At 36.4% G+C, this 72089-nt stretch overlaps 9 protein-coding genes across 16 annotated transcripts in view; 4 read left to right on the top strand and 5 right to left on the bottom strand.

The window, feature by feature from the left end:
- LOC106707758 overlaps positions 1-3496 on the top strand; it is an 8635-nt gene extending 5139 nt beyond the window's left edge. For 5 of the 7 annotated variants that reach the window (XM_014499178.2, XM_014499177.2, XM_014499182.2 and 2 more), the window contains exons 3-6: positions 139-192; positions 1218-1332; positions 2179-2361; positions 2973-3496. In XM_014499178.2, coding sequence (XP_014354664.1) covers positions 139-192; positions 1218-1332; positions 2179-2361; positions 2973-3349 — 729 coding nt within the window. In that variant the 3' untranslated portion in view covers positions 3350-3496. The remainder of the gene's footprint in view (positions 1-138; positions 193-1217; positions 1333-2178; positions 2362-2972) is intronic. The other 2 variants (XM_014499184.2, XM_014499183.2) reach the window with 1 other exon arrangement.
- Positions 3497-17163: 13667 nt separating this feature from the next.
- LOC106708052 (facilitated trehalose transporter Tret1) lies at positions 17164-22626 on the top strand. Its single transcript, XM_045683835.1, has 4 exons — positions 17164-17235; positions 17900-18035; positions 19844-20016; positions 21387-22626. The coding sequence occupies exons 1-4, from the start codon at positions 17215-17217 to the stop codon at positions 22479-22481; spliced, it is 1425 nt and encodes a 474-aa protein (XP_045539791.1). The 5' UTR covers positions 17164-17214; the 3' UTR covers positions 22482-22626.
- Positions 22627-23663: 1037 nt separating this feature from the next.
- Positions 23664-28604, bottom strand: LOC106708059 (facilitated trehalose transporter Tret1). 2 transcript variants are annotated; one of them, XM_014499531.2, is made up of 3 exons: positions 28357-28604; positions 25316-25451; positions 23664-25091 (listed from the first exon to the last, which is right to left on the bottom strand). In XM_014499531.2, exons 1-3 carry the CDS (start codon positions 28396-28398, stop codon positions 23764-23766), a joined length of 1506 nt encoding a protein of 501 aa, XP_014355017.2. In that variant the 5' UTR covers positions 28399-28604; the 3' UTR covers positions 23664-23763. The 2 variants fall into 2 exon arrangements, with proteins under 2 accessions (XP_014355017.2, XP_045539789.1); XM_045683833.1 differs by lacking the exon at positions 28357-28604 and adding an exon at positions 25720-25879.
- A 1092-nt stretch (positions 28605-29696) lies between these two features.
- Positions 29697-31850, bottom strand: LOC106708053 (heat shock protein 68). Its single transcript, XM_045683822.1, has one exon. The coding sequence runs from the start codon at positions 31730-31732 to the stop codon at positions 29723-29725; it is 2010 nt and encodes a 669-aa protein (XP_045539778.1). The 5' UTR covers positions 31733-31850; the 3' UTR covers positions 29697-29722.
- A 7435-nt stretch (positions 31851-39285) lies between these two features.
- Positions 39286-41379, bottom strand: LOC106708055 (heat shock protein 68). Its single transcript, XM_045683823.1, has one exon. The coding sequence runs from the start codon at positions 41309-41311 to the stop codon at positions 39413-39415; it is 1899 nt and encodes a 632-aa protein (XP_045539779.1). The 5' UTR covers positions 41312-41379; the 3' UTR covers positions 39286-39412.
- A 4997-nt stretch (positions 41380-46376) lies between these two features.
- Positions 46377-48846, bottom strand: LOC106708061 (heat shock protein 83). Its single transcript, XM_014499534.2, has one exon. It carries the CDS (start codon positions 48683-48685, stop codon positions 46532-46534), a length of 2154 nt encoding a protein of 717 aa, XP_014355020.1. The 5' UTR covers positions 48686-48846; the 3' UTR covers positions 46377-46531.
- A 2273-nt stretch (positions 48847-51119) lies between these two features.
- LOC106708058 (protein lethal(2)essential for life) lies at positions 51120-51768 on the top strand. Its single transcript, XM_014499530.2, has one exon. It carries the CDS (start codon positions 51205-51207, stop codon positions 51766-51768), a length of 564 nt encoding a protein of 187 aa, XP_014355016.2. The 5' UTR covers positions 51120-51204.
- A 4824-nt stretch (positions 51769-56592) lies between these two features.
- LOC106708062 (heat shock protein 68-like) lies at positions 56593-58862 on the top strand. Its single transcript, XM_014499535.2, has one exon. It carries the CDS (start codon positions 56710-56712, stop codon positions 58714-58716), a length of 2007 nt encoding a protein of 668 aa, XP_014355021.2. The 5' UTR covers positions 56593-56709; the 3' UTR covers positions 58717-58862.
- Positions 58863-59527: 665 nt separating this feature from the next.
- Positions 59528-60236, bottom strand: LOC123722332 (phospholipid scramblase 2-like). Its single transcript, XM_045683839.1, has one exon. It carries the CDS (start codon positions 60147-60149, stop codon positions 59553-59555), a length of 597 nt encoding a protein of 198 aa, XP_045539795.1. The 5' UTR covers positions 60150-60236; the 3' UTR covers positions 59528-59552.
- Between the last annotated feature and the right edge of the window lie 11853 nt (positions 60237-72089).

The following is a 72089-nucleotide window of genomic DNA, read 5'->3' as shown; positions in this document are numbered from 1 at the left end:
TTTCTCGGTCGATTCGATTTCGTTGATGTAGTTAGTTGTAGTTTTGCTTCAGCATGACAATTTAGAAACAGTGTTGCAAGGAAAAAATAATTTTCAATATAACCCTAAATAATTTTTAAATATGTTAACACCACACAGAACGACGCAGAGGTTCGAGAACTTCCCGATACAGTACCGCTGGACGTAAAATCAGTAAGATTTTCCTTGTAAATGAATCATGGACTCAGTAGCGCCATCTGTAAATACGATTGATTCGAAAGTGATAAAGATGTCATTGTTTTTCTTATAATTTGTCTATGAATTCATTTTGAAAAAGAAACGATAAATTCAAACGTGTTATTTACATTTTGTAACTAATAATAAAATCGTATACTTTAAAAATTTTTTCGAGCTTTAAATTGTTTGGAAAACAGTTTTATTCTATCTTTTCTTTTAAAATATTTAGTTTTTAATTTACATTTTTTTCTTGTATTTATAAAAAGATTACCAGAGTCGTAAATTTTTATGTAAATATTTCATTATAATTATATTAATATAAAATTAAATTTGTAGCTTGTATTAATATTGAGATTTATTTGCATGTGCATGTTGTTTAAATATTTTTAATAATAATCATTAATCCTAAATACCAACAATTTAGTTTTTTTTTAATAAAACTAATATCAAGAAAACCTTTTTTTATAACATAAGGTAACAAAAGAGTAAGCGGCCATTGAAATTCGTCAAAATAGTGAAGTGTCCGCTGACCATAGACATCCGCATTTGCATATGCTTTACCTACCTTTAATCAACAGAGGAAGGGATTCACAGAAAGAAGATATGTCTTCTACCTATTCGTATCTTTTCCTTTAACGAAAACAGTAAACAATTGTGTAAAAAATTCTGAAATACCTAGCATCTACAGTAGTTATGTTTTTAGCATTAGATTTGCAATCTTCGTAAAATCATAACATCCCTATAGATAGGGAGATTTACCACAATTGCAACCCTAAAACACTACTCGTGCATATAACATGTAGGTTCAGTTCGAAGGCGTCATAAAAAGTTTCTACTGTTTACAAAATATAATCTGTGTTGATTTTACAAGGGCTTTTACTGAGAAGAATATAGGTAGTTGATTTATTGTGCATTTGTATATAATTGTTGACTCATTATCTATATAGGCTAGCCTTTGTTAGAAGTTTTTCCATTCTTTTTATTTTTATTGCAACTTACAGGAGGACTTGGAGAATAAGCCTGTAATTGTGGACGGCAAAGAGGTCGACCTGAACAAGATCTTCACCCCTGCGCCTGATGCTGAAGAGCATCTCATCAAGAAAGATCGCAAATTCGGTATTACTTTTGTATTTAAATTAGACATTACTGGCTACTATCTGTATTTTTACCTCAATGATAGTAACTGGTAGCACAATGAATATTAATACAAGTGTTTTTTGCCTTTATTATATCGCACAGTTGATGGCTGTTTTAGCTTTAAAATAGCAACACCTGCAAACTGGATGTAACGCACTGATTAATACAGATATAGTCAAACAAGGATATCTGAACCAGTGAGAAGGGCGCTGCTATCACAGTTGGTTCTGTCAGAATAACATTAACAGTGGTAGATCCCGCAACAACAATATTTGTTGGGTGCACGAATTTGTCAGGTCGAACGGTGCAATACCACGACCACACAGAAGACAGGCGTGAAGTGGAAGCAATTCCGCGTTTCGTCTGATGAGTGTGGTACCGGAGGCTTAATTTTAGTCCTCTTTCCCTTCCCACCCTTTTCTTATTAGAAAAGGATGGGTAGCGGAAGTGGATTTGGCGGAAGAGGGGACGCATAGGAAGGAGAAATATCCTCTTTCTGTGCGTCCCCTTCTCCGTTGATTAAAGGTAGGCAACGCATCTGCATTTGCGGATGTCTATGGGCAACGGTCGCCTCGCTATTGAGGTGAATCCAAGTGGCCGTTTGCTCGTTTGCCGACATAATAGCTGCAATAAAAAGAGAATCTTCTGACTTTTTTGACGTTACCAGGGGGGCGCTATTGAGCTGTCATATTTTAGTTTGACTCATGGGCACCGGTTTGGCCTTTTCGTTATTATATTAATAACCATAGATGTCAGTGCTTTCCTATAATTAAATATCAAATTGTCTCGCCACAGATGATATAATCCAAATTTTTATAATTTCAGAGAAGACATTCGCATCGTCAGCATTCTATGTGCCGGGCGTACACCCAACAGTACAACAGCAGATGGAACTTGCGCGAGCTATCTCTCGTTCATTGAGTGACGCCAGCAACCACAGCAGTCGCGGTCAGAGCATGTACGTCAACCGCAAGAAGCGCTCCGTCAAGTGGGTGCACGAGGGACGAGGTAAGAACCGTTGTGACATAATCGAGACATATTGGAGCCCGCCACACAATATTTTTGGTTTATTACAAGTGCCTATTTCAATAAAAGCAAGAATAAAAAAAAATGCTATACAGTAGAGCCTCGATAATCCGTACTCAGGCTAATCCGAACGTCGCTATAATCCGAACTGCATACCCCACCCCACTTCCTCGCCTTCGCCTCGCTGCTATGTTGTTTATTAATTAGTCTGCAGTTACGACTGCCACGTTGCGCGTCTATTCCACGTTTTTCTGCTCTGTACTCGTGCGCGGCGTGTTTTTTGAGGTTTAATAATTATTATGTAAATGTACGGTAAGCAACGAGCCGGGCTTTTTATTTGTATTACGACTGTAGTCCTTACGCTGCTTGTAATAAGAGCGTTCCCAAGGTCAATATGTAAAGCCCAGCTCGTTGCTTACTGTACCTCTTAAACTATGTATATAATTAAACACTATTTTAAGAATAAAAATGTTTTTTTTTCTCCTTACATACTATAATCCGAACGCTTCGTGAGTCCGAACAGGGGTTAGTTTTTGCTAGTTCGGATTATCAAGGCTCTACTGTACATAGAATTTTTTATTTTAAATTTTCAGGTCGCAACACATCAAACATGAATTCGACACCAACACCGGTCGCTAATCACGACACTCCATATCGTCCACCATCGAGCTTACGCAACCAGAAAACTTACCCGAAATCAGCGCTCAAACACACATCGAACTTGCCCAAGATGGAACCGTTCCCAGTATCTCCGCCGACAATAACGTTACAGAATATCGAAGTGCCTGTACCTTTGGCACCAACTAAATTGAACGATGTCTATGCTTCACCCAAAAGCCCGCGCTTACCGCTTGTCTGTGGTCCAAATTTCAACGTCGCGCCACGCGGCTGGGGCGAGATGCAAGATTATTACCGCCCCGTATCGCTAGATGGCGTTGGAAAAATATCGGCAGGCTACACAGATTATTAATTTTACATAAAAACTCTTTTTTTATTATTCTTACTTAGAGTTAATCAAAAGTGCCTTAAGACGTTAAGTACACCAAAGGGAAAAGTATATCATTATTTTTTTTATCGACGAGTATACGATGGACGAGAAAAAACTTAAAATTCCGGTAAAAAGTTCCAATGAAAAATTCATTAACGTTTATTGAAATTAAAAGAATATTAAACTGCTTCCATCATGGTTTATTTGTTAAGTTTCTTTTTATTTAACAAAGTTTTGGTAAACAGATCTCTATTGTGAAGAGAGACAATGTTTTAGATGTCTTTTCGAAATTAATTAACTTTATCAAAGAACATTCTAATATTAAAAACGATTTTATTATTTCTTTCCTTCCATAATCATAAAGATTTTTTTAAATTTTGATCTATTTTTTTTATATTAAAATTAAGTTTCGTCTAGACGATGTCAAAGAAAAAAAAAACGAAATTTGTGGATTAGATTTACGTTCGCCTTTGCCTAAGAATGCATTTGGTTTATATATAAAAATTAATATTCAACACTATGCCCAACTCTTTTCCGTTATATTGTTAAAATATAATTTTGTTAGTCTTAAAACTAGTCAAGTTTATTATATTTGTGATTAATTTTATTATCCATTGTTATTTATTAACTGTTTACCGTTGTCTTAAACTAACAAGAATTATCTATATAATTATAGCTTGACTAGAAATAAAAAACTCACCAAATTGTGAAAAAATACGCAACTAATTTCTTCATGTACTTATATTAGGTGATGTGATGAAGGTGACAGTTGAGATTGCCCATGACAGGTTTTCTATTTTCCTAGTCAGGCTATAATTATTATTTTATTAATAAGCAAGTACATTTTGATTTATTTTTTAATGTAGATTTAAATCGAGGTTCGCAATGTATTTTTCAATGTTGCCATAATGTATTTATTTTGTCGGAGTTACAATAAAGTATGAAAATTGTTCATTGTCTTATTTATGTCCCGAATGATGACCGCTGTCCATAGACATCTGCAATGAGACAACTATTATTTTAAATAGATAGAGCGGGAACTTCGTAATTAATTTTGAGTGAATATTGTTGTAAATTGAAAGAACAATTTGTAAAAATGATATAAAACTTTTTATCCTTTGTTAAGGAAATTGCGAGAACGGATGAAAGTGAAATTTGACACTGTTAATGTGGCAAAAAAGTGCATAAAAAGCTATTTTATTTATTTCTTTATTATGAGTTATAGTCGTATAGGTTCGTTGTTAATACACATTATGTATATTACGATACATATAGAAATTGTAGTCATATTGTTTGCATGTTGCAACACAAGCGATGCCACACGACTCCGTCTGGGAGGAGGGTTATCCTTGGCTAGCGTAGTGGTTAGATTAAGTCAAATAAGGTCTGAAGATAATGGATTGTTTAACTCTAAAGATAAACGCCTGAAGAGTGCAAATCTGTGAGTTCGAAGGTTACACATTCGAGACAGAAGTTGCTTATTTTCTGACCAAAAAAATATAAAAAATAGACCTAGTTATAATAATAGAAATCAAATGAAAGCATCGTAAAAAAACTATTAAGACAATTCTTAATGAATGGCTAGCTATCAAGATTGCCAATTGATAAATAAATAAAGTTGAGTTGATGCCAGGACAACCTTTAATCCTAATCAACCATTTGAATTTATCTACGTCTATTGTAAATGTCTGAACATTCCATTAACCTGAACGTACACAGATTTTCTTTGTCAAATGAATACACATTAGTACACTGTGATATCATGACTAAGGGTCTTTTGTTAAGGACAGAGTGTAGTCTATATTTTATTATATATTAAATATATTGACATACCAATCGTTGATTTTATAGTGCAACAAGATTATCAGAGCAGGTAAGAGGGGCGCTGCTGTCGCGGATAGTTCCGTCACAATGTATAATTATAATCATCGTATTCCTTGAATCCAATATTACCTACTACCCTCAAGTGATCATCTGCAGTACGAAAAGTACATTGTGACACTTTTTTGACATTGGCATTGGGGCTAGGGAGCTATCTTAACTTAGTTTAACCTACCCACCGGGTCAGATAAGTTTTTCGGTCTATAAAATGTAAAAATGTATTAATACAATGTCTTCTCTTATATTTTGTATTTATCTAATCTAAATGCAGGAAATTTGATAATATCCAGGAAGTTAGAAGTTTAATTGAAAAGAGATAATTAGTTTCGTTGCAAAAGTTTGTGCGTAAGAGCCCAGCCCCGCAAGCCAGCGACCGGTTCTCCTACTTATAGCATAATGGAGATCCGTAAACATAGTGTAAAAACATTACAAAATACAACTACAAAATGTACAGTGGCTCACCCTTAAGTTTTTCAATTGAATATAATCTTATAATATCTCTTTCACATGAATTAGTTGTTTTTCAAATTATATAAGTTACGATTAGGGTTGACAGGTCGCCAAACCTAATAGCCGGACAGACCAGCCAGTTTGGCCGGACATTTGGGTAGAAAGGTCGGACACGACCGTCGGTCGAAAGTCGTCGCCGGCGCTCGACCACTCTCGTTTGCGAAATGTAAAAATCCTAACAAAAGCCGGACAACCCGGACACCGTTTATTTTGGCCGGACACGCAATCAAAAGGCATACCTATGTCCGGCTTTATCCGGACACCTTGCAACGCTAGATACGATATAAAGACTGCCGATACTTGATAACTATAAAATGAAAAATTAGAAAACAACGACGTGATTTGAATTATATTGAATAAATTAGTATATCCACAGCGTCCGTGTTTTGACTGACGCCATTTTTTTTTATTCACAAATATATCAGCAACATAATTGTATACATTCTTCTAACATTCTATTAACTTTATCAATAACTTTGATCTTTCGAACTAGGGATTTGGTCATTTGGATCATTAACTAATCTAGGAACGGCAAAAACACTCACGTAAATATGTCCGGTGTCGGCACTGAGAGTAAGCGACGGGCCGCGTCCGCGAAATAATACCAGTCCCACTCACCCTGATGAAGGGCCCCCGATGGGCTCGAAACTAGTCGGTGCCACTAGTGGTGGACACTGGACAAATTTACGTGAGTGTTTTAGCCGTTCCTATATTAGTTAGGGATTTGGTGTATAAATTTAAGATTGAAAAGTCCTGCTGTATATAAAATACCTTAAGTCTTGCCTTCGAGGGAGCATTGCGAATTACCTACGTGTAATTAAAAACTAGTGAGATTAGAAGTGGTATAATAAAAAAATGTAATACGGAACCCATGTATGAAAAACTGTTCGAGCATTTGTTGCGATTTTTTTAATAAGTTTATAGCGGTCCCTACTCTATAGTAAGCTCCGAGCTCTTTGGATCTGAGCAGTTCTTCCACAGAACCTGTGGTGTTTAGTCGTGTATATTGGGTTGTTACGAGTAAAATATGAAAAAAATCGGCTATTTTTTAAATTGTTTGTGTTATTAGAAATTTAGTATTGGCGCCTTTCAAAAGTAAGTTTATTTTAAGTTTGTAAAATACTTGTCTTTGTTTATTTTGTTGTATAAATTTTGACATATTAATTTATGTAATAGCAGTTGTCCGCGATTTCTGAACTGAGCTGCGAGCCGGGTCACTGATCTGCTTACATGTGTGAATCGGAATCTGATTTGCAGGTCATTTTAGTTGAACTACCGCTGTTTACTTCGAGGTGTTTTCAACCGATTTTGACTAAATTTATGTGGAGTTTAAGAGTTGCAAGATTACTATTGTAACACTAAACTTTCATAACTAACTTTATTCAGCTTCGTGACCAGCTTTACCATGTAAAGATTCAGCATAGCTGTTTTATACAGCAACCAGTATTTTTATAATAATAAAACCCGATCGCAAATTGACTGTTGTGCTCCGAATTCAATACTGGCCTATACAAATGGACTGGCTATAAGACGTAGATTTTGTGCCTATTTGATTTTCGTTATTTTGTCGCTGTTAGTTGAGGTTTGTAGCGGTTGTGTGGATTCGAACTAACAATATAAACGAAACAAAAGCTGTCATTACCAAGCAATCGCCTATCCATTTATAGAGATCAGTGGAATTCAATAAACTATCAAATACGGCATCAGTTCCAGCCTAAATTAGTTTCCGATCTCGCATTATTAAAATACAAAAAATCCCTATCAAAGGATGTCGTATCGTTTGACCAGACAATTGAGCGAATTCTAATTGCGTACTAGAATCACAATTGTTCTTAATTATTTCAATACAATTGTTGTACGATATAATTTGTGTACAGGTCAAAGGTAAAATGTCCATACTTTGAATTATACCTAATAATAGTTATTATGGATAAGGCAAAGGTAATAGACATACAGCATATAATAGGCGTAGAGCCCCAAAAGTCATTAAAACTTTTTGTCCATTTTTTTCTTGGCTTTAAAATCTTGTAATTTGTCAACGAAATACTGTTTTTTTTTTTAATTCCACGAGTACAAAGACGCGGGCAGCAGCTAATATTTATGTCCGTCACGTTGTTTATCTCCCGCCCGTAACGTTAACGACTGTACTGAATTTATAATGAAGTGACGTTCGATTCAAGCTCAGTGCACTTCCCCGCATCTTTGTTGTGTTCTGCGCAGCCACTCGCACGCAGTTAAGAGCCACCAAGATTTCTGAAAACATTTATAATTACCTATTAAGTTTGTAAGACGTGTTATATAAAATTTTGAGCACATTCAGCACAACTCTCAGTCAACAAACCTCGAATTATGCAAACTTAGCACTTTCTAGTTTTATTAGCTACTTTATTAAGACACAAAATCAAGTATATGTACATAAATGTTCTTGAATGAGTTGTTCAAGAACATTTATGTACATTTATGTATATTTTAGGCAGTTTAATTTTTACATTTACATTTGGTTGATCCAATAAAATACTGTACGAACCTTGAACCGAATATGTTTATCATAGCCCCCAAAAGCACGTCCTAGACGTTACCGACCAAACTACACACAATCTAGAACTTAAAAAAATTATTTGTACACATTATCATTATCATCATCACAACGGAAATATAGTACACAATTATTTCGGGTACATTTCTTGTACGTTTATAAACTAACGAAAAATAATAGGTTACAAGCAGCATAGAAATGTACATGGCTAGCTGTCGCCCGCGAATCCGTCCGCGCATAACTAAATAAAAAAAACTTAATTTGTAGCCTATTTGTTTTATCTGTTAGTAGATTATGTTCTACATTTATGCCGAATTTCAGCGAGATCCGTTTAGCGGTTCTCGAGATACCTTCTAACAAACATCCGAACTTTCGCTTTTATAATATTGGTGACTTAACCTTAACATCAATACCTATTTATAGGAAGCGAGAGATCATTCCGTTTCCTTGTTCGCGCGGTAACGGAGCAGTTTGCGGATATGTGCACATTATAATCTGTTAATGTATAGGCTGGTTTTACAGTCACGCGTTTCGGCAGCGCCGTCGGAGCGCGCGCGCTCGGATATGTATGGCTGGTTTTACAGTCACGCGTTTCGGCAGCGCCGTCGGAGCGCGCGCGCTCGGATATGTATTGGGGTATTAGTAGCGTTTCAAATTAGCGCGCTTGAGCAGCGCCGTTCGTTGAACGCGTCCTATTCGCGCGGCGCGGTCGAAGCGCGCGCCGCTCGTGCGCTTCTACGGCCATTGTGCGTTTTAGTCTCGCGCTGTTGAGACGTGCCGTTAGGTACTGTTGTGTACAAAATATTTATAAAATTTATAACTATTTTCTCGTAAATCAGAGAAAGATGTTACGTGTTCGCCTCTCAGTAACCTTGTAGCGTTATAAGGATCAACACCTACTGTTCTTCGACGTTTTTGTTGCCTTTTTTTCCATAAAAAGTAAATAGCCAGTACTCTAACCGCATTGCCGTTCATTTTGTATCTGTTTGTACACGACTGTCTCACAGCAGCGAAACGCGCCGTACTAATGTCGTTTTTGGTGCACCGCTGTTCAAACGCGCGCTGTCCAACAGCGCGCTGTCCAACGGCGCGTCTAGCGGCGTGACTGTAAAACCAGCCTATTGGGGTATTAGTAGCGTTTCAAATTCGCGCGCTTGAGCAGCGCCGTTCGTTGAACGCGTCCTATTCGCGCGGCGCGGTCGAAGCGCGCGCCGCTCGTGCGCTTCTACGGCCATTGTGCGTTTTAGTCTCACGCCGTTGAGACGTGCCGTTAGGTACTGTTGTGTACAAAATGAATCACATCGATACGGGTCGAGTAATTGACGAAGTGCGAATTAGAAGATGTTTATGGGACCCGGCCGATGATTTTTATAAGAATAAGGAATTTCGTAAAGAAAACTCTAACTTGCACAGTAATTCGTCGAAACTGCTGGTTGATAGGCGAAAATATTTATAAAATTTATAACTATTTTCTCGTAAATCAGAGAAAGATGTTACGTGTTCGCCTCTCAGTAACCTTGTAGCGTTATAAGGATCAACACCTACTGTTCTTCGACGTTTTTGTTGCCTTTTTTTCCATAAAAAGTAAATAGCCAGTACTCTAACCGCATTGCCGTTCATTTTGTATCTGTTTGTACACGACTGTCTCACAGCAGCGAAACGCGCCGTACTAATGTCGTTTTTTGGTGCACCGCTGTTCAAACGCGCGCTGTCCAACAGCGCGCTGTCCAACGGCGCGTCTAGCGGCGTGACTGTAAAACCAGCCATAGGTACGTAAAATCTGAACCGACTTGACATGTGGCGCGTAAACTGACGTTTTGCCAGGGTTGACACACGATATTTTTTCTTTTTTTTTTGTGAAAAACAATTTCTTAAAAGTATTAAATTTAAAACCATATTATATTTATCAAAATAACCTCATATATCTTGAACATATATTTTTATGAAAAAATAAATAAATAATCAGTTACTTGCACTACTACATCTGATACGCAGAAAGAATTATAAGGATGTACTTTTTAAATAGTACTTCAATTAATAAGTAAATAAATACTTCAATTAATTATTTTTTATAGTCATCTCACGAACGGATGGATTTTCAATTTGACACAGTTAAAGTTAATGTGGTAAAGTGCATAATGCTATTTATAATTTAAAAAAAACTTGAGCGGTGTCAAGGGACACCCGGATGGAACGAAGTTCCTTTCTATTAATTAGTGAAGGAACCAATGTTTATTCTATGCATAAAAAACTTAAGTCTTCACAAGAAGTACATTTTATTTCTATGAATTTTCGTTATATATTGTCACGTCGTTGCCATGGTGATATAGCAAAAAGTGTCGTGACAACTTTTCGTAAGATTTTTTTCCGTCTAGCCCCCTTTCACAACGCGCGATAAGGAACTTCGTTCCAATAAAAAAATCTTTGTTTACAAAATATGATCAAATTTGGACCAATGCGTGATCACAAGTAATATGTGTGACACACATGTGACAACCCTGGTGTAACATTTAAACAGTCGCACAGGCGAGGCGACACGCGTGTTTCATTTGCGTTCACTTCACTACAGTCTTACAAAGTGTTGGAGCGGTTGTGTTTTCGGTTGTTAAATGTTAAATAGTGAGTCGCCAATGTCGTAACTAATGTCACAATAAAAATACCGTCCTCTTTATTCTCTTTAAAAAACAAGTTTTAATGCAAGTCGATATTCACGGTTCAAAATGTTCCTCTCGACCTGTGTTCACGTGTGAAAATGTGTGCGAGTTCAAGTGATTATTGATATTGAATTGTAAGTTATGATTTTTAAAACTTCACTAACATCACCAAGTCGTTAAATTAATACTTAGTATGAACACATTTAGATTGTCACTTAGTATACTCTATATGCGGCAATAAAATCAATATAATTAAATTTATACAATAATATTATTATTTATTATTTAAAATTGTCATGCGTCGTTAGTATGCAACGTAACATTATTAACTGACGTAGTTTTGTAGTTGTTAAACGTAATCATTTTTACAAGTTTTTTTAGCAATAATTGCTATTAAAATTCTAATAAAAGTCTTCCTATTAAAATTACCATTATCAACTCAAATTCAATGCCAACGACGTTTTTTTAAAATTCCAACCCATATAGAACACAAACATTTTTTATTGCTGTTTTTTTGTACGTTAATGGAATGTAAATATGTAATGTTTATTTTAGTTAATGCAATTTAAAAATAAAACATCCTTTATTTAAACAATTTCATAGCAATTTGGAAAATGGATGGTGGCATCCGACCAATTGCCGTAGGCAATACAATTCGTCGTGTGGCTTCCAAAATCTGCTGTAGGCACATCCTGCAAGATTTGCAGCAGGAATTTCAGCCAACGCAGTTAGGTTTTGGAACCAAGGGAGGGTGTGAGGCTGCTATTCACGCAGCGCGCACCTTTCTCAAGCAAGGTTCAAGCGAAGTGTTGCTAAAGGTAGATGTAAAGAATGCATTTAACTCTTTGGACAGGGGCGTCTTGCTGACCCAGGCAAAGGACCAGATACCTCTTACCTTTGCTTACCTGTGGCAATGCTACAGCGGATCAACCAGCCTAGCGTATAATGGTCAAGTTATACAATCAGCTGTCGGCTGTCAGCAGGGCGACCCTCTCGGACCGGCAATATTCAGTTTGGCAATACATCCCCACATCAAGAATTTGACTTCTAAATTCAACGTATGGTATTTGGACGACGGGACCTTGGGTGGAGACGCTGCTTCTGTTTTGTCAGATTTGGAAAAAATTACAAAATCTTTCAGTGATATTGGTTTACAGTTAAATTTTTCTAAATGCGAGTTGTATTTCAGCGAAACATTACCGGCACAATGTCGCTATGAACTAAATTCTAAATTTAATGTTTTGGCTCCTAATATTAAAATTATTGACGACCAGTCGCTCCGTCTACTGGGGGCCCCAGTGCTGGAAGCGGCTTTCACCAAAATTGTAGAGGATCAAATAATAAAATTTCAGGAATCTTCCAGCCGCCTAAAAGACATAAATCCTCACATGGCTTATTTTATTATAAAATTCTGTCACTTTGTTCCCAAGACTACCTATACGCTTCGCTGTACACCGCTTTGGGCCCACAATGACCTTCTCTCTCGTTTAGATGAGACAATAAGAGTAGTTTTAAATAGCACATTCAATTGTCCTTTGAGTGATAGGTGCTGGGCCCAAGCAACCTTGCCGATTCGCCATGGTGGTCTTGGAATACGGAAAATTTCATGTGTAGCACTGCCAGCCTTTCTGTCCTCGGTTTATAGCTCGGTTAACCTCGTTGGTAGCATACTAGGCCCGTCGTTCTGCGGCGTAGAGGTTGCCTGTTTAGCCGAGGCCAGGGATGCCTGGCTCAGTGCAACCGGTCCGGACCTACCCCTGAACCTGGCTTCACAGTGGCAGTGGGATGAGCCACTCTGCATGAAGACCCGAAACCAATTGTTAGAGTCTTCAGAAAACGAAGCGGAGCGGTCTCGTCTTTTGGCCAGCTGTGAACCTGAATCAGGATACTGGTTAAATGCCATTCCATCGTTTAGCGTAGGTACCCTTTTGGAGAGGACTACATTTAGTTTGGCGGTGAGCTTACGGCTAGGGGCCCGGACGAACGAAGCCCATCGCTGTCGTTGTGGGGTAGACGTGGATCCTCTAGGTCATCACGGTTTAGCATGTCGTCGCAGTGCAGGACGCATTCCGCGTCATGCCGCCTTAAATGACGTCATCCGTCGCGCCCTTGCCTCTTCCGGGGTGCCAGCAGTGCTCGAACCTAATGGCATCGCCCGGGACGATGGCAAGAGGCCAGATGGTATGACGCTCATCCCTTGGAAAAACGGGCGGTCACTAGTGTGGGATGCCACATGCGTGGACACTGTTGCCCCATCCCATGTGAGAGCGACCGCTCGCAAAGCCGGTGCAGCTGCGGCGACAGCCGAAACCAATAAAAGGCGTAAATATGCAGCTTTGGGAGAGCCGTATATATTTGTGCCTTTTGCCGTGGAGACCTTGGGGCCTTGGGGTGCGGAAGCCCGTCAGCTGTTCAAGGAGATTTCCGTACGCCTTATCGACGTCTCAGGGGATCCAAGGGCTGGCGCGCATTTCGGACAAAGGTTGAGCCTGGCCATTCAACGGGGAAATGCCGCCAGTCTCTTGGGCACCTTACCCTGCGAGCGCAGCGATTTGGGGTCGATTTTTTACATAATCTAGTTTTATTTTTAGTTTAGTATAAGTATATAGTTTAGTAGTTTTAACATATTATTTATAGTTTTTACATAATAATTTTTAAATAATTTCATAGCAACATGTTTTTATTCCGGAACATTTGACGTTCGGATTTTGAAATATTTTCAACATCTAACGCCGAATACAACGGACCATAGAAAAGACAAGCATTTCATTATTTTCATTTCGTGAAAACTGTATGAAATAATGAAAAAAAATATTGTATGATAAATATTGTAAAATATATAGGTACGTGTGAAAAAGAGTGTTAGCGGGAATATTTTGGAAATTACGAGTTTTAGCCAAATGCATTGTCTATAGTTTTGGATTGAAATCGTCTGCTCGCTAAATTCTCAGCGCAAATAATATTTCAAAACTTGTTCACAGATTATCAAATAACTACCATTTACAAGGCAGTTGTGTTAAAAACCGGTAGATTGTGAAATCGGTTATTTTAATTTTCCTCGGTTAGGCGGTTATTTTGATCCTTCAACTTTGAAATTTTAGTTTGTTATCGATTTTTTTTATATAATTAATCCAAACTCATGCATAACGTGTGCGAAATTATCGTAAAATTTTATCGTTTAAACCTATGAAGGTTTTATTTATTAATTATTACTACAACGTTATATACTCACACGAATATTATAAATGCGAATGTTTAGATGGATGTTTGTTTGAAGGTATCTCCGGAACGGCTCTCTCGGTTTTTTTATGTTAAATTATGTTATTGGTTTAAAAATAATTACATAATATTAATTATTGTGTTTGAATTATTGTCTGTGGGCTCAAGGATTAAGGACTTGGCTTGCAATCTGCAAGTCCTGGGTTCGAATCCCGCCATGTGCCAATGTGTTTTTTCGATTTTTTATTGAAAAAATGTAATGCAACCTGCACATATATGAAAAGAAATCCAAAGATATGTGTGAAGTCAACCCGCACTGTGCCAGCGTGGTTGACTATGGCCAAGTCATCTAACTTAGGGTAAGCTCCAAACTCCTCAGTGGGAGGACATGTGAGCTGATGATTTGGAGACGATTGTTACAAATGTTCGTGCTAGATCCACTAGTTTAAAATCGATCGAGTCACTGTCACATGTCAAACCCGCGTCCATTACCCACCTGTCAGACTGGCAAAAAACAACGCACCACTGTGAATATTAATGAAGGTAATTGTCTTTTTATAATAGCATAGACTAGGAAATTATATTCTATGAACTATTCCTAATTATACATTTAATTACTTTTGTTGTTTTTTTTTGTATTTTTTTATTTATATTTAATTATATTACAAATGTACACAGATGAATAAAATTGGAGTTCTGTGTATAAAGTAAAAGTTATATGTTTCGTGCCTGCGAAAAACTAATTTTTAAGATTTTTTGTATGTCGTGGACCTTGTTCAGGGTTTTACGAAACGATTGTACCGATTTTGATGGGTCTTTTAATGAAAGAGAGCTTGAATATACGGGAGTAACTTACGAGTAGGCATGTTTTTTTTATATACTTTGCGGCCTGAAGAAACATTTTTACTATTTAATAATGGGTTCTGTAAAATTATATTGTCGTTCTTGACCTTCCTAAAAAGGTCTATACAGAATCTAAAATATCTTACTAATATTATAAATACAAAGTTTAGATGGATGTTTGTTTGAAGGTATCTCCGGAACTGCGCAACGGTTCTAGATGAAATTATAGAACATAGTCTGGAAGAACACATAGGCTACTTATTATTTTTTAATTTCGCTAGTATTTTTATAACGAATGCCATATGCTCGTAACAGAGCAAACATTTTGATTGTTTTTTTTTTTATAATTAGTACATCCGTGTTATATTAAAAAGGCATTAGACTTTTTTTAAAACTACATTAATTAATTTCATAAAGTTATTACGCTAATGATCATCATCATCATCATCAGCTCACTGTACGTCCTTACCGAGGGGTTTGGAGCCTACCCCAAAGTTTGGGGTAATTAGGCCATAGTCAACGCTGGCCCAGTGCGGGTTGTTTGACTTCACACATATCATTGAATTTCTTCTCAGATATGTGCAGGTACGCATATGATAATTAATAAAAAAATACACGAGATTTGCAACAGGGAATGTAATAGTTAACCAATCATTAATTATTGATTTCCATAAACTATCGTTACCAATAAAAGACTTGAAATGTAAACAGCGTCACGTCAAATTTTATAAATGGCGGCCATTACGATATTGGAATTTTTTTTTACAATTTTGAATTTTGGAATTTTCAAGTTTTAGCTTGCAGTTTGTCAATGGTTAAGGATGTTTTAAATGAATTCGTTATAGTAAATGTATGGTTTATTACAAACCTCATGTCACAATTATGTTTTGTGGTGACCAGTTCTTGACTAATAAGGAGCGTCTGGACAAAATCTGTGTCACTCAGTAGGACAGTGAAAGTTTGCATAACAACACAATAGGACATACAACACACATCTCTTGTATAGATAAGTTATAAAACCTTTTACAAAATTTAATTCATCTAAGTAATGTATCACAACAATATGAATTTCTTCAGAGATTTGGTAATTTTTTTTAATTACAAAATTTAAAAAAAAATTACCAAACCTCTGAAGAAATACATTTAAATAAATAAATAAATAAAAATAAATAAATAAATAAAAATAAATAAAAATGTATTTATTTCAAATAGATCTTTACATTTAAGTTGCCGGGGCTTCCCAAAAAGAGACACTTTATATATATTCATATAACATTACATTTAATGATAAATTAAAATAATGAATTTCTTATTCATCTTACTTCTTACTAATATAAATGCGAATATTTAGATGGATGGATGGATATTTAAAGGTATCTCCAAAACGGTTCTATGTATCTCGATAAAATTTGGCATACATGTAAAACATAGTCTGGAAGAACACATAGGCTATGTACTAAGTTTTTTTAAGGCGCGGACGCAATCGCGTGCGACAGTTAGTATACAATAAAATTACGTCATTATGAAACACATTCATGTAGTTTTTTAATTTATGTCATAAATCGAAAAATAAATATTTTAATTTATATAAATTTAATTTTAATAAGCATTTTTTTGTTCTCTAGTCTATTTTTTTTTCTTTAGAGCTAATTAGATTTAAATAAATCTAGACTCAGCATTTTACCTGCGACTAAATGAAAGTTGGATGTTTCTAGACGACCATGTGAAAAGGATAAATAGATATATTAAGCATGTGCATAAAAGGGACAAATAACTATTGAAGAGGTGCCAATGCTGCGCCTCTGAACTTTCTAACTTCCATGGTTAGAAAGGCGATAGGAATAACGTTTAAATTACTAGTGAAAAACTAATGTTTTAGCTCACGTAATTAACGTAAAGAAGGGAATTAAGGAGAGAAAGGAAAATCTTATTTCTTATAAAGATTAAGATCTTTAAAGGTCGAAAAATAAATCGAATCCGAAATCCGAATATTCAATGTATTGGAATACAAAATGAATTGATATCTCTCTAAAAGATAGATTAGATTTTTCGATTATTTATGTGATTCTTAGGTTTTTGAAGCCAATGGATTTATATTGTTAATCTTCCTAACAAAACTATCTCTTCTTTTACAGATCCAGTGAAGGGAAGATGATAAAAAAGGTGAAGTCTGAATAGTAAAAACAGAAACACGAAGACAGAAAATGTCGCCCTTCTTTAGACAGGTTAGTATTAATTAAAATCTCTACTAATATTAATACTAGTCCATACTAATATTATAAAAAAAAAATATTGACTGTTTGTTCGCATTGAATATGCTAGGAAACTTAAACCGATTTGATAATTTAATCCAGCACGGATGAAGTCACGGTCAACTGCTAGTTAACCATCGCCGTGAAATCGTAAAAATCTCAATTTAAGCTTATTAATCAAATACACACGTGATTATAGTGCCAGTTACTAGATACTAGTTGTCGGCCGCAACTCCGTCCGCGCGGAATTAAAAAAAAAAACTTAATTAGTACTCTGTGCGTTCTTCTAGAGTCTAGACTTTGTTCTACATCTATGTAAAATTTTGAAGATCCGTTGAGCCGTTCTGGATATACCTTCTAACAAACATCCATCCATCTAAACATTCGCATTTATATATATAAAAGAAAGTCGTGTTAGTTACACTATTTATAACTCAAGATCGGTCGAACTGATTTAGCTGAAAATTGATGGGGAGGTAGCTTAGAACTAAGAGACGGACATAGGAACTTTTTTATCTTGTGTGCATTTTATTTATTCCACGCGAACGAAGTCGCGGGTAAAAGCTAGTTTATAATATTAGTAAGTTATTAGATATTAAGTGAGAAACTAATTTAATTATTCGACTATATTCGGCAGATGGTTGCAGTGAGCGGCGTGGTGTTGTACATGATTGGTACGGGCGCTAACATCGCGTACCCCGGAGTACTACTACAACAGCTCCGTCTTCCCGACTCCGCTATGCATCTCACACCAGAACACGAATCCTGGATAGGTAACCAATCAAACATACAATTTCCAGTTAGCTGTACCACTCTTGTTACCACTGGAATGACTGAGAATTCGACTTTGTCAGCAAAAAATCGGAAAAATAGTAACCTACAATATGTCCATGAGATAAGCTACCTTCTCGTCAAAATAGGTTAAACCGTTATCGAGGTTACCCGAAAAAAACTCAGCCTTTCGAACATACATAGGTACAGAAAGACAAAAACATCACGTGTACGAAATGTATTTTTTTTTTCTCGATCGATGTTACATATAGACACTCCAATTTTATTAATATGTACTATATATGTATGCGACAGTGGCTCAGGGGTTAAGCACTTGACTTGCAATCTGCAGGTCCTGGGTTCGAATCCCGGCATGTACCAATATGTTTTTCGAGTTTCGATTTACATATGTACATTGTACATTTATCTTGCAACCTGCACATATCTGAGAAGAAATTCAATGATATGTGTGAAGTCAACCAACCCGCACTTGGCCAGCGTGTTTGGCTAAGGGCTAGTTACTCCTTACTTGGGGTAGGCTCCGAGCCCCTCGGTGGGGACGTATAATGAGCTGATGCTGATGATATATGTATTTAAGGTAGAGTGTAAGAGATTTAAAGGGGTTGTTTCCTTCTAAGGATAACAGCAAAAATGTTTCGGGCGTGTTTAAGTGGTAGGACCTACCTGACCGTATATCCGAACATTTTTCACAATTTCAGTGCCAAATTGAACATGTTAATCTTAATACCGTGGGATTCATCTGCCGATTTACTTATATAAAAACACATAGATGTTTGAGCAGTAAAAACCAATGGGTATAATTCAGCAAATTACTTCCACTATCATTACAGAGTTATTTGAAATTACTTTGTCAGATATCATTATAGTATGTCAATGCAAAGAGGTCATATATTATCATTATTAGGTATCATTACAAGTCACGTTATACTGTCATGTTTCTCTAATGACATGTTGACAATATGTGGCATTAAAAATATAAACAAAACATCGACCTTCATCTATATATATATATATAAAAGAAAGTCGTGTTAGTTACACTATTTATAACTCAAGATCGGTCGAACTGATTTAGCTGAAAATTGATGGGGAGGTAGCTTAGAACTAGGAGACGGACAGAGGAACTTTTTTATTTTGTGTGCATTTTTATATATATATATACAAACTTTTACCCGCGACTCCGAAATAAAAAATGCACACAAAATAAAAAAGTTCCTCTGTCCGTCTCCTAGTTCTAATATACTCGTTGGATAAATAGAGGCATAAAACACTATGGTATCTTCAGCATTAAAATTTGTACAGCGTATACGGCGTTACACTAAACATTTCCTACTAATCTTACTCGTACTAATATTATAAATGCGAATGTTTAGATGTTTGTTTGTTTGAAGATATCTCTGTAACGGCTCAACGGATCTTGATGAAATTTGTCACAGATGCAGAACATAGTCGTGAAAAACACTTAGGTTACTTATTAAGTTTTTTTTTTAATTCCGCCCGCGCGGACGGAGTAGCCGGCGAGAGCTAGTCATCACATATTTGACGATGACGATACGAAGGCGATTGTTTAAACTATCATTAATATTAGGCCCACAACAAAATCGTTGGCACCTTTTCTTAAGATAACTCGAGTTGGTATTAAGACAGTTTTTTCGACTAATTTGATATTGTCTACGTCTACGAATAAGTTTTGAATAATAATATTAAAATCAACACGCCAAGCCTCGCGACTAACAGACACGCTTAATTATTTAGTGGAAAAGAAGTCTAAACTATAGCATAATATTTACAGCTTCAATCCTCGGCCTGGCTCTGATCTCGGGTATCTTGGTGGCGCCTTTCAGCCTGCAGAAGTTGGGCCGGAAGCTGACCAACCAGCTGAGCACGTTGCCTGCTATGGGGGGTTGGGCACTGCTGGTGGCTGCTAAGGGACCAGCTGCACTACTCGCTAGTCGATCTTTGCAGGTAAATACGATCCTAATTATTATCATCAGGCAAGAAATGCAACATCTTTTCGAATGTGGATCTATAAAGGTAGAAGAAGACCGAAGAAAGTATGGATGGATTGTGTGAAAGAGAATATGCGTAAGAAGGGGGTAAATTCAGATATGATGGCTGATAGAGATGTATGGAGGAGTACATACTGTGCCGACCCTCCATAGGGATAAGGGCAGGTTGATGATGAAGAAATCAACTTCTTTGCGATATTAAGAATTGTCCATCGCATATATAATAATGTGAATTCATTGTAAGACTTTTAAATATCCTCCTAACTGAGGAGCTCGGAGCATACCTTAAGTATGGAATGACTAAACTTTGGTCGTGACTTGACTTAGCCGCGCTGGCCGTGCTTGTTGACTTGACATGTCTTTGAGTTTATTGTCAGATATGTGCAGGTTACAGGATGTTTTCCTTCACCGTAAAAACGTCGAATAAATATTTAAATGAAAAGTATACCTACTTATCTACTTTTCCTTACAATAAAACTTTAGAAGGAAAAAGAAATAGAAAAAGAGCCATCTTTCCTTCATTTGCTTTCTGTGTTAATTCTAATCTACATTTTTATTTGATAATAGCTTTTACCCGCGACTCCGTCCGCGCGGAATAAAAAATAGAAAACGGGGTAAAAATTATCCTATGTCCATTTCCAGGTTCTAAGCTACCTGCCCACCAATTTTCAGTCAAATCGATTCAGCCGATCTTGAGTTATAAATAGTGTAACTAACACGACTTTCTTTTATATATATACTAGCTTTTACCGGCGACTCCGTCCGCGCGGAATAAAAAATAGAAAACGGGGTAAAAATTATCCTATGTCCATTTCCAGGTTCTAAGCTACCTGCCCACCAATTTTCAGTCAAATCGATTCAGCCGATCTTGAGTTATAAATAGTGTAACTAACACGACTTTCTTTTATATATATACTAGCTTTTACCGGCGACTCCGTCCGCGCGGAATAAAAAATAGAAAACGGGGTAAAAATTATCCTATGTCCATTTCCAGGTTCTAAGCTACCTGCCCACCAATTTTCAGTCAAATCGATTCAGCCGATCTTGAGTTATAAATAGTGTAACTAACACGACTTTCTTTTATATATATACTAGCTTTTACCGGCGACTCCGTCCGCGCGGAATAAAAAATGGAAAACGGGGTAAAAATTATCCTATGTCCGTTTCCTGGTTCTAAGCTACCTGCCCACCAATTTTCAGTCAAATCGATTCAGCCGTTCTTGAGTTATAAATAGTGTAACTAACACGACTTTCTTTTATATATATAGATAAGATTATTAAGTTCCATAAATCAAAATTGTTATAATCCTACATTTTCTATTCCAGGGTTTTGCTATGGGTCTTCAAGCAGCAGCAGCACCAGTGACCATCGCGGAGTACTCCTCACCGAAGTATCGAGGAGCCTTCCTCGCGACCATCGCCTTCTCCTTCGCCAGCGGGATGCTGGTTGCACACATCTTTGGCACACTCCTCTATTGGAGGACCGCAGCAGTCGCTTGTGGAAGCTTCTACGTTGTATCTCTCATTCTCATCTCTATACCACCAGAGACTCCACCATACTTAGCTTCTAAAGGCAAGAACAACGAATGTCGTAAATCATTCAGATGGTTCAGAGGTGACGATGAAGATTCAGAGAAAGAATTGGAAGTTTTATTAAACAGTCAGAAAAAGAAGTTAACACCGAAAGTGGCCCAGTTTACATTCTACCGACAGATGGTTACTAAACCGGAATTTTATAAGCCAACTGTCATAATGATGTTCATGTTTGTTTTATTCCAAATATCTGGAATGACTGTGGTACCGTCTTATACTGTTCCCATGATGGAGGATGTTTCTGGTGGAACTATAGAAGCATATACAAGTATGCTTATGGTTGACGTCGTTAGATTCATTACAGCTGTCATAGCTTGTGTTGTTGTCAACAAGCTGCGGAGAAGAACCGTTCTTTTCCTAGGAATCGTGATCAGTGTTGTCTCCCTTTTGACTGCTGCGTTGCTTCTTTATCTAAGAGACTTGGGATATATTCCAGAAGGATATAAATGGACGCCCGTCGTGCCTACACTATTTTACATTTTTGGCAAAACCCTCGGTATCTTACCCATACCCTGGGCGATCGCTGGTGAAATCTTTCCCCTGGCGTACAGAAGTATCGGCAGTGGTATTTCTGGAATGTTCCTTTCTATTATGTTCTTCGTCGTTGTGAAAACTGCACCGACTTCGTTCAGACAAATAGGTATTAACGGAACATTTTGTGTTTATGGAATCTGCATCGCTATTTGTGGGATTTTCTTGTACTTTTTACTGCCAGAAACAAAAGGGAAGACTTTGTATGAGATTGAATGTCACTTCCGTGGGGAGAAGGAGAAAGATGTGTGCGAGAGAGACATGATGTTAGAACTGCAGAAGGTAGAAGAGGGTTGAGAGAGAGAAATGATAAACAAGGAAATGCTTTCCAGCTCTTGGGCTGGCCTCGTTTGCAGGAGGAGAATTTCGGCTAATTGTAGTTTTAAATAGTAGAACAAGGAGTGATAGTACACAATGTCTGTTTTAACGTAAGAAGGTACGAATGTTTAGGTTTAGGTTTAAAGATCTTTATTTCTCATAAAAAACACAATGTTTCACTTACAATGAGAAAAATAAAAAAAGAAGTATATATAACATACAGGCTTGCGGGTTAATACGTAATATCGATCGTTTTGTGTCGCTATTTAAGTTTTTCTTCTGTCATACGTGACATAACGGTGACATCTAAGCAGTGATGTAATACAACTCTGATATATTTTTTAAATAAACATTAATTTCTACAATTTACCAGAATTTTGGTGTTTTATTTGATATCAAAAATTATAATGAACCTTTCCCTTTTTCCTTTCGTAGTGTCGGCACAGTATACTCTACTCTATCATACAGCAACGTGCGCTAGGAAAGATTTCAATGGCACCCCTTTTTACCATGCCTTCAAGACAGTTTTAACAAGGTTACGTGAGACTGAGTAATTTGTATACATGTGGTATCCTTTTCACTTCAGCGACCATGACGGTCACCTAACCTCGCTTTACCCTAACACCGATACTGGCTCTATAAGCCGTCATATCTTAATTCTTTTACACAATTCTTCCATACTTTATTGGTTATTCCTATGCGCTTGTATTCTTCTTTCTTTTTCTTTGTGTTCTCGTTTATCTACACAAATGTTAACAATATTATAAATGCGAATGTTTAGATGGACGGATGGATGGATGGATGGCTAAACGGATGTTGATGAAATTTGTCACAGATGTAGAACATAGTCTGGAAGAACATATAGGCTACTTTATTTTTTTTTTAATTTCGCGCGGACGGAGTCGCGGGTGATGTCTAGTAAAGAATAAAAGCAAAATTCTATGTAATATAATAATAATAGTACCAATTTTATTATATGTACCAATAACATTTTAATATTCATGATAAAATACCACAAAGTAGTTATTTACATAATATTTCAACTCACAGCCTTTAAATTACAAAAAAACATATTGCTTCAACTTCAAATATATTTAAATCAAACTTCATACAACAATATCTTTAACATACAACACAAGCAAAAATAAATAGATTCTTGTTTTAACTAACTTATCGTTGGTTTCTGAGACCGAATAATTATAAAACATATCGTCATCACTAAGTTGTTTTAAACGGAAATCTTGTTTTCAAAAACCCACGATTAATAAAGTATATGAGAACTACATCTACGCATTTCAGTAATTGCTTTCCCGTTCAAAGGTTGCCCACTCCTATAATCCTCCGACGTCCAGCCTCGAAAACTGTTCTCTATATCTTGAAGAGTTCTATCTTTTGTCTCTGGCATTAAGAAATAAATAATTATAAGACAAACAACCAGAATACCAGCGTAAAGACAATAAGTGATTGGTAAACCAACCGCATCTATCAATACAGGAAAAGATTTTACAGCTACGAAGAAATTTAATGATAAAGCCCAAACACTAATACCACCACCCAATCCTCGATATTCCAATGGAAAGATTTCCCCAGATATAGCAAATGGTATTGAAGAAATACCTATCGTTAACGAAAACATATATGTACCTATCAAAAATAAAGGAATCCATTGATTATCGTAGGGTAATAAGCCATTTTGTTTACAATACAAATAACCAGCTTTACCCAAATAAGATAGTACACAAATCCCAGCTGTACTGAATAATAAAGTCCTTCGTTTCATTGTTTTCATAAGAAATACAGCTAAAAGATTACAGATCAATCGCTCAATGTCTAATGCTACCATAATGACTTTAGCATTCGCCTCTGGTCCGATCAATTGATGAACTATATCCATGACATACGAACTTAAAACATTTATACCGGCAAATTGGAACATCGTATACAAAAGAAACATTATTAAAATAGGCTTGTAAAACTCCGGTTTTTTAGATGTCTTATTTAAATAATTAAATAATCTTTTAACTCGTACACTGATGGTTTGGTTCTCTTCACCAATGCTGGATTTCCTAGCGCTCTTTTGGGCTGCGATTAAATCTTCTAATTCCATTCTTTGTCTTTCATCTTTTCCTCTTAACCAGAAAAAAATTTCGCTTCCTTTCTCATAACGTCCTTTTGATATCAACCAAGATGGAGATTCTGGAGCGTATATAATTAATATTAAACTTATAAAAGTAATAAATGAACAAATAAGTGCGTTCTGTTGCCAACTAAAGTATGTTCCCAATGCGTGAGAGAAAAGGACACCGATAGTGAGAGAAAGAGAGACGCTAGTTAAAAAGGCGCCACGGTTTATCGGGTCTGTCATTTCTCCGATGATGATCGAGCCGAGAGGTCCTAACATGCCCATGGCTATTCCCTGCAGGAACCTAGCGACGATGAGGCCTGCCACATTGTTCACCATCAGCAGCATGAACCAGCCCGTCATGTTGGGTAGGATGGTCAGCAAGTGCGACTTCTTTCTGCCTAATGTGTCCATCAAGGGTGTGATGATAAAGTTTCCAACTATAAGCGCGAAACCGATGATGGAAGCTGAAATAATAAATTTTTAAATTAATAAGTGTTTAAATTTTCATTTCTCTATAGTAGCTAAAATGTTCTTTGTTACTGCGTCGAAATTAAAGCTTCCAGGGCCTTTCTGCATCCCAACCAGTAATCATTTGGCTGATTACAACATAGAATTTGCGAGAAGTAAATGGAATTCTGGATTACATAGGAGGATGCCAGCTGTAACCTCTACAAAAAACTATTCTCACCTATCCATGACTCCTGACTGGGCGTGACGATTATGGGCGAGTCGGGACTGCGCAGAGCGGGGATGAGCACAGCCGCGTACCCTATCACCGCACCATGACCCACGATGTTCAGTGCCACGCTCGCCGTCACGAAGCACTGGAAAAGTATTATATTGCGAACAACGCCATCTAGTGCCAAGTACGAGTTTAGTTTTAGAGTGTTCATTTAAAATGTACTCATATACCCATTTATAAAATTGAATTAGAAAAAAAAATAATGAGAAAAATGTATTCAAATTATTGTCTGTCAGGTCTTGTCAGGTGATGTCCGGAACCGCTGAACCGATATATCAGAAACTACTTTTTTATCCTGCGCTGACGATATTGCTGGCAGCGTCTTTTTTAGAAATAAAAACAAGACTTACAAGAACACATAGCTATTTAAAACGTGCTACATTATCTGTATAAGCAATAACAATGACACAAAACAATGCAAATGTTGGTATTGCACTTTAGTTTGTCGCAAACTCTCTGATAACATTTAACACGCGCCAAACATAGACATAATTGATTTGATATTAATCGAGTATTTACTTAGAGTACAAACACTCAAAAATTGCCTTGACCAAAAAATCAGTCATTTTTTTTATGTCATTTTTATTTGGCGCGCAATTCATTTGAGGTTATGTGTCAAATAAAAATAAACTCATTTAGCACTTGAACGTGTTACAATCTTAAAATGTTTGTTCTGACACTCGAAAATTATCTACGTAATTAATAATTACGATTATTATGACTTGTTATCAACAATCTCATGGCTCAATGTCTTCTAGATTCTAATGGGTGATAAACATTGCTACGTCAAGGTAAAACTATCTTTTTTTTAATTAGGTGATAGATAAAGACGTCTGGTCAACGATGCTTTGATTTTTTTAATTTACCACAGCTTAAAAACATATTGTTGTTGATAGTATTTACTTTGAAAAAGAGAAGAAAATCTGATAGTTGATAATAAAAATATCGAAGGTTGGTTTCTTCTAAAGAATTAAAGGCAATTTTGAAGATTAAAAATATAAATTTATGAATTGAAATGATATGTGGACACCTTCGATTTATGAACTCTAAAGCCTTCAGTTCCAACTAAACAGTTGGACTAAAATCTACTAGACTTCTAGTTATTTAAAAAAAAAAATGGGACCCATCTGCAAGCACTTCCTTTCGATTAAAATAATTTTTATCAAAATCGGACCACCAGGGGCGGAGACTCGCAGTAACACACATAAAAAAAATACAATCGAATTGATAACCTCCTTCTTTTTGAAGTCGGCTAAAAATAAACGGATTGCGACAAAATTTGAATTAACAGGTTAGATAGTTCTCAGTTTTTGTTAAAACTAAAGGTGTGTTGACTTAATTCTAACCTAGTATTATTCGTGGTGTTACGATTGAAATTACAAAAATAAACAACGGCTCTATACGTCGTAAAGTCTAAGACATCGACTACATATTCACTTGTGAAATTACATACGCATAGGCATATAAATATAGTCATTTAAACAGTTTAAATCTAATCAGGGAAATATCGATAACTTACTTGGTAACAAGATTTGCAAAATCAGCAATTTTTTTCTCAGATATAAAATTATCTTTCGTTAAAATATTACGTACTATTAATTAATAAGCCGTGCACATATATATTAAATAGGAATGTTTTCCTTTTTTATTATTAGGTGGTAAAGAAGCAATCATCTAGTTTCGCCAAAATAGCGACGCGACCGTTGCCCATGACAATTGCAGATACGTTGCCTACCTTTAATCAGCAAAGGAAGGAAAGGACAGAAGGAGAATATTTCCCCTTTCCTATGCGTCCCTTTCTCTGTCAAATCTAAAACCCCTTCCCATCCTTTCCTTACAAGAAAAAAGTGGGAGGCAAAGAAGATTAAAATTAGACCTCCGGTACCACAACCACACTCATCAGACGTATCGCGGAATTACTTCTACTTCACGCCTGCCTTCTGTGTGGTAGTTTGTCCCCTTAAAAGGATGGTTTGTAAGCCATGTCACTTTTAAATATTTCTAATATTCCATCACAAAATTAACTTTAAAAAAAAAAGTTTTTTTTTACCTTTTCAAATTTAAGGCGAAAGTTTATCTTCACCGATTTTTTTTTAATATATCAAAAGATGGCAAACAACTAAGTTCACCTGAATACGCCTAAATAGTGAAGCGACCGATGTCCATAAACATCCGCATTTGCAGATGCGTTGTCTACCTTCTATTGCGTCTATTTAACACAATGTAAAAATTAAAATAGTCTCATGAATATAAGTTTATTTAAAAGTAAAATAAAAAATAAGGATTTAAGATAACAGCTGTCTTTCATTTCGTATATTATTGTTGCATGCTGTTGAATTAAATTTTATAATGTTTAAAGTACTGCCATTTAAAATCAACGTGATTTACATTTATTAAAATAATAGCTTTCGCCCGAGACTCCAGAATTAAAAAAAAAACTATCTAAACTTTCACATTTGAAATATCAGTAAGATTTTATATTAACGAAATAATAGAATAGTCCCAAAAAAGAAAAAACTGTTTGAAAAATAAAAGATTTTTTAAATTATACCATCTTCTAATTATATAAAGTGACATCTTAGAGATAATTAATTAAATTAATTTTAAAAAATAAGTTTATAATTATAAGTAATAGTTAAAATCTTACTGAAATTATAAATGCGAATCTTTAGATGGATATAATGTTTTTTTTATATGTAAATATATAATAGTTCAAAATTAATAAAGAATAGTTCGTCATTTGTTTAATACAAAAAAATTATTCACCTAAATAACAAAACCTTTGTCAAAAATTAAATTTATTTATTCCTAGTCAAACTTTTATAAACATAACTCTTTTTTTTGTAGCTCAATTAAATTTAAATTTACAATTTTTCAATTTATTCCAAACCCACATCTTAGTAAAAAAGCTCCATAGTACTTACGATCTCAGACTTTTGCCTTTTTCTTTTTCAACGATAACGTAACAGATTATAAACCAAACTTACCTGTCGCAAAAATGGCATATATTTTGACTCGCTTTTACTCATTTTCACAATAAGGTATTATCAAAGTTGAAACATGATATTTTTTTTTTCTTTTCACGTTTTAGAGTTCCGATCAGTGTAACAGGCTGTAGGATTGTGTCGTATCTCAAGACTTAAATGATATCCACACGATATAATACTGTGAGATTAGATTAATTGTTATTTGTTCGTTTAATATCAAATGCAGTGATAACTTGCAATGTGACGCAAACGTTAATGATTTAACAAAAGAAATAGAGAAAAGAATTATAAATAACTTTCTAGATCGAGAAAGACTTACGAATTACATTTCTAGGTCCAAAGATATCATACTAATATTATAAATGCGAAAGTTTAGATTGAATGGATGGATGTATGTTAGTAGCTATCTTCAGATCGGCTCAACGAATCTCGTTGAAACCATAGATGTAGAACAAAGTCCGGAAGAACTCATAGGCACACATATATATTTTTTTTAATCCTCGAGGACGGAGTCACGGGCAACAGTTATTCTATAATAGACAGAATAGAGGTCATACTTTTTCCCGCGTTTTTTCTAAAAATCATTGTGTTGTTGTGGAGATCTTATAAGGCTTTAAATAAAAATACTTCATCCCACTTTAAATAAATCAAATACACTTCGTTATACTTTGCTAGTTTTTGTTTTCTAATTGTACATGTTTTTGTGGATTTTATATTTATTAGTTGACGATGTTTAATTTATTTTTCGTCTATAATGCGGTTTAAGAAATGAGCCAATTGTTGCCATATTGTGACATATCTTGGTGATCGTAGATTGCACTTTGCAAATTAATTTCTTTATCGAAATTTATAATCCTGTAATTATGATGTAAGTTACAAGCTACTAGTTTTTATTTCCAATTAACGAGTTAAACAAGATAAATTTATCAACAAATATTATACAAATCTACAGCTGATATGATAATGCTGAAATATGTTTCAGCCTCCAAATTAATTTTATTCAATAATAATTTCAAATAGATTACTCGATAAGCTTTTTTAAGTTAACTTTAATGTTAAGACATCAAATAACTATTTCTTACAATGCAGGCTACACAAGTCAGCCTTTGCCCGACTGTTTAACCTGCAAAATGTAGTTTTGTCGCATACACGCAATGTATTGTAGTTTTGAGACCTAAAGTTATGGTTGGGAAGAGTAAAAGAAAGCATTTAATAATTTAATTTTTTTATTTAATAGATGATGATTACAGACGATTTAGCTTAAAATAAATTATCAGTCTTCAGGTACATTTATCAAACTTAAAAACAAATATCACAAATTATAAAAAAATACTGATAGTCAACAAAATTTAAATAGAAAGCAACTTTAGTCCACTTCCTCCACGGTGGGTCCGCTGTTCCGGTTTCCGTACATGCCGCCAGGCATACCTCCTCCCGGATATCCACCTGGCATACCTCCTGGGTATCCACCCGGCATACCTCCTGGATGTCCACCTGGCATACCTCCCGGATAACCACCTGGCATACCGCCCTGTGGGCCGGCTTGCGCACCGCCGTGCATCTTGGTCATGATGGGGGAGCAGAGGCGTTGCAGCTGTTCCAGACGGTGCTCGTACTCCTCGCGATCGGCTAGTGTGTTGTTATCCAGCCACTTTAGCGCGTCGTCGCACTCGCGCCGCGCCGTACTCTTGTCCTCTTCGCTCAACTTGTCTCCCGCCTCGTCCAGCGCCTGCTTCACGCTGAACACGTACGACTCCAATTGGTTGCGGGCAGATACCCTCTGTCGCTGTTTCTCGTCTTCTTCTCTGTAACGCTCCGCCTCGGACAGCATGCGGTCGATGTCGGCCTGTGACAGCCGTCCCTTGTCGTTTTTGATCACGATGTTCTTGCTGCGGCCCGTGCTGTTCTCCTTGGCAGACACGTTCAGGATACCGTTGGCGTCCATGTCGAAGGTGACATCTATCTTCGGAACGCCGCGCGGCGCCGGCGGGATGCCGGTCAGGTCGAATGTGCCCAGCAGGTTGTTGTCCTTGGTCATCGCGCGCTCACCTTCGTACACCTGGATGGTGACCGCGGGCTGGTTGTCGGAGTACGTGGTGAACGTCTGGCTCTGCTTGCACGGGATCTTGGAGTTGCGCTCGATGATCTTAGTCATCACACCGCCGGCGGTCTCGATGCCAAGCGACAGCGGCGCCACGTCCACCAGCAACACATCCTGTATCTTGGAGTCCTTCTCGCCGCTGAGGATGGCGGCCTGCACGGCAGCGCCGTACGCCACGGCTTCGTCCGGGTTGATGGACAAGTTGAGCTTCTTGCCGCAGAAGAAGTTCTGCAGCAAGCTCTGCACTTTCGGGATGCGGGTGGACCCGCCTACGAGCACCACGTCGTGGATCTGGCTCTTGTCCATCTTGGCGTCCTTGAGCGCTTTCTCGACGGGTTCCAGGGTACCGCGGAAAAGGTCAGAGTTGAGCTCTTCGAAGCGGGCGCGGGAGACGCGTGTGTAGAAGTCTATGCCTTCATAGAGCGCGTCGATTTCGATGGTAGCCTCGGTGCTCGAAGAAAGCGTGCGTTTGGCGCGCTCGGCGGCAGTGCGTAGGCGGCGCAACGCGCGCGGGTTCATACGCAAATCCTTCTTATACTTGCGCTTGAACTCGTCCGCGAGATGATTCACAAGTCTGTTGTCGAAGTCTTCGCCTCCCAGGTGTGTGTCGCCGGCCGTCGCTTTCACTTCGAACAAGGAGCCCTCGTCAATGGTTAGAATTGATACGTCGAAAGTACCACCGCCGAGGTCGAATATCAGAACGTTGCGTTCGCCCTTCAGATTCTTGTCCAAGCCGTAAGCCAGCGCGGCGGCCGTGGGCTCGTTGATGATACGCAACACGTTCAGGCCGGCGATGGCGCCCGCGTCCTTTGTAGCCTGCCGCTGTGAATCGTTGAAGTAAGCCGGCACTGTGATGACAGCTTCCCGCACCGTGCCGCCGAGGTATGCCTCCGCGGTCTCCTTCATCTTTGTTAGTACCATGCTGCTGATCTCCTCTGGCGCAAACCTCTTCCTCTCACCCTTGAACTCCACCTCGATTTTGGGTTTTCCGCTTTCATTGACCACTTTGAACGGCCAATGTTTCATGTCTTGCTGGATCTTGGGGTCGTCGAATTTGCGTCCTATCAGGCGCTTGGCGTCGAACACTGTGTTGTTGGGGTTGAGGGCCACCTGGTTCTTCGCCGCATCGCCGATCAGCCGCTCCGTGTCCGTGAATGCTACATAAGATGGTGTGGTTCTGTTGCCTTGGTCGTTGGCTATGATTTCCACGTTGCCATGCTGCCAAACTCCCACACACGAATACGTCGTTCCCAGATCTATTCCAATTGCTGGCATTTTATTATATTTATCAATTCAACACTTGTATATGCACACAATAATATTTTACTGCTTGTAAACAACTCCGGTAAACACCGAACTCCTCTCTTCGTTCTCTTTGAATCGCGTTTCAAATATGACTGACTTGCCGCGCCGTCGCCGCGCTTTTATATTGAACCAATAAAAGTCTCGAAACGTCGCGGAGCTGCGAGAATCAACCAATAATAAAACAGCGCGCGTAGAATGTTCTGGTGTGACGTCAACAACGATTCAAAACGTTAAGTTAGAAAGAGACAAACTGAGAATCGACAAGAATTGAGGTCGTGGTGATACCACACCTACACTTTTTACCGCAATATTGGGGAAATTTACGCAACGTTTAAAGAGATTTTTCCAACATCACTTTTCGAAACTGAATTTAAAAATAAACCTTGTTAAACCATGATATCTTTTATCACTTAGATGAACGTTTTAATATTCAGATTTAATCTTACTTATATTTTAAATGCGAATGTTTGGATTGATGGATGGATGGGTGTTTGTTTGAAGGTATCTCTAGAACGGCTCAATGGATTTTGATGAAATTTTGAATTTTTACTAGCTATTTATTACTGTTTTTTTAATTCCGCGCGAAAGGAGTCGCGGGCCATAGCTAGTACAAAAGAATAAAGATAAAATAGGGAAAATTGTTATGATCATAATCGTATGATAATTTAAAATAATAGGATAAATTAAAATAAAGTAAAAGTGAATAGAGTAGAATAAACGTTTTTTGACACATAAAAAAAAAGAAAACCATAATTTCACTTCTTAACTGAGTTGGCTTATTTGAATTGAAACCTATTTCGTATTATTTTCTTAGCAAAGGTTTTAAATTACCAATCAAAAAAGAACACAAATTAATTACTGACAACCATACGTCTATGAGTAAATCAATTTGTTAAATTGAAGTTGAACGAAATTGGGAAATTTAAATCTTTTTGTTGCCATACCACAGAATATTCTAGAACATTCGCGAATGATCTAGGTTAAACCGTGCGAGCAGAGTACAGACTCAATGTGCGATAAAGACAAACATATATTATCGACGCAGACAGAACCGAATAAAGTTCGGTCCTTTACTAGAAATTCTAGAAATTACTAGAAATTTTCTTTTTCAATGAAATATGATGAAACTGGAATCTTTTTTTTTTCAACGTATTTTATCTTTTGCAGATTCTTCCAATATTACTTTTTGGTTTCTTGTGCTGTTAAAATCTTAAATTATTTGTCTTTGATTTGACATTTTTTATTATTAATTTTAGATATAGTTTGCGAGATATAGATGGCGTGATCCACAATTAAATTATTTTAAGGGCTCCTCCTTTGAAACATAAATTGTAATTTACATCCGATTATTTGAAACTGATAGAATAGAATAATTAATTATTATGACTTCGAGCTTTGACCAACATCTTGAGAAGTTCTCGCTAAACAGTTGGATTAAGAGCCCCATGCAAAAGGTCCTTTGTTTGTTTGTTTGTTCCTCTGCATAGGTCATAATATTCCGCAGATGGTTATGCACTATTTTTTCATATAAAATGTATTAATTATTTAACTGTATTTTAATAAAAATTTTGTATAGGAATTAAAACAATACGTGAATGAAATAATCTTACGAATATTAAAAACTAGCTTTTACCCGCGACTCCGTCCGCGCGGAATAAAAAATAGAAAACGGGGTAAAAATTATCCTATGTCCTTTTCCTGGTTCTAAGCTACCTGCCCACCAATTTTCAGTCAAATCGATTCAGCCGTTCTTGAGTTATAAATGGTGTAACTAACACAACTTTCTTTTATATATATAGATGTGAATGGTTTTATTGGATGATCAGATGTTTGTTTGTAGGTATCTCCGGAATGGCTCAACGGATCTTGATGAAATTTGGCACAGATGTAGACCATAGTCTGGAAGAACACATAGGCTACTTATTATTTTTTTCTTTAATATCGCGCCACAGAAGTCGCGGCTGACAGTTAGTTATAAATAGATTTAAAAAGAATTGTCGCCAAACAGCACAATATCTTTAGCCTGGATAATGAATAGGTTGGCGTACGTATCGCTCATTGGTCTGATAATTTTCTTTTGTTTTGTCTTATGCCAGGAAGAAGTTTAGCCATAGATTTACCACCGTGAGGCGTAAAAATGCCACTAACATCAAATCTGTTGGTATTTTCAGCCGACTTCAAAAAGAAAGAGGTTATTTTGTTTTTTGTTGGGATAAATTTCCCAGTGTTGTCATTTACCAAAATGACATTACGAAAATCGACTCTCTGTACAACTATATTAGAAGTTTTACTTGTATAAAACATTTTATCAATAGGTTAAATATATAGGGGCTTAGTTTTACCATTTCAACCATTATTTAAATTAATATTTTCTTTTATTACCTTGTCTCAAATAAAATATGGAAAAAAACTACGTTTTCAATGACAATTAAAATCTATTCTAAATTGAATATTAAACTAAAATACATGTAATTGATTTAAAATATATAGTGTTTTTAATTACAAATTTAGTGAATTTAACAAAATAATTCAGATTTTGTTATTCTAGATTCTAGAATATACGCGAAAGTCTTTCGCGACCTCCATTCAAAATGGAGTTGTGCGAACGCGGCCTTTCTGTTATTATATTCCTGATAATATATATTTTTTTAACAAAGTATGATTATTTCAATTTATACATTTCATTATTATCTTGTAATATTACTAATATTATAAATGCGAATTTTTATATGAATGGATGTTTGTTTGAAACGGCATACGGATATTGATGAAATTTAGCATAGATGTAGAACATCTGAAAGAACACATAGGCTACTAATTATTATTTTTTAATCATTCCGCGCGGACGACGCCGCGGGCGATAGCTAGTCTTTTTAAAACAAGTATTAAGTAAGATTAGTGTAAATTAAATATTGTCAAAGGTACTGGTGCACTATGGGAACGATGAGACGATGTTTCATTTATATCGTTTTACATAATTTTTGTATAGAAAAGTGGATCACTCGTTCAATGTCTCAAAATTATTAGCAAAGTTGCAGGTCTGAAGAAATTTCTAGAAATCTTACAAAAGGCGCGCAACAGTTGTGCAGTAAAAGAGAAACGAATTACACAGCGGCGCGGCGTCTAGAAATTTCCACCCTTCGATGGCTATGGGGTAGAAGTTTCTAGTAAATATAAAATAAATCAATCTGGAGTTTACGAATACGTATTTTATATAATGTACTTTAATTTAATTAATCTAAACAAGTAAATTTTTATTCAGAGAGATTGTTCTCGATCTTCGAAGATTATAATAAGCTTTTAGTATTTTATTATTTAAATGTTTCAGTAAATTGGGATTGGATTGGATTTAATCCCATATCTACAACTAGAGACATCATTCAGGGAAAATCAATAAAAAAGCAAATATAATTATTATTTTATTTATTTATTGTATAAATTTACATTATAAAATATTTATCACAAAATGTGATCATGATGGTTCACGTTCGTACCTCGTTACAATCGGACGCTTGTCTAGTAAAGCTCGCCTTTAGGCAGCCGTGTCGTAGAGTCCATATCAAGAGTTCATAGAGGTATGTTACCTCTTTTTTTAGTCAAAGCCGTGTGTGATCTCCATATCGGTGGAGCTAGAGCTGTAGTTAAGCTCTGATTTGTCATAATAAGTGAAACTCGCCTTTAGGTCAAGTCAGTATAACTGGGCTGGTTATTAAGAAAACATATGATATCCTAAGGAAGCCACAATTGGCACTTACATAATGCAAAGATAGATAATAAGATAGAAAATAGCTAGTTGATCCCACGACGGAGCCTTTTATTCTTGGAACATCTTGGGATCAGAGCTTCGAGGCTGAGTTCTCCCTCTGAGTGCGGAAGTTCCACCGCCGAAGTTCTTTGCTGCCCCCGACGCTGCTATCCGCGACTCGTCGTCGCGTCTTCTATGCGATTTAACTTGCGGTTAGAATTAATCGCCGCAAGTCGTATCGACCAGTAGATGCGACTAATTCCAAGATTTATGTTTAGTGGACACACATCTTGGAATTTTGTTCAGCTGGACTGGATCACTGCTGGAGAGAGTCAAGTTACCGGCTCCAGCACTGCTCCCTGCCACTGTTTCTCACGTTCCGTAGAACTCAGCTCCGATCTGGATTGGACGCACAATAAATTTAATCCGCTTAACTCCAAGTCTCAGTAAATTTTAAATCATTAGGCAAACTGGATGGTTTTCTCCGTTGCATGAATGTCTCGTGCTCTGCTTGAACCGCTGATGCAGATTTTTGAGAGACGAGATTCTTCTTCCGCCAGTTTTCCGATGGTCTGGTCATCTTCTGTTGAAGACTCGAACTTGATGGAAGCGAAATCGAATGCAACCGTGGGTGGTTAGTCCAAATTGCCGAACAATTTCGAACAATCATGACGATTGTGGCCAGTCACGAGACTTGTGTTTCTGAAGGGAGAAAGCCGTAAGCCATGACTGTATATTCTTCAGTCACGTCATGACGAGTAACTCCCTTGTAGTAACTGACGCCTTTGCCAACGTTTGCCAGGCTTTTATACTCGATGGATGACCTTCAAATAACACCTACAACATCGCTTCGAGTTCTAGGAATACTGCGAATCAATCCTCGCATAGGGTGGAGAGAGACGGGATGCTGCGAGTGGGGTGAGGATGAAATTACAGGTATCCTATCAATGAGTATTCTCCCCGATTTTAGGGAACCTAATGTTGTTTACACCATAAGAACATTTACGTGATGATTCGGAAATGAAATATAAAATGGATCGTAGGAAGTTTTTAAATAAATTAAACAATTATACCAACTTTATAATGTATAGACTAAAACGTCAGCCTTATGCAATATGCCAGTGTCAACGTAATGGTGTTTGACACTGTTTTAGTTTTTTAAATATTATTAATTATACAAAGCAAGCCTTCTTATAATTTATAACAATAAAATAAAAAATAAAAGAATCCGTACCTATGTAAAATAAATGTTTTTTGAAATGGCAATATTATAGAACATTCTAGAACGGTGTGGCAACACGGTCGAGGTGTACTAACTATGAGTTATTGATTAGAGCAGCACCGCCGAATTCTCTGTCCCTTTCGCATAGAAACGGTGGAGCCTGTCTTCATATTTGAAATAATAATTTATGTTTCACATTTTTTTGATTACTGTAGAAAAAAGTTTAAGATAAATAAATGAAACTATACAAAATAAGCGTGTTACAAATAAGGCATTACAATTCAGAGAGATGGAGCCGAAGAACATAGCGGTTCTTCTAAAAAATCCTTTTTATTTAATTAACCTTAGATTTCTATTGCTAACAAACCGTAGAAAAATATGTTGTTACTTCTGTAACATGTAGATTTACTTGGACAATGAGGCAATGGAAATAGTGTCCAAAAAAAACATTATTTTCCATTTTCTCACTTACTTTAATTCTCCTGAGATGTCATCAAAATATATAAACAGTTTAAATTGACAAACGTTTTTCAATAATAATACATGCCGCCATATTATTGAACTTAGTCTATCCTGATGATCACCCTTAGGGACCATTAAGCGTGGTAGCAGTTTTGTACTCTATAAATCATAATTTTTATTTCCACCCCTAAAAAGATAAGAGTCGTGATTGCGAGTAGTTAGCTACTAAATATATATACATCTCACCTAGGGTTGCCAATTATTCTTTGTAGTTCAGCATTTTATTAATATTTTTAGTTAACATACATTATAATTTTACATGAAACTAATTAGAAATATTCTATTTTCGATAATAACCAAGATACATAAATTAAATTTTTCTAAGTATTAAATATAAAACAAATACTGTGCTTTTCGTTACTTGTTATACGTGACCGACGATATTTGGTTATAACAGAAGTGTTTATAATGTAAAAATCAATGTATTTAATTTTTTTCTATCAAAAATTCAAATGTTTCGTGAATATGCTTTTATTTATAAATTACGTTGGCAGCCCTAACTCAATTCCACCCTGTAAATATACTTCTATCTCTTTCCAACAAAGACGGTGGAGCCTGTCAGGAGGAATTGAAAATAATATTTAAATTTATTACTTCACAATGTGAGTTAGCAGTTTTCTATGATGAGAGTTCTCTTACTTTTTCCCTTAATGTGGAGAAGCCTGACAATAGAGATATTTTTTTTTTTTGTAATATATTCCGAGAAAAAATACATTTTGTAACTAAGTCGTAGATGGGGAGAGTAAGTCGTCCTAGGCCATTGTGGTCATAGTTTTCAACGTCCCCACTCGTAACAGAGAATAATTAACTATTATTAATTTGTTAATAATTGTCATTAAATTCAACAAGGTACTCCAGTTTAATTTCTCATTTCCTCGATAGGTGGCGACAAGGGCCATGAGAATTTTATTGCAAATGTTAGATTCTCTGCCATCTCTTGGTGAGGGGAAGAAAATTAATCGTTTCAAAGCCTGCTAGTTGTGTTGTATTGTCACTACCACACTGAAGGTGGCGCTGTACAGTTTTAGTGGAAAAATTAATATTTTTTAATAATTTGTTTATCACCGACCTATCTCGAACTCCGTTCGTTTATAATTTTCCTAGGCTAATTGTGAGTAAAAACACTAGGTGATACAGTTACTGTTATTTTTCTGTAGGTAACTAATTTTTTTTTGGTATGATTAAATTTTGATGCAGAAAGGTTAAAATTACAAGTAATTCTGGCGCTAACCCGTGAAAGACATAAGCATTAAAAACATTGGTACTAAAAAACTCATCATCATCTCCTTGTCCTCAGATCGGGGTATGTTTCGTCATCTCAGTCCTCACTCCCTTCTTGTATAATCTTCTTGTATATGTATAATCTTTCACGCAATCCATCCATCTCTTTTTAGAAATACTGGTACATGCAAATAATGTATGTTTTTCTCTTTTATTTGCAGTCCAGTTTGCACGTACCAGCTTTCACATATAGACCGTCAAAGATGGCGCCACTTGAAGTGCTTCATTTATAGCTTAGCAGGAATATAAACCAATACGACATATTGCGGAAAAATATGGAACTACTTCTTTTGCGCACATTAGAGTGACGTAATAAAACATGCGATTGAAGCGCCCCAGGCCAGGATTTTTATATTCTTGGTTAGATTATACAAAAACTCATCGTTATAACTGGGTCAGTATAATTAATTATCACCTGTGATTAAGGTAGGATCGAACTTTTTGATGGAGAAGTGTATGATCTGACGACAATAAACAATATCTTGAAGCATAGAAAAATCTCGATATAGCATATAAGCATCACCGGCACTTTGTGCTTCAGGCTTCAGTGATGTGCTTTTAAGTGTACTATAACTATAACCATAGTTACCATCTTTGTAATATTAACAATTTTTAAATTGTATCTTACTAATTTCTAAAGTAGATTCGAGAAAGTAATTTTGACAAGTGTGGGTTTCGATTGCAATGACACTTGTATTTCGTGAATCATTTGTAATTTGTTAAAAAAAAACACAGAAATTAATATGTTTATATTTTTTTTATTTCGGTATTTACAACACAAATAAGCTGTATTGAGCTTACAGTGATACAAAAATAAATATCAGTCTTAACGAAACATATCACGCTTTAAATAACCATTCGTTGAGATCAATTATTTGGCTCAATCCACTTCTTCGACAGTGGGTCCCTCGCGCTGTCCTCCCGGCATACCGCCCTGTGGACCAGCCTGCGCGCCGCCGTGCATCTTGGTCATGATGGGGGAGCAGAGGCGCTGCAGCTGCGTCAGGCGATGTTCGTACTCCTCGCGCTCGGCCAGCGTGTTGTTGTCAAGCCACTTCAGCGCGTCGTCACACTCACGCCGCGCTGTGTTCTTGTCCTCTTCGCTCAATTTGTCTCCCGCCTCGTCCAGCGCCTGTTTCACGCTGAACACGTACGACTCCAGCTGGTTGCGAGCGGCGACCCTCTGCCGTTGCTTCTCGTCTTCTTCTCTGTAGCGCTCCGCCTCGGACAACATGCGGTCGATATCAGCCTGCGACAGCCGTCCCTTGTCGTTCTTGATCACGATGTTCTTGCTGCGGCCCGTGCTGTTCTCCTTGGCAGACACGTTCAAGATACCGTTGGCATCCAGGTCGAAGGTGACGTCTATCTTCGGCACGCCTCGCGGCGCCGGCGGGATGCCGGTTAGGTCGAAAGTGCCCAGCAGGTTGTTGTCCTTGGTCATCGCGCGCTCACCTTCGTACACCTGGATGGTGACCGCAGGCTGGTTGTCGGAATACGTGGTGAACGTCTGGCTCTGTTTGCACGGGATCTTAGAGTTGCGCTCAACAATCTTGGTCATCACTCCGCCGGCGGTCTCGATGCCAAGCGACAGCGGCGCCACGTCCACCAGCAACACGTCCTGTATCTTGGAGTCCTTTTCGCCGCTGAGGATGGCGGCTTGCACGGCGGCGCCGTACGCGACAGCTTCATCGGGATTGATGGACAGGTTGAGCTTCTTGCCGCAGAAGAAGTTCTGCAGCAAGCTCTGCACCTTCGGGATGCGAGTGGAGCCGCCTACGAGCACCACGTCGTGGATCTGGCTCTTGTCCATCTTGGCGTCCTTGAGCGCTTTCTCGACGGGCTCCAGGGTGCCGCGGAAAAGGTCAGAGTTGAGCTCTTCGAAGCGGGCGCGGGAAACACGGGTGTAGAAGTCTATGCCTTCATAAAGCGCGTCGATTTCGATGGTAGCCTCGGTGCTCGAAGAAAGCGTGCGTTTGGCGCGCTCGGCGGCCGTGCGCAGGCGGCGCAACGCGCGCGGATTCATACGCAAATCTTTCTTGTACTTGCGCTTGAACTCGTCTGCGAGATGGTTCACCAATCTGTTGTCGAAGTCTTCGCCTCCGAGGTGCGTGTCGCCGGCCGTCGCTTTCACTTCGAACAAGGAGCCCTCGTCGATGGTTAGGATTGATACGTCGAAAGTACCACCGCCGAGGTCGAATATCAGCACGTTGCGTTCGCCTTTCAGGTTCTTGTCCAAGCCGTAAGCCAGCGCGGCGGCCGTGGGCTCGTTGATGATGCGCAACACGTTCAGGCCGGCGATGGCGCCCGCGTCCTTGGTAGCCTGCCGCTGCGAGTCATTGAAGTAAGCCGGCACTGTGATGACAGCTTCCCGCACCGTGCTGCCAAGGTATGCCTCCGCGGTCTCCTTCATCTTTGTTAGTACCATGCTGCTGATCTCCTCTGGCGCAAACCTCTTCCTCTCACCCTTGAACTCCACCTCGATTTTGGGTTTTCCGCTTTCATTGACCACTTTGAACGGCCAATGTTTCATGTCTTGCTGGATCTTGGGGTCGTCGAATTTGCGTCCTATCAGACGCTTGGCGTCGAACACTGTGTTGTTGGGGTTGAGGGCCACCTGGTTCTTCGCCGCATCGCCGATCAGCCGCTCCGTGTCGGTGAACGCTACATAAGATGGTGTGGTCCTGTTGCCTTGGTCGTTGGCTATGATTTCCACGTTGCCATGCTGCCATACTCCCACACACGAATACGTCGTTCCCAGATCTATTCCAATTGCTGGCATTTTATTATATTTATCAATTCAACTCTCGTAAATGCACACAATAATATTTAACTACTTGTAAACAACTTCGGTAATACCGAACTCTTCTCTTCGTCCTCTTTGTATCGCGTTTCAAATAATATTAAACTTCCCGCGCCAGTGCCGCGCTTTTATATTATACGAATCAAATTCTAGAAACTTCATATCGTTGCGAGAAGCAGCCAATCAGGTGGCGAATAGTATCGAACATTCTAGAACCGAGTGAGACCGACCAATGGCAGCGCAGTGCACAAAAAAGGTTCGGATCGATTCAACCTGCGACGTAATGATAGGGATGCCATATGTAAACGTTTTGCCAAAATGAGCGGGAGTTTATTTTGAGCATTTTATTAAGGTTTTTGATTAACTTAAATTTGTAATCATATTATATATTTTTAATATGGTATAAAGGTTTTTTGTACTTGAGTTCTTTTGTTAAATGAGCTTTGCCCAAGTAAATTTTGAAGTAAATTTTGAAATAAAAAAACAATTGTAACGTATCCTAAAGAAAACATATTTGTGAAAAACAGTTTATTGTATTGTATTAGATTAGACGGTTATCCTTTAAAAACACCGTATAGAAACACCATAAAGTACGAGAATATTCTAGATTTTTCCCTAAACCGAGACACTAATGTTGCAAAAAGCAAGAAAACAGTCTGCCCATTTCAGTCTAGTGGTTAAGGTCAATAAATAAAATACACAAATAGGTTTTATTACATACGATGCTTATATGTCAAGAACAAACTAGAATTTGTTTCTATTTTTATCTTACTTATATTATAAATAAGAAAGTTTAGATAGATGGATGGATGTTTGTTTGAAGGTATCTCCAGTACAGTTGAAATTTGGCATAATGGATGAACACATATGGTTACTAATTAAGTTTTTTTTAATTCCGCCTGGATTGAGTCTTCGACAGCTAGTATATTTTTTTTAAATTCTAGAATAGGCAATAAATTAAATTATACAAACATTTACTAATTATTTTACAAGTATATTTGTCTAGTTAACCTCTTTTAAAAAAGAGTTATATAGAAATCGTCCAGAATGCTCCGTGAATGAGTTGACGGAATTATTGTTTACTACTCGACTCGGTATGCGTTGCAATGCCAAAGTCGTCATAACTTCAGATAAGAAATATAAATAAACAAATTAATACTCATGAGTTTTCACTGTACAATAACATGTTGTCTATGTTTTTTTTTCGGAGGAAATGAGAGGCACAATAATATGTTTTTGTCGTAAAAACTTTCTCTGGAGTCTGTTATCAATGGTTAAGTCACTTAGACGAAAATACACAAACAATTATTTTTTCATAAAAAAAAACTAAAGACATGACAATCATCTAAAAGCTTACCTCTTACCGTATTATAGATTATTTCTAGTAATTAATATAATATATATTACCTAGTTATAATAAAGCTTTCTAATGGCAAAATAGTTTTTGAAAACCGACTAGTAGTTTTTGAGTTTATTCGTTACACAAATACAAAAATACCTACAAATCTATGCTCTGTATCTTCTAATATATAAAATTCTCGTGTCACAGTTTTCGTTCCCGTACTCCTCCGAAACGGCTTGACCGATTCTCATGAAATTTTGTGAGCATATTCAGTAGGTCTGAGAATCGGCCAACATCTATTTTTTCATAACCCCCCCCCCCATTTAGTTTTTTTTTAACTGCGCGCGGACGGAGTCGCGGGCGACAGCTAGTAATATATAGTATTATTGAGTAAATGTATAACGCATAGTAAGTTCTAGAACAGTAACCAAAATTCTTAAATAACGTAAAGCACATATTTTATGAAATTTTAACTTATAAACTACACAAATTGACCTATCTGTATAAAATCTCATAAAAGATGTAATTAATTTCATCGAATCGGAAATAACTCTTTAAAATATCCTACAGTTCCAGATGAACTAAATTAAAGAAGTTTTGGAAACAATGGCGTAGAAATTTCTAGAACTTTCATCAGCGCGTCATAAGGGCGGAGTCGGCGAGTATTGATCCAGCGAACTTACGAGCAACCAGGTCAAATGTGCTACTAGAAATAGATCGACCGACTTCTGGAACTTTCTATGTATAATATGAATAACTTTTTTATGCACAAGTTTTAAAATAAGCTTTTATTGATACAATAAGAGACAATATTACGAATTCTCTGACTCATGGACCACCGTTTATGGCATTGTTGTCACACTCGTTTTTAAAACATGTTGTCTGTTATTCAAAGAACATATGCATATTGCCATTGTTTGGAAAAATTTATGTCGTAAAAAATGTTTTCGATAAGAATAAGAGAAAAATATTTATTATTTATAATTTATTAATTTATTTACAATACAATGATAACCTAAAATAGAACTATGTCCCACAAAATTATATAAAATAATTTGACCGTGGGATCAAAAATTTAATTAAAATTTAAATTAATATAAAATAAAATTAGATAAGTATGATAATTAAAATTAAAATAAATTTAAAGAAAGTATAATGAAATCAGTAATGAGAAAAGAAGTTATGGCTGATTTAATTCAAGACTATGTCAATTTTGATCTAGTTTTAAAAATTAAGGTTCCTTATTATGTTGAGTTTTCACTGCCGTGCTAATTTGAGTAAATGAGTGGAAAATGTTTCTCTACATCAGTAAAATCTCACAGTATTATGTTTAATATGCATTTTGTATATTAAAGCTAGCCAGCCACAATCAGCGTCGTTAAGCGTTAATTGAGCGTAGGTGGCTCAGGGGTTAAGCACTAGACATGTAATTTACAATAGGTCCTGGGTTAAAATCCCGCCATGTTCAGTTTACATATGTACATTTATCCGACGTTCTTACGGTAAAGGAAATATCGTGATGCAACCAGCACATATCTGAGAAGAAATTCAAAGATATGTGTGAATGTGAAGTCAACTCGCACTAGGCCAGCGTGGATGACTAGGGCCTAGTCACCCCTGACTTAGGGTAGGCCCCAAGCGACTCAGTGGGGACATATAGTGAGCTGATGATGAACCACAATCACATTAGTTGATGATCACTAGAATCAAGTAAAAGCACTTTGAAGAATGTATTTATATTCAATTCATATAAATTGATTAAATTTAAGCTGTGTGACTATTCCTTAACAAAATACAGTTAGACACTGTTTAGTTAAACATGTTTTAACCCTACATCGATAACTGTTTAACGTTTACAACAGAGTATGTTTATGTCTAATCAAAACTGCTAGCAGACTCGTGTACAAGATGGCAATAAAGATAAAACAAAGACATGAAAGTAATGGCGTGTAATATATGGCTTGTGATAAATTAATTAATATAATATAAACATACGGCCAATTTAGAAGGCCACATTTGACACTTGACCAAAATCCGACAATGTATCCTTGTCACGGTGTGCGTAAAATATTGTTTGAACTCTTTTTTAGCCGACTTAAAAAAGAAGGAGGTTATCAATTCGACTGTATTTTTTATGTGTGTTACCGCAAAGCTCCGCCCCTGGTGATCCGATTTTGATAAAAAATATCGAAAGGTAGTTAGTGCTTGCAGATGGCTACCATTTTTTTTTGTTTTTTTTTTTTTAAATAACTAGAAGACTAGTAGATTTAGAGTTTAGCTTCAAAATGCGTTGCGAAATTTAAGGACTTTTTTGTTTTCATCGCTTACGTAGGCTAAACTACATAAAAATGATGTATGGAAGAGTTGTAGCTCTTTAAATGTGCTAAATAAAAGTCTGCGATAGCATATATCTATCTTTTATAGTTTTCTCACAATAATTTATTTTCTTTAAAAATATCAATTAAATTTATGCCCTATTTCCTACGCTATTATTCGATTTCGGTTTTAACCCTCATGTAAATAAATATGCTACCTTGAAACTATATCATTCTGTCTAATAGTTTAGGAGATATCGACAGAATAAAAAATTACGCGCAAACGAAAAATACTACATCCCGTTACAATGAAAAGCACAATTTTGCTTTCTTGGCTTACGTTGGTCAAACTATATGACCTACATAAAAATGATGTATGGAGTAATTATAGATCCTTAAATTTTCTAAATAAAAATCTTTGGTGGCATATATCTATCGTCTATGGATGTCTCACAATAACCATGTTATTGTGAAAGACGTCGATTAAAATGCACACGAATAACACCATTGTAAGCTTACGGCGCTTTTATATTATATTCGGTATGAATCCTTATCCAAATAAATATATTTGAAGGCTACAATATTAAATGGTGATTACATAAGCCTTTTAAACTATATAATTCTGACCAATAGTTTGGAAGATATCAAATGATTAAAAACAACACGCATCCGAAAAATACTGCTGCTTCGCGCGGCTGTGTTAAATTACAAGGCACGATACGATGTATTAGTTACTTTTGAATTAGTATACTGATTTTGATATTTATTTCTTTGTTTAAAGTTAAAGGATGAGAGGCTGACTCATAGTTCAAAATCTTTGACTGTGTGGTCTATTGCGGCCGACAGACTTATCTCGGCAGGCGGACTATTGAACGTATGGGACCCTTTAGGCACAGTTACGTATGTCCCTACTTGGGCCGAAACCGACTCCAAAATAACAATAATTATAGGAACACGTTCGAGATTATTATGAAGTCGGCTACTTTTCTTTTGAAACAGTAAGTTACAAATGAATATTTCATAAATTAATTCGCTCCACTTATGTTTGAAGTTAAGAGTAGATTCTTTATAGACGTTTTTAAGCACCTCGCTATGAAACAGATGTTAAATCTGACCTATTAATTTGGCCCTGCTATAAATGGTCTTATGTAGTTGTTTGGTCTAAAAATTGCGTGTAAATTAATAAGATGTACTGTATGTATGTACTGAAATGTCCAAAATCTCACAAACTTAAAACCTCTGGAAAAAATAAAGAACAGATTGTATTTTGAAATTTTATTATTTACAATGCTATCTCAATTTTATCACAAGTTCTAATAAGTAAAAGAATTAAATAAAATAAACCAGGCAACAATAGCAGGGAGGAGGATAATAAAAAAAAATAAACTTAAAAGTTAAAATTTGTTTATTTATTAATCGTAATTAATAATGGAATTTTTTGAACTAAATCAGTCTTTGGCTGTACACCAGTGCACAAAATAAACGGCGATAACCACATAACCATTAGAACATGGCATAACTAGGCGGGAACATAACTGAGATTTAATCGACTTCCTCCATGCGCGATGCGTCGTCAGCGTCGACCTCGAGCGCGGGCACCTCGCCGGCGCCTGACTCTTCTACCTGGATGGGCTCATCCTCGTCGATGCCCAGACCCAGCTTGATCATGCGGTAGATGCGCGACGCGTGTACCTGGGGCTCGTCCAGGGTGAAGCCAGACGACAGCAGCGCGGTCTCGTAAAGCAAGATAACCAGGTCCTTAACAGCCTTGTCGTTCTTGTCGGCCTCCGCCTTCTGTCGGAGAGTCTCCACGATGGAGTGGTCAGGGTTGATCTCTAGGTGCTTCTTGGCGGCCATGTAGCCCATGGTCGACGTGTCTCTGAGAGCCTGCGCCTTCATGATTCGCTCCATGTTAGCCGACCAGCCGTATTGCGCTGTCACGATGCAGCACGGAGACTCCACCAGCCTGTTGGATACGACGACCTTCTCAACTTTGTTGTCCAGAATGTTCTTCATGACCTTGCAGAGTCCCTCGAACTTGACTTTGTCCTCTTCGCGCTTCTTCTTCTCCTCCTCGTCCTCGGGCAGCTCAAGACCTTCCTTGGTGACGGACACCAGGGTCTTGCCGTCGAACTCCCGGAGCTGCTGCACGACGTACTCATCAATGGGCTCGGTCATGTACACGACCTCGTAGCCGCGCTTCTTAACCCTTTCAACGAACGACGAGTTGGCGACCTGGTCGCGGTTTTCACCGGTGATATAGTAGATGTGCTTCTGGTTCTCCTTCATGCGCGACACGTACTCCTTCATCGAGCACGCCTCATCGCCAGACGCCGACGTGTGGTAGCGCAGCAGATCCGCCAACTTCGACCTGTTCTGCGAGTCCTCGTGGATGCCGAGCTTCAAGTTCTTGCTGAACTGTTCGTAGAACTTCTTGTAGTTTTCTTTGTCTTCAGCGAGCTCCTCGAAGAGTTCAAGGCATTTCTTAACCAAGTTCTTGCGGATGACTTTGAGAATCTTGTTCTGTTGAAGCATCTCACGCGAGATGTTAAGGGGCAGGTCCTCGCTATCGACTACACCCTTGATGAAGTTGAGGTACTCAGGGATCAGGTCCTCGCAGTTGTCCATGATGAAAACGCGGCGGACGTATAGCTTGATGTTGTTCTTCCGCTTCTTGTTCTCGAAGAGGTCGAAAGGCGCGCGACGTGGTACGAACAACAGCGCGCGGAATTCAAGCTGACCCTCCACGGAGAAGTGCTTTACCGCCAGGTGGTCTTCCCAGTCGTTGGTAAGGGACTTGTAGAAGTCTCCGTACTCCTCGTGTGTGATGTCATCAGCGTTACGTGTCCAGATCGGCTTGGTCTTGTTCAGCTCCTCGTCTTCGGTGTACTTCTCCTTGATGGTCTTTTTCTTCTTCTTTTCCTTATTGCTGTCCTCTTCTTCATCCTCTCCGACGTCCTCGATTTTAGGCTTGTCGTCCTCTTTCTCTTCTTTCTTTTCTTCTTCGGCCTCGTCGTCGGACAATTCCTTTTCACGTTCCTTCTCTACGACGAGTTTGATGGGGTAACCGATGAACTGGGAGTGTTTCTTGACAATTTCTTTGATCTTGTGCTCCTCCAGGTACTCAGTTAGGTCTTCCTTAATATACAATACGATCTTTGTACCGCGGCCAAGGGGCTCGCCCGGGTCGGGACGGACTGTGAACGAACCTCCGGCTGCAGACTCCCACATGTATTGCTCGTCATCATTGTGTTTGGAGTGAACTGTGACACGATCGGCTACTAAGTAGCAGGAGTAGAAACCTACACCAAACTGACCAATCATGCTGATGTCAGCTCCCGCTTGTAACGCCTCCATGAACGCCTTTGTTCCGGACTTAGCAATCGTACCCAGGTTGTTGACTAGATCTGCCTTTGTCATACCGATACCGGTATCTATGATTGTCAGTGTGCCTTCGCTCTTGTTGGGAACGATTTTGATGTAAAGTTCCTTACCGCTATCAAGTTTCGATGGATCTGTGAGTGATTCATATCGAATCTTGTCCAAGGCGTCAGATGAGTTGGAAATCAGCTCTCGAAGGAAAATTTCTTTGTTCGAGTAGAATGTGTTGATGATCAGGGACATCAGCTGGGCGATCTCCGCCTGGAAGGCGAAAGTCTCCACCTCTCCCGACTGGACCTGCATCTCTTCTGGCATCTTGAATAATCACTTGAAACTGGTTGTATAAAATATATTTAAGTTTCTTTTTTCACACAATACTTGATTAGCAACGCGGTTTGATAAAGAGCACGTGTTGAAATCGCCGAGTATCGCACTAACGTCTCGCTCGCTTGTATTTCTCAAATAACGCCGGTTATAACATTACGTGTCTTTTATACACTCGCACTGTAGCGACATCTGTGATCCAATGGAAAATTCTAGATTTGGCGCGCCACTTTCCAGGGGTTGGAAACCGTAGGTTGAACATTTTCGAGTTTCATTCGCATTACCAACTTTTACGTTACTAGCAGTTGCCTGCAACTTTGTCCTTGCGGAATGATTAAATTCTAGTTAAAAATATAGTCCAGGCATAGTATAGCTCCCCAAGAGTTAAAAAATTTTTCATATCGATTCATTAGTTTCGGAGCCTATTCAATCCCAACAAGCAAATAATCAAATCTTTCCTCTTTACAATATTAGCATAGACTACTACTGTTGCTTTAGCTAAAGACTTTTCCGAAGATTGATGGAAAGATTAAAAAAAATTGATACTGATGTTTGAATTCTTATCAATAAGTCTTGGTTTAGTTATCAATAAGTAACAGTTTAGAAAGCGGTTTGTAAACGAATTTACACGAACTAAACTATTTAGGAAAAATGAGTAAGTGGTTAATATTAAGAATTATAATTTCCTGAATAAAAGTTACCGAAACACAATTTTTTCGTATGGCTGAAAAGTAATCAATTTCCGAAAGGTTGAGGATACCAGAGTGACCAACTTTTAGTTTCGCTACTATCCGCACTGTGGCGCTACGAGAGTAGCTGTTAAAAGTTGTAGAACATTCTCGAATGTTCTAGAACCTTCGATCAATTCCACCTAAAACACTAATTTATGAAAGTAAACTTATCATATTAAAGTGCGAAGAATATTCTATTAAACTTTTAAGTTACTTTTATGTCAAAAATCTATAATTTTAGTTTTTATTGTGATGTTTCATCTATTTTAATACTTTGTTCTAGAACATTCAGTGTGCTTCCGGTTAGTAGTTTATCTTTTCGACACTCGTGGCGCTGGAGTCATCCGGATTAAGCGACCGGTAGTAGTTATTTTACCGGGTTCTAGATGAATCCATTTGCTTTTGTATTGATTTTATGCATTTTAGCCTTGTCGTGCATTTTTATATTACAATACTTATACCTACTACGATTATGCATCATAGATTTGTATAGAGAAAATGCTTTATGAATTAGGACAATTTTTAGGGTTATATTTACTTTAGTGTCACGTTGGTAACGTGCGTTTTAATTTTTTTAATAATTGACTGCCTCGTGTGAATTAAAAATGTGAGGCTTCTGAAACAAGTGGAAACAATCGTTATTAACAATTGAAATACCAATATAACTATATAAATTATAATTAGATAGTATTTCATTAGTCTTTGTTAAATACATAACTTAAATAACAAAAAATTCACGGTAAAAATAGTTTCTTTGTTAGTAAAGTTAGTTGAATAGAGAATAAGATGTGTTTCTTTACTACATCGAATAGAAAATACCAACAGTTTATTTTCAATTCATTCCAATTTTATACATCTTTAAATCATAACGCGGTTGTAATTCAATAGAAGATTAGGTTAACTAAATAGATAAGGATTCATAGTAACATATTCATTTAATGACTTATGCACATGACGCAACTTTACGTTAATGTTAGAAAATTTTCGATGAAATGTGCTTTTATTTATTTGAAAAACATTGCAATTTAATATTTAATAAATTTCAATGATTCGACCGATGATGATAATCCAAAATTGAAATGTAATTTTTGCAAGAAAAATACTTGCTTAACTAATTTTTAAAGTATATACTAGTATAGCAATGTAAGATCTGTGGTATTATTTTCGGGATGACATTTGTTTTAGCGGGAAATTTTATCAATGTCACTAGAACTGCGTGTGAAACCAAATTTTTGAGTAATAAAATCTAAATGATTTCTTATTATTTCGAGTGTTTATTTAAATGTTTTTTTCATGAAATTGTTAATGAATTCCGAAATATTTAATTATTCAAACTTAGTCGCCATCTATCGGCAGTTTTTGACGTATACTAAACACCACAGTTGTTGCGTTGCTACTTTTCGTCAATAGATGGCAAAGCAAAAAATTAAAATACAGATCCAGATTTTATTTCAGAAACGTTTACTTTGGGATTTTTTTTATTTTAGAATTTTCTTTTTGTAAATCTGCATTACCATTTCATTATTTTTTTAATAACAATTTTTGGTTAAAGCAATCAACAATAGTATGGCTATTTGACGATAGATGTCGTTATGGCTAAGAAATATCTAGTGTGTTCCAGAATTTTCTGGTATTGTTCCATGTGGTGGAGTATAATATAAAAACGGACGCAGCTTTGGTGCGGCTATGCAGTATATTGAGCAACCAGTTCTGAGACAAGCGAGCTTTACGTTATCTGAGTGATTGTAAACTTTTTATTCGTAAATTTTTCAATCAAAGATGGCACTGTTACCGTTATTATTTGACGATATTGCCCCAAGACGTCTACGGGATCCTCTTTTCGACATGGATTTGTCGGACGACTTGCTTCTAGACGTGTTGGACCGACGCCCATCTCTACGATTACGGCAATACATTCGCCCATGGAGAAATTTATCGGCGATAAGTCGAGATGTCGGATCTACTATTAAAACTGACAAAGACAAGTTTCAAGTTAATTTAGACGTTCAGCATTTCGCTCCAGACGAAATTACTGTAAAAACTATCGATGGATATATTGTAGTTGAGGGAAAACATGAAGAAAGGCAAGATGAACATGGTTTCATATCTCGTCAGTTTAAAAGACGTTACGCCCTTCCTGAGGATTGCAATCCAGACACTGTTGAATCCAAATTATCTTCAGATGGAGTATTAACAGTTTCCGCACCAAGAGAATCGAGTCATAAAGGCGAGAGAGTCATTCCCGTGACCCAGACTGGACCGGTAAGAAGGAAGAAGCAAGAAGAAGAACAGAATGGTGACGTAGAAGAAATGAAGACACCACAGAAGAAAAAGAGACGTTAAACTAAAATGTAGATTTTTTCTTAAGTATCTATTGTAATAAGTTTAAAGACTGATTTTAAATAAATAAGTGTTCAATGAATTTGTAGTTTCATTTATTCGAATTTGCTATAAAAATGTAAATAAGAAATTATTGTAACCACTTTTATCGAAATTAAAAAAGGGAAGGTTCTCAATTCGTCTTTACTTGCATTCATATCATTCATAATGTTTCCAACATTATTATCTCATGTTAAGTCTAAAAAAAAAACAAGGTAATCTATGTTTTTGCACCTCTTTTTAGGCAGTATTAATCCACAGTAAATTTATACATGTAACAAAAATAATAAAATTTGTAAGAGTAAAATAAAATAATTTAAAAATATATAAATTATTTCGACTTGGCTCCACCGCTTCGTGCGAAAGAGATGGCGATAGTATGCACATCGAGGTCATTATCGATTCTCGAAGGTTCTAGAGACACTAGCTTTTACCTGCGGATTCGCTCGCTCATTTATCTTCTGTTAAATATTTTTTAATGGGAAAGATTTTTTTCTGATATTGAAGAAATTTATATCACTGGATGTCGTATTTTTTAACCCTACAACGCGAGTGAAAAAGTTTCTATGTCGATTGTGATTTAAAGTAACTATTACGTAATTAAAAACAAATTTATACTAAATAATTAAAAAAGTACTAAAAAAAAATAGCTCAGACTCCTATTAACATTTAATTAAAGCTTGAGGTATTTTTTTTTTAATTTTGAAATAATTTTTGGAAACAATAATAAAATAAAATATTATTTTCCAAATATCCCGACATGGCTCCACCGTTCCGAAGGAATGAGACAGCGATAGGGATGTTGTGATCGGAAGGTTTTAGGGTTGTCAACTTTTAAGAAACATAAAGTCGAATCCTGCCAGCGAAAAAATATCAGTGCCTTAGTGACATGTCAGAAACTGACAATGAAAAAATATATATCCAGTGAGTTTTTTCACACAACCCACTATTACTAGAAATCATGGATGTCATACCCGTAGCCAGAATATGCATTATGAAAACTAAAAGACGCGGCAACCCTACATAGCCAACTCTTTCTGACGTACCGAAAGTTCGAGATAGTATTGCCATGTAAATATTAAATTTTCCCGAAATAATTATAATACGTATTTACTTTCGTATTACATAAATGTTTATTATTTAGTAGCGTCGTCTACCAGTCTTTTTTGTTTTTTTAAATGTTTAAATAATTTATCTTGGTATTGAATATTTGTATCCCTAATATTCTAATATAATAACTATCAAATTTGTCATAAATGTCTTTGTAGAACTTATGTGCAATATTTGACTGTATTGACATCATGTGGAATATTCTCCCAAAAACTTTTGCTACCACTCTTGCAACCCTTGGACGTCGGGATAAATTGAATTCACCCCAACCCCTAGACGATCTTGTACATTCTATCTCGTTCCAGCGCTAAATTATATTGATTTGCTGAGTGTCCTCTCGATTCTGGATTCTGATTGGACGATACTAGAACCACGCAGCTTTTCTTCCACGACCGATCAGTATAAAAGCTCGACAGCCGGTGTGGTAGCCAGTAGCCCGTGGGCAGTCAGCTCACGGGGTCCTCCCGCCGTGGATATGGGAAGGATTTACAGTTGGAATCCATTGTCTCCGATTAGTTTTGGGGCTCAGAGGATCACTATTTGATTCTGACAAATGTAATCGGAGGAGTGCGCTGGTTCGAAGATGGACGGCCGCGGCGCTGGAGGGTCGACCTTCGAGAGACAAGACGGGCCCGCCGCCTATTACTGACGGTGGGCCCGTCAAACACTATCAAGAGACCTCTATTAGTTTTGTTTGAAATATTAGTAATATTTCATTCAAAACTAACTTTTTGGAGGATTGCATAGTCTTAAGTGCTTGTAACATTAAAATGAATGTTATTGTTTTAATGTTAGAAGATTAATTGGTGTTTTTTGCCTTACAAGTTTCCCAACATGAAAAACTAGACGAGTATAATAAAAATAATTAATTCAATTACTGTGTTTTATTTATTGTGTCACTAATAATATAAATGCGAATGTTTAGATGAATGTTTGTTTTAAGGTATCTCCGGATAGGCTGAACGAATCTTGTAGGATATCTGGATGAACACATAGATTACTTATTAAGTTTTTTAATTCCGCGCGGACAGTCGCGGGCGACGGCTAGTTGTTAATATTGTTCTTAATTTGATATCGCTTAGAAATTTTTATATGCCCTTTTTTCACTTCATTAATGTTAACTAAATTATAATTTTTTCATGCGTTGCGATCGATGTTCATTTGCAATAAAAGTTTGTCTATTTATATTTGTTTGAAGGTGAAATGATTCAGGCTATCCAATTACAAGAATCTTACAACGCTAATGGAAAGTAAAAAAAGATATTTAAGTACATACGAGTATAAGGAAAAAAAATAAATGTCTCGAAACAGTTAACCATCTGCCAGATGAAATAGCAAAATTTTCAATGTTAATAACATAAAAATATTAACTTGTAATATGAATTCTTCACACCATCTATGTCTCCTAGAGTCACAGACTACTAAAAATGAGTTTTTAAAATGTACTCCTAAAATAAAGATAAAAAAATGTAAAAACATTAGGTCGAAATTAAACAATTACCAAGCTTCATTAACTGCGAAATGTTAATTAAAATTCAGAAATATATGTTTTAAATAAATTATTAAACGTTTTCGATCAAAGATAATAATATAAATTAAATTAATAAACATAATGAAAATTCTTATATCCTTTTACTTTCAAAATTTTGTTAATATGAAATGTATCAAAATGTATGTAATCACAATGTAAGGACCAAGATCCTGTGTTGCCCTCTATAAATTTAATTTTTACCTTAAATTTAATTATATTCAAATATTGAAATATTTTATTATAAAAATTAAAGCTACATCTAAGTGAACGGTAATAATTTAAATATTTTACACCTTCGTGTAGTCACAAACATGGACAGAAATGGTCATAAAGTAAAATTTGGCAAAGTGGCAATAAATAAAAAAACATTGATTTAAACCACCACAAAATCTGGTCTATGAATAATTTCAATATAAGGGAGGCTATACGGTCCATTTAACAGAATTGAGACACAAAAATCATTTTTAACTATCTTCGCTGAAAAACAAAATAAATAGAAGTGTATTTATTTTAAACTTAAAAATATTATCTAAATAATAATAAAGTTCTAGACTGTGTTTTATATCAAATATTAAAATAATGGGCCCCTAAAAATAAGACACCTAAAACCCAATTTCGCCCCACGTTCGTGTAATTGAAGTTCAGAAATAACGTTAATAGAAAAATTGAGAATCTTACAAATATAAAAGATACCAATTGTACAAAAATGTCACCCCTGGTGTTTTTTCAATTGTAGAAAATAGTCCAATTTATTTAATAGCGCCATCTATGTTTTGTGTGAAAATTATTTTGAGTGCAATAATTTTATGTGAAATACAGAACTTTTTTAATTTACATGACAGTTACTCTGGTATTGTTATGCCGATAACTATTATAATAATACAAATAATATTATAATACAAATAATATTAAAATTCTGATATAAATTACGTTATGAGCACACAGACATGCAAAACTTATTAAAAAAAAACTAACTAATTTTAGAATTAAACAAAAGTGACGTTTTTCGTTCTACACTTGCGTAGAAATTTCTACAGAGTTCTCACAGTACTTCTCTGTCCTTTTCTTTCTATCTCTTTTGCGCATCGAACAGAACATTCGTATGGCGCAGTCGAGATTATTCTAGTATAAAACAGTGTGGCCATATTATCTCAATAATTTCCCTATGTGAAAGAAACCTAAAAATTAAGAAAGCATATGTTATTTAAGGTGACTAAAGCAAAAGGTTAATTCATCTATTAATTCATTCAAAAACAAAGGAGTAAAAAGGTTTAATGAAGAATTTATCAATAACTAGCTTTTGGCTCCGTCGACGACATTTCGTCGTTATCCGTTTAACCGTTTTGGAAATACGCAATGCCAAACTTCCGCGTTTCTAATAATACTAGTTGTCACCCGCGACTCCGTTCGCGTGAAATTAAACAAAAACTTAATTAATTTCCTATGTGTTTTACCAGCCTATATTCTACCTCTATGCCAGATTTCATCGAGATCCATGCAGCCGTTCTGCAGATTTCTTCAAACAAACATCCATCCATCCAGTCATCTAAACATTCGCATTTTACAATTTTATAAGATAAGTAAGGAGTAAGATATTTTTTCTGTTTCTGATCCTTTTCCCAGCTTTAAAATTATTAACAATTTATAAAATAACATATCCAACTATAACGATTGAAACTATTAAATAATGATTAACAAAAAAAAATATTAGCTCTCATAATCATAATATTGAAAAGTGGATACTGGCTTTGATAGTTGTACTTTAGTAAGACTTTTATAATTTTTATTCAAATCACTTTAATAGATTTATTTGATTTGGTAAGCAAAATAAACTAGTATCGAAAGAAAGTATGAAAAGATAAATAAATGTCTTGTACCAGTGAACGCTGAAACGAGTAATTTCAATCTCCCGAAATAAAAGCAAAAATAATAATGTGGTATCACCAAATGCGTAATTGTGTTGCGCTGTGATTGCACTTCATGCCGTCTCTTTCTAACAGTAGGTTATGGATTGTTCTCGTTCCTTTAACCAGAACGTTCTCGAAGCGGCGCGATCCTATTGGTTGAGACTTTGACCTTACAGATATTTCGAGAATTTTATTGGTTCAATATAAAAGCGCGGCGGCCGGTGTTGGAAGTCAGTCATATTTGAAACGCGATACAAAGAGAACGAAGAGAGGAGTTCGGTGTTTACCGGAGTTGTTTACAAGCAGTAAAATATTATTGTGCGCATTTACGAGAGTTGAATTGATAAATATAATAAAATGCCAGCAATTGGAATAGATCTGGGAACGACGTATTCGTGTGTGGGAGTATGGCAGCATGGCAACGTGGAAATCATAGCCAACGACCAAGGCAACAGAACCACACCATCTTATGTAGCGTTCACCGACACGGAGCGGCTGATCGGCGATGCGGCGAAGAACCAGGTGGCCCTCAACCCCAACAACACAGTGTTCGACGCCAAGCGCCTGATTGGACGCAAATTCGACGACCCGAAGATCCAGCAAGACATGAAACATTGGCCGTTCAAAGTGGTCAATGAAAGCGGGAAACCCAAAATCGAGGTGGAGTTCAAGGGTGAGAGGAAGAGGTTTGCGCCAGAGGAGATCAGCAGCATGGTGCTAACGAAGATGAAGGAGACCGCGGAGGCGTACCTTGGCGGCGCGGTGCGGGAAGCTGTCATCACAGTGCCGGCTTACTTCAACGATTCACAGCGGCAGGCTACCAAGGACGCGGGCGCTATCGCCGGCCTGAACGTGTTGCGTATCATCAACGAGCCCACGGCCGCCGCGCTGGCTTACGGCTTAGACAAGAACCTGAAAGGCGAACGCAACGTGCTGATATTCGACCTCGGCGGTGGTACTTTCGACGTATCGATCTTGACCATCGACGAAGGCTCATTGTTCGAAGTGAAATCGACTGCCGGCGACACACACCTGGGAGGCGAAGACTTCGACAACAGACTGGTGAACCATCTCGCGGACGAGTTTAAGCGCAAGTATAAGAAGGATTTGCGTATGAACCCGCGCGCGTTGCGCCGCCTACGCACGGCCGCCGAGCGCGCCAAACGCACGCTTTCTTCGAGCACCGAGGCCACCATCGAAATCGACGCGCTCTATGAAGGCATCGACTTCTACACACGCGTCTCCAGGGCTCGCTTCGAAGAGCTAAACTCCGATCTTTTCCGCGGCACCCTGGAGCCCGTTGAGAAAGCTCTCAAGGACGCCAAGATGGATAAGAGCCAGATCCACGACGTGGTGCTCGTGGGCGGGTCCACCCGCATCCCGAAGGTGCAGAGCTTGCTGCAGAACTTCTTCTGCGGCAAGAAGCTCAACCTGTCCATCAATCCCGATGAAGCTGTGGCGTACGGCGCTGCCGTGCAAGCCGCCATCCTCAGCGGCGAAAAGGACTCCAAGATACAGGACGTGTTGCTGGTGGACGTAGCGCCGCTGTCGCTTGGCATCGAAACCGCCGGCGGAGTGATGACTAAGATTGTTGAGCGCAACTCTAAGATCCCGTGCAAACAGAGCCAGACGTTCACCACGTATTCCGACAACCAGCCTGCGGTCACCATCCAGGTGTACGAAGGTGAGCGTGCGATGACCAAGGACAACAACCTGCTGGGCACATTCGACCTGACCGGCATCCCGCCGGCGCCGCGCGGTGTACCGAAGATAGACGTCACTTTCGACCTGGACGCCAACGGCATCCTGAACGTGTCGGCCAAGGAGAACAGCACGGGCCGCAGTAAGAACATCGTGATTAAAAACGACAAGGGGCGGCTGTCACAGGCCGACATCGACCGCATGCTGTCCGAGGCGGAGCGTTACAGAGAAGAAGACGAGAAGCAACGGCAGAGGGTCGCCGCTCGCAACCAGCTGGAGTCGTACGTGTTCAGCGTGAAACAGGCGCTGGACGAGGCGGGAGACAAATTGACCGAAGAGGACAAGAACACAGCGCGGCGTGAGTGTGATGACGCGCTGAAGTGGCTTGACAACAACACGCTGGCCGAACGCGAGGAGTACGAACACCGTCTGACGCAGTTGCAGCGCCTCTGCTCCCCCATCATGACCAAGATGCACGGCGGCGCGCAAGCCGGTCCACAGGGCGGTATGCCAGGTGGATATCAGGGAGGTATGCCAGGTGGATACCCAGGAGGCATGCCAGGTGGATATCCGGGAGGTATGCCAGGTGGATTTCAGGGCGGTATGCCAGGCGGCATGTACGGAAACCAAAACAGCGGACCCACCGTGGAGGAAGTGGACTAAAGCTAGGTCATGTGCTTAACATTCCAAAGATATAAATAAGTTGTAAATACTTCAAAATTCCAAAGTCATAAGTTAAAGACTGATATGTATTTTAGCATAAGTTAATAAAATAGTGGATGATTATAGACGATTGTTTTAGTAAGTTAATAAAAGAAATTACAAATGATTTCAAGAGTTTTATTTTTAAACTGCCTTAAGTATACAGTACAGCATTTTTTCGTGGGTTTCCATTTCCACTGCCTATCATTCACTCTCTCTTAAAAGAACTGTATAAATCTTGCTAATATTTTAAATACGAATGTTTAGATGGATGGATGTTTGGAAGTATCCAGAATGGCATTCCGTACGGACGGAGTCGCGGGCGACAGCTAGTATGATATATTCAGCATTTATGAACACTGACTAATTTTCCTCGTCGAATGGGTGAGAAAGGCAATAAGTGTTTTGTGCAGTTTTGCTACAACAATTAGGTCAGGCGTAGTAAAAATAATCTCACCCTGTGAAAAATAACTTATAAAGACATAATTAAGTACAAAATAAAGATGTTTTGATTAAAAAAAAAAAAAAAAGGAAACAGCGCGTAATGATGTGCTAAAAATGTTAAGACACTTGCATTTTAAACAAGAAATCTCTTGAATTTAAAATGTATTCCCGATTGTTACAGATTTTAGGTGATCGAATGCACGAACAATACATATACATGAGTTTGTAGGAAAGCTCCGTGGGTTACCTAAATAGTTTAATAAATGCAAAAAAAAACTTTTAAGTCAAATTTTTATTTCAATGTATACAATATTAGATAAGAGCGCCAGATAAGTATTTAAAGCTCAATTTGATCAAAAACCTATAAGAAAGCATGCACCGATTAAAACAGCTTTTTGTCCGATTTCCATTTCAACAGGAAATGTAGCACTGATACTTTGGTTTTCTGATTTTGTACAATCGTCGTTCTTCGTCATCAAACCAATTGTATTATTATTAGACAAGATGTCATATTTGGAGCAGGAACGATGACGTGGTTTGACTTGTAAAAATACTTCACCCGTGTGATTTTTCACCCGAAAAGCATTTAAACATGTTAACAACTTCTCCACAGACCCAACAAAGTTTCCAGGTGGCGCGAAAACAAGAACTCTGTTCACACAAAAACCGCCATGTTTTTTCACTTGTATCACTTCGTTACCATATTTGTTGAATATTTTAATGATATATTTTCTTTCGGGGGTTTCTTGGACAGCTAAAAATATTTTTTGTTTTTGGTTGTTGTAGATTGTGTAACAATTACCATTTACGCCGATGACTTCGTGTAATGCGTCTAATTTATTCGTTACTATTATTTTGTCCAGAGCATAAATGTACGTCAAGCCAGGATATTCTCTTTCGACTAGCGGACAAGGCATCCATTGTTCTTTCACATTTTCAGTGTCTATCATTTAAATGTTTAAAACTTTATTTCCGGAATATTATTAGACATTTTCCTTAGCTTTTTATAGTTTATTTTTCATTTTTAAATTTGCTTTAATTTAATTTTTGACATCTTTAGTCAAAATCTTCTGCCATGAAAAGAAACATGGAAATTATTGTAAATTATGACGTAAACGAAGTATTCAGAAACTGTGGAGATTAGATAAGAGTATTTAAATATTGTACAAATACTTTATTTTTCAAAAGATAACTCAAAAAAGTGAGAATTTTATTTCTTTTTCCGTGTTTTATTCAAAACCTAATAAAGGAAAAAAGGTTAATAACTGGCCACCTATTAACTCAGTTAAGACAACATTACACATACAAAGACTGAAAATGTTTAATGTTTTTTAACATTTATCTAATAGATGGCGCGGATTTAAATGTTATTTTGGCAATGATTTAACTAGTAAAGCTTATAAAATACAGATGGCGTTATTTAGTGAAAGGAAATCTGATCAAAATGTTGGTTAAAATAAAATTAATTACGTATCAAGGATGATTTTTGACAGTGAAGAAACTAGTGGTTGAGGGCTCGTGACCCACTCTACGTTAAATGGTAATGTGGCTAAAAGATGGCTCGTGGATATAACAAAAATAATGCTTTCGTCAATTTTGTTGGGTTACATACATTCATATAGTTGTTACCACTTTTTAATATTTTTGATACTGAAACAATTTTAGGGACACTGTATATTGATAATAACTATCCAAATTTTACTAAGATTCAAGTTCAAGGACTGTACTGTAATTAACATGAGCCATTATAACAAGACCTTTACCTACGTTACATTTTGTACATTATAATAGTTCATAGTAATAGTATTATAAAGAGGTCAAAAGGGTTTACAAATTTATTAATTAAAATAATATAAGTCTTTAATTAATATCTGATTTATATGTGATAAAAATAAACTTTAAGTAAATAGTCGAACCTGAATAAGCGAGAACTGGATAAGTGTTTCTATAAACGAAAAACTTGGGTTAGAGAGAAACCTCTAGAAGCAAGTAAAATATCGAAGTCCAGTGGACTCTCGTTCCTTTAAGTTCGACTCTATTTACAACTGTATATTATGCTATTAATAAATTAAAATATTTATCAGTTAAATGTAAAAAAATGTATAATTACTTTATCAATATTAATAAATACACAATAATATTTAAGATATACAATTCTACGTTTATTTTCTGTTTATAAATATAAAAAAATGTAATTACGAAAAAGTCAAAATGTTCTTTCCTTTGAGGATAATTTCGTATATGCAATTTCATTAATAAATTAAATGAAAATTCCTCAGTATGGATATAAATAAGACGAGAAAAAGTAGTAATAATAAACGACTAGCGAAATCTCCCTTCGTTCTTGATTAAGGAAAATGTTTAATTGAGTTTCCCTCCCCCTCCCTTTATATTTCATATATATGTATATACACACACAGAGACAAACACTTCGCTATGAATAGTTGTTACGATATATAGTTATAAAGAATAAATGATGGAAGTAACATATAGCAAAATATTATACAACTGTACTTATAGAAACGAGCATAGCGCGTACTGTTGGCACAGCAGTGGCGTGGAGACATCTTTATATATTTTTTGTGATTTTTTTATGTTATTCTCTTAATTTCTTCTTTAAGTAACGTAAGAGAAAATAAATGTTGTAAGAAACGATAATTTTTTTTAAAAATTTTACATTATACTTAAAGTGTTTTTATTTTTATTATAGCAATTGATGGGTACTTTGTCCGAGCTCCGAGCGGAGTTATCAAAAATTGGGTAAAAAATGTAGTTTTTATGGAAATCGGGTAAAAAATATAGTCTAGTACGTGTTCTATATTTCGAGCTGATGTGTCCAGAGTTCAAGTTACTTTGATAATCTGATGATAAAGAAGATCAGAGTTAGATAAGAATTTTTATTTGTCTGTCTACATCTCTAAGTCTAACCTCTTTAAAATAAATGTAAAACATTTCAAATTACAACTGTCTTTGAATAAAAATAATTCAACCTAATACCCTCTCCATTCCACTGCTATCCAAGACACACATACGAAGCGCGAGGCGCTCCGTCTTAAGGACGACATATGAAGTAATTTTTTTCGATGCCGCGATCATTAGATAACGCACTCTATCACAATGCATTAAAGTTCAAAATATAATTAACCGCGGAATATTTTTTCCATTTCATATTTACGAATATGCCCCAAATTCCCCAAAAATTAGAACCGTGAAAGCGGGGGGATGGCTCAGTGTGAGTATGATGTACACACACGCACACATACAAAGTTAAGGGGGATGTTCGGGTGGAGGGGTACAGAAGATAGTTTTATGAGAAATGCTACATCGAAGGCTGTACGGAAATCCGTCAGCACGTGCGGTTTCGATTGTTCCTTTTAATATCTTACCATCACGCTAACACTTTAATAGGGTAGACAAGTAAGGCTTTGCACTTTAGAAATAACACCATTCATTTTATTCCAACACACGTTAGAGTTTGTAAAAATTATGTTTGTAGTAGTTATGGGTTATGAAGCCCGGTTATGCACCGTTTTGAAAATCCTACACGTGTATGACATATATAAGTGAAGATACATAACTGGCAAATAGATTTTTCCAGAATGGTCTAGTAATATCATTTTTAAATACGCATTAATTGATTGAAGTCTAATCTAATCTTCGGTCCCTTTTTATTATAATTATCTAATAAATTATTACAAATAAATGAACAATTAAAATCTCCTAAATACGATGGTCACTAAAAATTCTTACTTACTACTAAAAACTCATATATTAACAATCTCTAAATAATATTTCCACTGTATAAAAAAAAACTTTAAAAAGTAAAAAATACATGTACATATGTTAATACAATTTCTTAGTAATTTATGGTATTTAAATATATTTAAATGTCACTAAGATCCGTAAGAAATGATCAAATATATTTCACAAAACACGAAATATATAGTACATGTAGAAATTTAGAAATTCTGAATACGTAGAAAGAATTTAATATGTTCTCGTTTGAAATATCTTAGCTTTCGCATCACAAATAGACTCTGAGATGTTATTTTATATTTTTTGCTTCCGAGTAACGTCTTATATGTATGTAAATAATGTCTTTTCTTGACATTTATATAACAAATATAAACTAACTAGTAGTTGTCTTAATCCGCGCGTAATAAAAAAAATACAGTCGAATTGATAACTTCCTTCTGTTTGAAGTCGGCTAAAAAATTTAGTAATAAACTAGCTTTTTCCCGCGACTCCGTCCGCGCGGAATTAAAAAAAAAAAAAAAAAAAAAAAAAACTGTAAATCTAAACCATTCTCGAATCTCCACGAACACACACAAAAAATTTCATCAAAATTGGTCCAGTCGTTTAGGAGGAGTTCAGTCACATACACACGCACACAAGAAATATATATATTAAGATATAGCCTATGTCACTTGAAGTGTAACTTCTCAACAGTCGAAGAATTTACAAATCTGTTCTATAGTTTCGGATGTCCTTTAACTCAAATCCATCTGTATAACGAACCTCCTTGGTAGCATGGAAGAGGTTGTACACTGCCTAGGAGTTCGTACTGGCTGGTGTAACACGAAGCCGTGATAATATAGGGGTTTTCAACAAGAACCCAGTTTTCTAAAACAAAATAAAATAAATAGTTTAGATGAAGATAATTCAAATTTTTATTGTATTACGAAGAGAAAAGTTTGGCAATTATTAATGAAAAATGATATCTGGCAAATGTCCACCACAACCACGCTGACAGATGTCGAATCTTTCTTCAAAGTTTTTAATCACTTTTTGGCAAAATGGCGGGTCTATTTCGGATCTTGATCACTTCACGGATTTTGAGTTTTAAGGCCGCGATCGATTCGATATAGACCTTAACATAGCCCCACAAAAAATAATCCAGTGGTGTTAAATCACACGACCTGTGGTGTTAGTGACCAGTGGTGTTAAATCGCACGATCGATCCAGCCAATTTGGTTTGCAATAAATTGCACCATTTTCATAGTGGATTTTAATTATTTTAATGCTATTTTCGAGCGACATTGAGTTCATTGTAATAATTGCCAAAGCATCTACTACGAATAGGTCAAAAAATTAAATGTCAAAACTGTCATGTTGTTGGTGTGGCCCCAATTGAAAAACAAAGTTCTTGTTGAAAAACCTTATAGAAGAAGAAGTAAAAACAGTTGAAAAATAAAAGTTGTGAATAATGTTGTAAAAAGAGAGTAATAGTTTTGTTTTATTGTTATATTTTATTGTTTGTGATATTAACAATTTATTTAGTATACCTATAGATTTTTTTGTTTTTATGTTGATGTAAAGAAGTTGAATAAATGATCATAGTGGAAAGGTGTATGATGTACAATTATATTATTCTGTGAGAAAGTATTTCAGAGGGTGTTATACACTATCTTTCTTATAAAAAATGGGTTGGAAAGGAAAGAAGACTAACATTAGGTCTTCAGAACGTACATACATCAGACGAAACGTAGAATTACTTCCACTTCACGCGTGTTTTCTGTGTGGTCGAAGTATTTTACCGGACGAGTCAATTAATTCGTACAAGAGATGTAGTTGTCGCTAGCGTCTACCAATGTGAAGTTAACTAAATGTAAACAATCAAATAGTTCCTTATTATATTAGTATAGAATATAGATAATGTAACGTATAATTATGTGTAGTATAGAGCGTTGGTGGCGCAGGGGTTAAGCACTTAATTTGCAATCTACAGGTCCTGGGTTCGAATCCCTCCATTTACTAATGTGTTTTTCGAGTTTCGATTTATATATGTACATTTATCTGACGTTCTTACGGTGAAGGAAAACATCGTGATGCAACTTGCACATATCTGAGAAGAAATTCAATGATATGTGTGAAGTCAACCCGCACTGGGCCAGCATTGACTATGTCCTAGTCACCCCTAACTTAGGGTAGGCTCCGAGCCCTTCAGTAAGGACGTATAGTGAGCTGATGATTATGATGTAAAGTATAATTGATATTAATAACTGTAGCATAAATAATATGTTAGTTTTAAGACTGCGTATTTTACCATATAATAATCTTATTAAAATACTAGTCGTCGCACGCGACTCTGCCCGCGCGGAGTTTAAAAGAACTTGATTAGTAGCCTGTGTTGTTCCAGATTATGTTCTATATCTGTACTAGAATTCATCAAAATCCGTTGATCCGTTCCGGAGATACCTTCAAACAATTATCCATACATCCATCTAAACATTCGCATTTATAATATTAGTAAGATAAGATATAATGCTATAGTTTGTTCGAAGTCAAAACGGAGTATTTCAAAGGTCGGCAAACGCTTCCGTAGTTCCTCTAGTGTTGGGTATGTCCATGGGCGTCGTTGATCACCTCGCTGTTCCTGCTGCTAGTTTACCCCCCTTCTCTTACTAATAAAAAATGAAAAAAAAACTCACTGTAAAACATATCCATAGTGAGTGAACGACGGGCCGCGTCCGCGAATAACACCAGTCCCACTCACCCTGATGAAGGGCCTCCGATGGACTGGAAACTAGTCAATGCCGACACCGGACATATGTCCGTGAGTGTTTTAGCAGTTCCTATGTAAGTTAATGAAAAAAAACTGTAAACAATTGTTACTAGTAATGTCATTTCAATTGTACGTCTAATTGTGGGTTTCTTAGATTAAAATCTCCGTTTAAAACATAGTGTTATCTCTATTTCGTCAAAGTTATTAGGACTACATGTTTTACACTAAGATTTTACTCTCAGAAATCTACGGTTATTTATGCAACCCAAAAGACTATATCTAGACTATCTAGATTTAATTAGAAAACTAATTTTATATTGACTTGTCTAAGTTTCTAGTAAGTAGAGTAAAAATACTTAAATGTCGTTCTCAAACAATTGTACTATTAGTTAAACACTATATCCACTAGAAAATGTTGGGCCATTAAACGAGCGATGCGATGAATAGCTAATAATATATTTAAGTTTATTTTTAGAATTATTAAATGAACAGGAATTAATGTAGAAATGTACAAACAGTAAAAAGTAAAATGAATTACAAGGATGTTAAAAGTTTCTTCGAGAAAACGATAATTCGGTGGAGTTTTTATTGACTAGGATACTGCCGTGCCTCTATGTTGGCATTCGAGTTTATAAGCTACGTGTTACACAAAGAGCTATAAAGTAATAAAACCGTTTAAAAATAGCGACTAAAGTAGATTACAATATTGTTTTAAATTTAGGTTACTTTATAGGTAAATATATTATATTTCTGTCTAAATGAACAAATCTGAAAGTTATTCCATAAAATGTTTGTATCAGGAAAGAACTTATAAAACCCTATGATTTTCTAATGCCAATCCGTAAATTGTATGGATTTAATTTAGGGAAAGTGCATTAAATTATAATTTATTTTTTTTTTAATTCTTTGTTTCCGCTGTTCTCGTAGCCCGGGCTATAAACGCCACCCTTCTTGTCCCGAGACGCTTATTTGGTTCGCTTTAAAATATATTCCCGTGGCCTATATTTCTTGGATGGCCGTCGTCGGAATAATAAGGGCGTGTAAACAAATCGCAGACCGAAGGTTTTCATACGTCCGTGTATTCCGACCCTTATATGATATCGAAAACACTTATAGATTGTTTGCTTATCAATTTTGTTTTGGTAAAACATTTTAGTGTGTTCTTATGCATGTGATAGTTATGATGAATTTAACATAGTGTATAACAAATTATTTTTTTTAGCAGTGGTAAAAACGTGTGTAGTGGCTTTATAATTCATTAAACTCTTCGTTTATCAAATAAAACAATAATTTAACTCACTATAAAAGTGATGTACACATGCTAGTATCTCAGAGGGGTAGGTAGGGAGTACAGATTTCCATATGCCGCGGTTCAGACAAATCTGACTCGCTTCTTCCGTATTCTTACATCGAAATAAGCGTGATCGTAGTAAAAGAGTATTCTAATGCGATAAATCGATGTATATATATTAGTTTATGGATGTAGATCGCGAATTAAAAAAAAACGTAATTAGTAGCCTATGTGCCAAAATTTATCGAGATCCATTCAGCCGTTCTGAAGATAACTTGTAACAAACATCTATCCAACCAAACATTCGCATTTATAATATTAGTAAGATTGATGTTAAACTAAATTGAACCTCATATCATGTAACAAGAACGACAATATAGAGGCAACTAAACAACTGGGGACAGACGTCTTACGAAATAACAAATTTTTGTAGCTGTTATCGTTGGTGCTTACTCGTACGACTATATGAGTAGGTAGTGAAGACGCTGTGATAACTTCAATATACTATATGTAGTATATAATAATTATATTAGTAAAGTAGTGTCAAGATATATACCCGGAGGCTTTATTTATTCACTCCATTCTCTCTCTATTCCAGGAAACCTCGCGTAATACTAAAGTAAAATCGATCGTCGACGAACGAAAAAAATTTGAATTTAAAATTGCGCCGAGACTGGCCGTTTAGCGACCTCGTTTTTTTTTTTAATTTGAATATAAAAAAAACAATATGAATCTTAATAATATTTTTTTTCTTCGCGTCCTATAAAAACTGAAAAGGCCAGAGAGAGGCCGGGTGGTTTAAAAATCGAATCAAGCCCCCGTCCTTGAAGCAAGAGAAAGGCGCGCGCTTGCCGTCAACACATAAATCATATTTCTGGAGAAATTTTTAAAAGTCCTATTGCTTTCGCGTATTTGCCATGTACTCCCCCACGGGGGTGGGGGGTGGCCGTGTGTACTTACTCCCCGTTTCCTAGTTCTGGCGCCGAGGTACAGGATGTTTCGAAACTTCGTACTATAGTTCCTGTTGTGACTAATTATATTCAAACACTTGACTATTAAATTGCAATAATTATGATGGCATATAAACCTGCAAAACACAAATTCAAAAGGCCAATACGATTACGGTAAAGAACCATTATCTTATTGAATAATGTAGGAAATAAATATATTTCAATTTATTTCTTAATCTTGCCACATAGTGAAAAAAATCATAATCCAATAGTGAAAAAAAAATCATATTGCTTTAGTAGTTTCGGAGCAAACAAAAAATCTAATCTGTCCTCTTTATATAAAACTCCTTATATCAAATATAGACAAAATTTAATACAATGCTATCTGATAAAAAAAAAAAAAAATACAGACGAATTGATAACCTCCTTCTTTTTGAAGTCGGCTAAAAATAGAACAAACCGATTTGAGTTTTTTTTTTTTGTTTAGGCACACGAGGCAAAGAGGTGTTTTTTTTTCTCATTTAAAAGTTTTTGTATACTTATAATTTTCGTACCTTCTATACCATAGGTAGACAATTTTTTTTAATTAAAACTAAATTGATTTAGTAATTTTTAAAATTATTCCGAAACGAAAAAAATAATAAAATCTTGTTTAATTATAATATTCGTTAATTTTACATTTCAAGTAAACAAGTTATATAGCTTTACAACAATAACCATTGTTTTTTTAATTAAAAATATATAATTAAAAATGTGAAATACAATGAGTGTTGTTTGCAACCCCCTGTACAGTCGTAAGGCGCCGTGGGGGCGGGCGGCGCCCTAGCGCTGCACAGTACATCCGCAAACAACAGAGTAAACATGTTTTTCATTATTTAATTAAATTAAATGTTTCAGGAAATAAAACATATTTATTTTCATGTCGCTTTATTCAAGTGATTTTAAAATGTTAATTAATTTACAGTTGAATGAATTTTATTATTTATTTTCAAGTAGACCATTTTGCTTAAGTAGTCTACGTTTTGATGCCATATATAAGGTTCATTAGGATTAAACTTTGAACTATGTGATACGTCGATTTTTACTCTTGTATCGTATACGTAAGTATTTTAAGATTATCCTAATACGTAATTGAATGATATCTTTTTTTTTATAACTTGATTGTCATCCGTTTTATTTGTTTTTATACCTTCATTATGTTAATCGTGTTGTAGTAATATTGTGTAGTTTAGATTACTTAATGGGACTACAAATATTATCAGATAAACTTAAATAAAAGTTCTGATGTCATATTGTTATATTTATTTATGACGGATTAAATCTATATATATAAAAGAAAGTCGTGTTAGTTACACTATTTATAACTCAAGAACGGCTGAATCGATTTGACTGAAAATTGGTGGGCAGGAAGCTTAGAACCATGAAAAGGACATAGGATAACTTTTTACCCCGTTTTCTATTTTTTATTCCGCGCTGACGGAGTCGCGGGTAAAAACTAGTAAATAATATTTTTTCCAAAACCGGAAACGGAAAGGCGTAGTATCTTCGGTATTGCGTTGTACTGTACTTAGCACACATGTGGTGGGGCACTAGGAAGAAAGCGGGCGAAGAAAAAATGAGGGAGAGGAAAAACTAGAGCGGGACGGAAAAGTGGGCGAAAAACGAAAAATTTCACCCGCACCCCCCTCCCCCAACCAGCATGCCCCCTCGCACACGCACACATGCGTGTCCACACCGCGAACACAACGCCTTGATACTTGATACTTTCACTTTTTTTTTTTACTTTTTCTAGTGCCTTAATACTGAAATTTTTAAAAATACTTGTAAAGAAATGTTTTAAGAAGTATACGCTTTTATCGAGAAATATCAACACCATCCACATAACATTATAGTACCTAGTGTAAATTAAGTGTTTAGAGAGCTTTAGTTTCCTTCCTATGTAATTTTTCCTTGTGAAAGCCAGCTACTCTGTTTTTTGCTTGCATATTATACTCATTTGCGTACATAACTTAAAAAATAACTGTAATTCATAGCTTTAACTTTGTCTAATAAGATGAGTCTTAGGTCTTTGGTTTTAATTATATATTATCAAAACTTTGAATTAGGTAAGTAGAAATTATTTTTTGTCCTTTTATTGTTCAGAATATTTAAAGCGTGAGTTTGTATGATATAAAAAAGTTTACTTATATTGTAGCTATTTTTTGTTTGTATTATGTTAAAATTGCATTAATTTAATGGTGGATATGCACAACATTTCCCTGCATAACTTAATTTCCTACTTCCGCGCTAGGATCAAGAAGGCTCGATCCCGTGGGAGGCTATTGTAGCATGTTTTTATACCCAAAAATTTTAAGTCAGTAGGCGCTCGAACTCGGAGCCGCTTGAACGTTTTTATTATTATTATTAATATATATATATATATTTCGTTTTAATTTTACAAGTTTTCCACGGGTTCATAATTTTAATATTTTTATAACGTTTTATACAACAAAGTGTTTATATATAGAAGTTAACTTTGTACAAATTAATAATTAAAAACCGAAGTTTTAAAATTTAAGTTCTGCCCTCAAGTTGGATAGCGGTCGCAGTTTGACATTTGGCGGATATTTTCGAATTTTTCCTTTTCGACAAATGGACTGACGTTTGATCCAAGATGGCGGACGTGTCTGTCTGTTCGTTCGCCGGGTTCGATGACCTCGACGGTGTTGAATGTTAGGATGATTAACTTTCAGAACATCTGACATCTGCTATATAAGTAAGTATATTATTTATTTTAGAATTATTGATAAGTTTACATAAGGGTGCGTTGATAATGACGTTTGAATATTCTAATAGTTAGTTATTGTGTGTGTGCGTGAGAATGTATTGTTTTTATCGTGGTAGTAAATTAGAGGGGCCCGATACTGGACGATATCAAGCGAATGTATTGATTTTTTTTCCCTCATTCTGTTAAATTTCATTTATTTGGGGGAGCGTCCGTTATGTCCGCGATGACGTAGGTATGTCCGACAAGAAATTGGAATGACCTCAAGATAGTTGATGTCTATTTTTAGTAAACTATTACGGATTCGATTTGTTTGATGTTTATGTATTTATAAAATTATTAATGTTGATTACATCATAAATAATGTGTTAAGAAAGACCTTTATATTTATTGTTCTTTTAAGTTTACGTTTGGTTTTAGAGTTGATATCTTACTAATATTATAAATGCGAATGTTTAGATGGATGTTTGTTAAACGATATCTCCGGAACTACTTAACCGATCTTGATGAAATTTGGCACAGATATAGAACATAGTCTGGAAGAACAGATAGACTACTAATTAAATTAATATTTGATTCCGCGCGCAAGGAGTTGCGGACGACAGCTAGTAGTTATGTAGATAAGAACTTCATAGTTTTTTAAATACACGATGAAAATATTTTTTGTACCTGCAATTGAACCCAAGACTAGAAATGGAATGTCTATATACACTAAAGAATGAGTACATAGTTTTATTTTATTATTGTTAGAAAAAATTATTAACTATTTTTTCTTTATTGCTCGTGTGTGTAGAAAATCTATTTAGAATTTACTTAGGTACATTAGTAATAAAAATAATATGAGGGCAATATACATGGCAATTATTAGCCGTAGTATGTACTATAAAAAATTATGAAAGTTATAAAATTATGTAAATTAAGTGACATCAGCCCACATCCTGTATATAGCTACTGGTTGTCGCCCGCGACTTCATCCAAGCGGAATTAAAAAGAAACATAAGTAGCCAATGTATTCTTCCAGGCTATGATCTACATCTATACCAAATTTCATCTGTGTACTCGTTCTGAATATACCTTCAAACAAACAAACATCCAAACATTCGCATTTATAATATTAGTATGATTAAAATAAACCTATATCTTACAATATATTAGCTGTCATCATCCATACATCCAAACTTTCGCATTTATCTTATATATAAAATTTCCATGTCACAATGTTAGTTACCGCACTCCTCCAAAACGGCTTTACTGATTTTTACCAAATTTTATATCCGTATTCAGTAGGTCTGAGAATAGGCTTCTATCTATTTTTCATACCCCTATTAAGTTTTTTTAACTGCGTACGGACGGAGTCGCGGGCGACAGCTAGTAATTTAT

Source organism: Papilio machaon, chromosome 23 (genome assembly GCF_912999745.1).
Source record: "Papilio machaon chromosome 23, ilPapMach1.1, whole genome shotgun sequence".
Lineage (NCBI taxonomy): Eukaryota > Metazoa > Arthropoda > Insecta > Lepidoptera > Papilionidae > Papilio > Papilio machaon.
The sequence above is the reverse complement of the archived record's forward strand: the minus strand, read 5'-3'. Positions and strand labels throughout refer to the sequence as shown.

Bases quoted from the DNA above. Each gene is read 5' to 3' on its own strand.
- LOC106708052 (XM_045683835.1), top strand. From the start codon at position 17,215: ATGTCGCCCTTCTTTAGACAG. The intron at 18,036-19,843 runs GTAACCAATCAA...TAATATTTACAG, and splicing joins AGAACACGAATCCTGGATAG to CTTCAATCCTCGGCCTGGCT. The intron at 20,017-21,386 runs GTAAATACGATC...TTTCTATTCCAG, and splicing joins TCGCTAGTCGATCTTTGCAG to GGTTTTGCTATGGGTCTTCA.
- LOC106708059 (XM_014499531.2), bottom strand. From the start codon at position 28,398: ATGAGTAAAAGCGAGTCAAAATATATGCCATTTTTGCGACAG. The intron at 25,452-28,356 runs GTAAGTTTGGTT...ATACTTTTCCAG, and splicing joins ATATGCCATTTTTGCGACAG to TGCTTCGTGACGGCGAGCGT. The intron at 25,092-25,315 runs GTGAGAATAGTT...TTATTATTTCAG, and splicing joins CAGTCAGGAGTCATGGATAG to CTTCCATCATCGGTTTCGCG.
- LOC106708053 (XM_045683822.1), bottom strand. From the start codon at position 31,732: ATGCCAGCAATTGGAATAGATCTGGGAACGACGTATTCGTGTGTGGGA.
- LOC106708055 (XM_045683823.1), bottom strand. From the start codon at position 41,311: ATGCCAGCAATTGGAATAGATCTGGGAACGACGTATTCGTGTGTGGGA.
- LOC106708061 (XM_014499534.2), bottom strand. From the start codon at position 48,685: ATGCCAGAAGAGATGCAGGTCCAGTCGGGAGAGGTGGAGACTTTCGCC.
- LOC106708058 (XM_014499530.2), top strand. From the start codon at position 51,205: ATGGCACTGTTACCGTTATTATTTGACGATATTGCCCCAAGACGTCTA.
- LOC106708062 (XM_014499535.2), top strand. From the start codon at position 56,710: ATGCCAGCAATTGGAATAGATCTGGGAACGACGTATTCGTGTGTGGGA.
- LOC123722332 (XM_045683839.1), bottom strand. From the start codon at position 60,149: ATGATAGACACTGAAAATGTGAAAGAACAATGGATGCCTTGTCCGCTA.